At 45.4% G+C, this 72,089-nt stretch overlaps 1 long non-coding RNA gene across 1 annotated transcript; it reads right to left on the reverse strand.

Moving 5' to 3' along the window:
* Positions 1 to 14,514: 14,514 nt before the first annotated feature.
* LOC147116683 (uncharacterized) lies at positions 14,515 to 37,012 on the reverse strand. The gene is made up of 2 exons (XR_015078858.1): positions 36,909 to 37,012; positions 14,515 to 15,493 (listed from the first exon to the last, which is right to left on the reverse strand). It is a non-coding gene; the product is annotated as an uncharacterized LOC147116683 (long non-coding RNA).
* Positions 37,013 to 72,089: the final 35,077 nt, after the last annotated feature.

Raw genomic sequence — 72,089 nt, forward strand, 5'->3', positions numbered from 1 at the left:
AAAGGTTGAACATGAGCAAGAAGTCCAAAGGCTGCAGGAAATTCTTGATGAGCTCAAGGCCAAGACAGACTCATCGGTAGAAGTTCCATCCATAGATGAGAATTTAGCGGTGAAAGACTTGGCAGGACATGAAAGACAAGATGTCCAAGAACTCATAAAAATATTGGAGGAAACCCAAGACAAATTTGAGGCGGCAATGACCGAGGTTCAACGACTTGAAGAGCAGAGTCAACTGGGAATCCTTTCAGTGGAAGGGAAGGAAACTGTAAGAAACACAGAGACTGTAAGAATGGGCTCTGAACATGAGCTTGGGAGCATCAAGGCGCAACTTCTTCGAGCGCTTGAAACCAAAGTACAAGAGGAAAGGAAGGTGAAAGCATTGGAGGGAAAGGTGGATGAAATGGTGAAGACTCTGATCCACAGAGTCCCCGCGGAAGAGTTAACGGTCAGCCAACTCCTTCACATGCTGAGAGACAAGACTCCACAATGGGAACACGAGCTTCAATCTGCAAAGGGAAGGAATTCGGAGCTCCCAAAAGTTACAGAAATAACTGAGGTGGCAACACAGATTTTGTGTTACAGTTTACTCTATGAAGAGTTCGTTGAATCACGTCAATGTGAACAGAAGAATGTTGAAACAGCTGCTTCAGTAGAAGGATTAAATAGCCTGATACCGCAATCCCCAGTGGAAGGGAAGGTATTGAACTCACAAATGAGGTCAGTAGTGAAGGAATGGCAGACAACCCAGGAAGAGCGGGATGAATATGAATGCATGAAGAAGTCTTTTCAAGAAAGATGTCTAGGGAAGGAACCACCGTCAGCTAACGTCCAGACGGGTGAGGAGGAAGAAGAAGGCTCTCTCGCTGGCCTAACTCAGGATGAACCTGAATATTACCATGACCTGTTGAGTGACACTGAATATTACGAGGATGTGGTCTGCCCAGCTTGTGATGAAAACTCCCAAAGTGCTGAAATCCGGAGGAAGCACTTAAGGTCTAAGGAACATAGAGAGTTGGTGGCGCTACAGCTGGCAGCCGAGAAAGGAGCTCCGAGAGTTTCAAAAAGGCAGAAAAGAAAAAGAAGAAGCAGAAGATAATAACTGTCTAAAATATTAGCACTTCTACCATCTCAGGCGGAACACTACGAAAGGAGCTAAATTAGTTGAAAAACTGGAAAATGTCAAGACAGCCAGTTGGTTGTAAAAGTCCGCACTGCTGGTTCAACAGGACGAAAGTTCAAGCTGCTACGTCAAGAAAAAGGCTATGGAGGAGTCACGCTAGCCAGGTGAACCGGCTACCCCAAAGAAATGTTGTTCGGAACGAGTCAAGATCAGAGACTGAATCTATGAACTGTTTCCGCAGAGACGGAACCTGTGAACTGTTTCCACCGAGATTATATTTGTAAATTGTTTTATATGACATTGACTCCACCGAGATTATAGCTGTAATTTGTTTTATAGGAATGTTTAACGGGGACTCTGTAAGTAATAAGCTAAAAAGGGAGGATTGTAGTGTATGTACCCGTCTACCTTTAAGGGAACTATTGAATGTAACCGTTCACCTTTAAGGGAACTACTTTAGGTGTGGCACTATTTGTTTGGCTCCTGTACACTGTAATACCGATAGTGACCACACCAGTATATAAGTGTTGTAGCAGGATTTCTGGGGCAGATTCGCCCTGACCTCTGAATAGTAAAGACCTGTTTGTTTGTACTTCAAAAGTCTGTGTATTTATTTACTGCACAACCCACAGACTTTACAATACTCTTGGACACTCATATCTGTGTCCCGTCCTATCCCCATCAGCCATCTTGGATTGGTGCTGTGTTTTGGCTTTTTGGCTCTTGGTGGAATAAACCTTCAAAATCTCATTAGCTAAATTCTATGGGGAGGACATTGGAGGGTGACGTCTCCTTAAAAATGATTGAATGGTGCTTATTGTTCTGTAATTCAAAAGTTGAAAACTAAAAAGTCCAACACGCCTTAAAGAAAATGAATGAAAAAGCAGTCCATGAGTTAATAAAGTTTAGCAAGGACTAATTGCTGAGCAGAAAGCCTCCACAAGAATCACAACTGTCTTGTTAAAATGTTATTTTGGCTGAATTGTTCTGTTCTGACCTAGATCTTCTAAACAGATAAAATTTGGATCTGTCAAGGCCACGAATTCTGTATTGATTTGTTATCGACACTACTAAGTTGTTTTGCCTGGCGCTACAGCAGATGCACATTCCACACTGGGACACTGTCCTCTGCCCTGCTGTAAAAGCACTTTCTTTCACCTAACCATTGGCCTGCATTGATAGCAATCATGGACAGATTCATGAAAAACAAGAAGAAACCTGCTCCCTCCCTTCCAGTATTTCTAAGCCTCGCCTAGCCTAGCTGTTATTCAAAGAAACTTTTGCGGGATTGGCAGTTAGGTCCTTTGGGGAGTTAAAAGAGAACATTTGTGTAAAAACAAAGCAGCATTAGGTACGGACCTTAGTGAAGCCTATATGATACAGCTGTAGGCAGCACCATCACACAACTTGTGTGTGTTATGTTCACATATAGATTGGTTTTCCTTCTAGCCTTTCATATTTCTGAGCTAATATATCATTCAGTCTTACGGATTGTTTCATTAATTTCTGTTCAAATTCAGCATAATTTGTCACTAAATCTTATTCATGCAATGTAAAATCTGGTACATGTCACACAAAAACAGGTTGAATTTATATAGCGCCTTTAACATGGAAGAACATCCCAATGTGCTCCATAGAGGCGTAATCAAAATAAATGGGGGGCGAGCCAAAAATGGGAGATATTCGAAGGTGTAAAGTGGGTTTAGCAGGAGCTTAAATTAATAGATGGAAGTGGAAAGGCAGAGAGGTTTAGGAAGAGAATTTCATAGCGTGGAGTCTAGATGACTAAAGGCACGTCTGTCAGTGGTAGAGCAAAGAGAGGAAGAGTTCTGGAGGTCGGGGGGTGCGGCAGTTGTTGGCTGGAGGAAATTACAGAGAGAGGGTGGGGCAAGGCCTTGAAGAGATTTAAACATGAGGATGGGAATTTTACATTGGAGGTGTTAGAAGACCAGGAGCCAATGTAGATCAGCAAGGACAGGAGTGATGGGTGAGAAGGACATGGTATGGGATGGGATATATGTAGCAGAGTTTTGGATGCGTTGAAGTTTACAGAGCATGGAGGATAGGAAGCTAGCTGGGAGAGCATTAGAATCATCTCATCTGGAGGTGACAAAGGCATGGTTGCGAGTTTCATCAGCAGATGGACAAAGGCAGGGGTGGAGGTGGACAATGCTACAGAGGCGGAAGTAGCCAGTATTTATAACGAATAGGACACTGAGGTTGCAAACAGTCAGGTTCAACCTGAGACAGTGGCTGGGGAAGGGGATGGTATCAGTGCTACGGGTACGGAGTTTGTGGCGGGGAGCAAAGATGATGGCTTCAGTCTGCCCAAAGTTTAACCAGGGAAAATTACGGCTCATTCAAGATTGGACAAACAGTCTGACCACGCAGAGTCAGTGGAGGTGTTGAGAGTTGTGGTGAAGAGGTACAGCTAGGTGTCATCAGGATATGTGTGGAGGCTGACCTCATGTTTTTGAGTGATGTTGCCAAGGGGCAGCATATAGATGAGGAAAAGGAAGGGGACCAAGGATAGATCCCCAGAGGACTCCAGAAGTAACGATGTATTGTTCCTGTATTTTATGGTCACTATTTTGGTAAACCCTACAACTATGTTACACAAGCTTCAATAAGGAGTGTGCCTAAACCATCTTTGTTGTTACATAAATTTGTTCTTTTAATTCTCCACAAGGCTAAAACAATGAATCCTTCTTCAATCAGCAGGACAAGACTTTAAAATACTGGAAGAAATTAGTAAGTTTTAATAGAGGCTTTACCAAAATAACAACCACAAAGTATGGAAGCAATTCATACATAGGAAGAGTACCAATGTATAAATTACATCTTTATATTTAGACAAAATAAACAAGTGTATGAAGGTGCAGCTTTTTCTGATGCCTCAGGCATGCTGTGAACTTCTGATGTCCAGAAGCAGGAAAGTGCTCTGAAAGGCAAATATCATTTCACAGCTTATCTGGCACATTTACATTCAGTGTAAATGTATTCTACCCATTATCAGACTTAGCTGGAAATGCCAACTCAAAGATGACCAAAGGCATTGCAGGATCTGCTAAAATAAAACTACTTGTCCTAACCCACTGGAAATACTTAGAAAATTATAAGTAAAAGGATAGTTTTTAAGATCTTTAAAGGTACAAATGGTGACTTTTGATGGTAAAGTTCAAATGTGAACTTCGCTATTAATATTTTTCCTTAGTGTTTCTCCAGCTGCTCACTGAGTACACCTCAAGGAGATTTTGGCCAAGTTTGATTTTTGAAATGAACCATCCAGTCTGATTGAAAGCATATGATTTGCATTGAGAGAGTTGGTCGGTGAATCTGATTGTTTTAAATAATCCGTAGGGGTCCTAATGCTGTTTTCTTTGTCAGCTTAGTGTTCTTAATTGATTTTTGTTTTAGATATCAGGGGGAAAGGTGCATCCAGGTTTCACACTCACATTATTCTAACCAGCACTCTCCCTAAAAAAAAATGCAGAATTTTGAGACGCTTGTGACTTGCATTCTTTTCAGAATTCCTTGAACAGTGAAGTGTGCTGGGGCTGAAACCTGGCAATAGTCAGGACACGCATGAAACCCTGCAAAGGCACTGATTGCTCTAGCCTGTAGGAACGTCTGCTGCTGATTAATGTTTTGAAGTTTTGAAAGTGCAGCGGATGCTGAACCTCTTTATTAGGCCTGATTTGTCATTGTGGCCATTGGCTGGAGTCTGACCATCCTTACATGGTCATTGCCTCCATAAGCATGAAGCCATCTGCAACCGTGACCCACAAAGCACTAATGGGACTCGTGCTGTCAGTCAGCGGTTCACGCCTCATTGCCGCAGGTGATTTCAGGTAGCCAGCCACCTCCCCTCTCCACCACCACCATTGTGAAGCCAGTCGGAGGACAATAGCAGCATGACAACAAAAATTGTCACTCAAAGCCTTTGGAGATCATTGGACACAAAAGGTATTTGGTCGTTAAGAAGGTATTGATCTTTGAATAAATATGCTTGGGTAGTATTGTGTCAATTTGGTACTGAATACCTGTTTGTCCTGTGCAAAATTCAGCAGTTTTTCAGCTTAAAATGTAGCTAAATAGAAGAAGGTCCCTTTGTGATCTCAGTTACGCCCAACTAATTCTTGATGTGTTTAACATTTTTATAAAATCAAGTCTATTAACCTCACTTACCTTCTAAATTCCTTTTACATTTGTTTGTATAGTTGAATATGGGGTATAAATAAATTATTTGGAACACGTTCTATAGTCATCTGTTAAAGTACAAATTTATCTGATAGAAATTGGATTTTCCCAGTGGTAACAAAGTAAATTCCTTCAATAGCTTAGAATGTCTGGTTGGAAATGAACCTTACTAAATGAGGTATTTATGTATTACCCTTGCTTTAGATGTGTCTCGTATCTAGTCTGATGGAGAGCGTTTAAACATTATCTCAAAAATTGCTTACTTGCATACTTGGGAGGGATATTGCTCCAGCTTATTTCATTCTTCAGTTGCGTCTATCTAGTTTCTTCACAGAACATAAATAGAGACATGTTTATCCATGGGATAGAAAAAAACACCATACAAATAATTCAGTCTGAAAATCTACGAGCGACATAGTTGGGAGCTGAAGGTAGGTTAAACAGATCACAGGGTAGTTGCTGTACGTCAAACAGAAGAACATGTGGTATTCTATTTATGCCACAGAAATGTGGGCAAATACCACCAATTCATTTGAAAGAAGAACTTGGCCATGCACTTTGACAGAGTTGGAACAATATCTGACAGGGCCCAGTCAGAGATTTGCTGCTGTTGAGGAACATTGTTGCGCTCCAAGGCACCTTGCATGCCTTTATATTTTGATGGATTTTTATTCTATAATTCACAGTCATTTAATGAAAAATGACTTTTCTGATGTGTGAAGCTGCGTTACTCCAGATATTGCTGCTAAAGTCCTCTGATTGTACACATTAATAGGAGATGAACAGGAAGCTAGAAGTGGCAGCATGTGAAGATTGTTTGTACAGGTTGATGTATATAAAACCAGAATTATGTCCAAACATACGGACAATGGCAGACAGGAAAAGACCTACTGGTCTCTCCAGGCTGTCCCACAGAATGACAATGCCTTGCGCACCACAATATATACACTCCCAACCAACGTTCCCGTTAAGCTGCGTGGCCGCACAGCCGAACAGCGGTCTGGAGGACCTGCGCAGGCCACTGACTGGCTTTTAAATGGAAAAACCACACAGGCATGGAAATTATGAATGGGCCACACAGCCTGTTAAAGGAGCCGCACCCCCCCAAAAAATGAGAGGGAGCATTGCTCCTAACCCCGCCCAAAAGTCATTAAGCACAATTATCTTTTTCAAGCCAATTGTGGGGTCAGACTTGAACACTGCTCCCATATCTTGGAGGCTCTTTTAGCACCTCTCTTGCATTCCAGGACAGGTCACGAGAAAAGTTTGTCATGTAATAGGCAATCCTCCTCTAGCTTGCAGCCAATCAGTCTGTCACAATGGAGGTAAAATTCAACTTTGGCGAGGGGCATAAAATGAGCGGTAGCCCCGCCCAATTTTACATTCCATTGACTTCACTGCTAAGGACTCCTGCCTTTTTCTATTTGATCAATACTGGTTCCCACATCAGAAGCTGATCAGTTCTGCTAAGATTATTGCTTCTCTGAGCTTTCCTGTCTTCTATCCCCTCAGCTTTAAATACATCACCCAACACGCTCTGCCTCTTCCAGTGTGTCAGCCAATGTCTCAGTTGGTAGCACACGCGCCTCTGAGTCAGGAGGTTGTGGGTTCTAAGTCCCACTCCAGAGACTTGAGCACAAAAATATTGCATTGGCTGCTAAGCGCTTGGGGATGTCCGGTGGTCGTGAAAGTCACTTTATAAATGCAAGTATTTCTTTCTTTCGATCTTCACCATGAAATCAAGACGCTTTGACTCATCTGCTACTCTAAATTATTCTTTTCCAGGATCTCACATTCTTTATCTCCTTCAGTTTGTGCTTCCTCCTACAACCTGTACATTTTAGCAGCACCAAGGGCTACTATTTCCCTTTGTTTAAAACACCCCCAAAATTTTTCAAACACTAACAAAATCGCAGGAATATGTGGTATTCAAAAGTGCACTTCCAGAAATCACAATTTCATTGGTGCCAATGGGGAAAAATAAATCAACTAATCACAATGTAATAATTATCCTTTATCACCTCTTATGCAGCTAAATAGCCACTTTACTACAATAAAGGCCAACGCTCACTAGTTCAGCTGTGGAGCGTGCAAGTTATTGGTGAAATGGCTGAAGGAAAATTGAGAAAAACCTTTGTTTAAGAGCCAGGAGGAGCTGCATTTCCAGGCATGCGTCCACTGTCTTATAAAAGGAGTCAAACAGGTAGGTTCACGAGCCCCTATTGCAACTTTTCACAAACTCACTCATTGCATAAACAACAACAACTTGGATTTATACAGCGCCTTTAACATAGTAAAACGTCCCAAGGCGCTTCACAGGATTGTTATCAAACAAGGTTTGACACCGAGCCGCATAAGGAGATTTTAGGGCAGGTTTACTGGATGTTACAAAACATGAACAGCACATACACGACTGTAAGGCCAGATAAAGACGTTGTGGGATTTTCCTCAACATTGCTCAAGTTCAAAGATTTACAAAGCAATCTGCCCCCAACAGGATTGTGATTTGGGAAATGCTACTTTTTGTGGCCGGCGTACATGCGGAACCTGATGTTGTGTTTTCGGATGATGTCGCTGAGAGGCAGCATGTAAATGAGAAATAGGAGAGGGCCAAGGATAGACCCTTGGGGGACTCCAGATGTAACTGTGTGGGAGTGTGAAGAGAAGCCATTACTGGTGAGTCTCTGGCTACGACTGGTGACAAGGATGCAACCAGGCGAGGGCAGTCTCACCTAGCTGGACGACAGAAGAGAGGCACTGGAGGAAAATGGTGAGGTCAACCATGTCAAAGGCTGCAGACAGGTCGAGAAGGACAAGGAGGGATAGTTTACCATTACGGTCACATAGTATAAAGTGTTTCATTTTAGCTTTAATAGTGATGTTCACAAAAAGGCTTGAAATATGAATGCTTATCTTTCGCTAATATATTCAAACTACATTGCTAAGGGTGTGTGTAAAAAGAAAGAAAGACTTGCATTTATATAGCACCTTACACGACCACCAGACATCTCAACAACAACAACAACTTGTATTTATATAGCGCCTTTAACATAGTAAGACGTCCCAAGGCGCTGACAAGGAGTATTTTAAGACAAAAAATTTGACACCGATCCTCATAAGGATAAATTAGGGCAGGTGACCAAATGCTTGGTCAAAGAGATAGGTTTTAAGGAGCGTCTTAAAGGAGGGAAGAGAGGTAGCGAGGCAGAGAGGTTTAGGCAGGGAATTACAGAGCTTAGGGTCTAGACAACAGAAGGCACGGCCACCAATGGTTGAGCGGTTATAATCAGGGATCCTCAAGAGGGCAAAATTAGAGGAGCGCAGATATCTCGGGGGGTTGTGGGGCTGAAGGCGATTACAGAGATAGAGAGGGGCGACACCAAGGAGGGATTTGAAAACAAGGATGAGAATTTTGAAATCAAGGTATTGCTTAACCGGGAGCCAATGTAGGTCAGCGAGCACAGGGGTGATGGGTGAACGGGACTTGGTGCAAGTTAGGACACAAGCAGCTGAGCTTTGGATGACCTCAAGTTTACGTAAGGTGGAATGTGGGAGGCCAGCCAGGAGTGCGTTGGAATAGTCAGTCTAGAGGTAACAAAGGCATGCATGAGGGTTTGGATGGGTGATGTTACGGAGGTGGAAATAGGCAGTCTTTGTTATGCTGTGGATATCTGGTCGGAAGCTCATTTCAGGGTCAAATATGACCCCAAGGTTGCGAACAGTGTGGTTCAGCCTCAGACAGATGTTAGGGAGAGGGATGGAGTCAGTGGCTAGGGAACGGAGTTTGTGGCGGGGACCGAAAACAATGGCTTCGGTTTTCCCAATATTTAATTGGAGAAAATTTTTGCTCATCCAGAACTGTATGTCAGACAAGCAGTCTGACCATTTAGACATTGTGGAGGGGTCGAAAGAAGAGGTAGTGAGGTAGAGCTGGGTGTCGTCAGCGTACATGTGGAAACTGACGCTGTGTTTTCGGATGATGTCGCCAAAGGGCAACATGTAGATGAGAAATAGGAGGGGGCCAAGGATAGATCCTTGGGGGACACCAGAGGTAACAATGCGGGAGCGGGAAGAGAAACCATTGCAGGTAATTCTCTGGTTATGATTACATAGACAAGAATGGAACCAGGCGAGTGCAGTCCCACACAGCTGGACGACGGTGGAGAGGCGTTGGAGAAGGATGGAGTGGTCAACCGTGTCAAAGGCTGCAGACAAGTCAAGAAGGACGAGGAGGGATAGTTTACCTTTGTCACAGTCACAAAGGATGTCTCAAAGCACTTTACAGCCAATGAAGTACTATTTGAAGTGGAGTCACTGTTGTAATCTGGAAAATGCAGCAGCCAAATTGCGCACAGCAAGGTCCCACAAACAGCAATGCGATAATGACCAGATAATCTGTTTTTGTTATGTTGGTTGAGGGATAAATCTTCTGCTCTTCTTCGAAATAGTGCCATGGGATCTTTTACGTCCACCTGAGAGAGTAGATGGGGCCTCGGTTTAACGTCTCATCCAAAAGACAGCACCTCCAACAGTGCAGCACTCCCTCAGCACTGCACTGGAGTGTCAGCCTAGCTTTATGTGCTCAAGTCCCTGGAGTGGGACTGTGAACCCACAGCCTTCTGACTCAGAGGCGAGAGTGCTGCCCACTGAGCCACAGCTGACAGTGCATCTTCGCAGTCACTCTGAAGATAGATGTGAGAAGTCACACAACACCAGGTTATAGTCCAACAGCTTTATTTGAAATCACAAGCTTTCGGAGCGCTGCTCCTTCACCTGACGAAGGAGCAGCGCTCCGAAAGCTTGTGATTTCAAATAAAGCTGTTGGACTATAACCTGGTGTTGTGTGACTTCTCACATCTGTCCACCCCAGTCCAACACCGGCATCTCCACATCACTCTGAAGATAAAAGGACACTTTGACCTCAGGATTGGATTCCCAGCATATTCTGAAGGCGATTGCTGTGAGACCCCCTGGAGGAGGTAGTTTCAAACCATATGTGGAGGGGCAGGGGTTTCAAACCCACTTCCTACCAGGCGGAAACCGGGCAGGGTACAGTCAAAATGCCCTGTGTGACTTACCTCCTCCGATCCTGTTGCCTTCTCACGGGGCCCAATATTAACCTGGTCTTTTTAGCAGGCAAGCAGGACACCTGCTAGAAGGCAACAGGTCCCTGCTTTAAACATGACTCAGAGATAGTTAAAATGACCCATAGTTAGGACCCTACCCCTTGCCCCCTGGATTTTATTCAAATAATTCCGTCTGATTATCCTTTTGTTCTGGTGATCCATAGCAATTCCCAGTTCAGGGTTACTTACCCCTTATTGTCACAGACCTCTACCCAAACTGACTTAACCCTGAACTTATAACATTGCAGCTGCGCGCAAAATATTTGTAGGCAAAAAAAAATATGTGCCTGTTTATATTGCGAAAACAGCTAGAGCAGAGAGTGCTCGATGCAGAACTGAATGCAAGTGCCACTGAAAAACACAACCCAATTGGTTGTGAGCGGTGATTTAATAACGTGTCGCCATGCTCGTTCCGTGCCATGAGACTTCCTCTGCAATTGTATCCTGGCTGCAATCTGTGTCTTTTACCCAGTGAAAGCAGGCCGAAAATGCTGGATTTCAGCAATGTGCTCACCCTCATTGCAGTTAAACACTTTGGTTCATGTTGTTGCTGAGCCAATGGGTGCCTGTGAATGAGCGGATTGTGCAAGTGTTAATAGTTTTGGCCAAATTAACTACCATATCACTCAGCATTAGTTTTGCAAGCACTGATAAAGCCAAACTATGAGTACAGGGAGTACATTTTAATCATCTTGGGTTTCCTCTGACAGAATGAAAAGCGAACCTTGGTCTAACATGGGCCTCACTTTCGATTAAAGGTTACTAATCCCCCATTTATTTCTTTGGTCTTAAGCAAACCATTAACATTTTGTGACAGAGGTGTTATTAAATGCTGTCAGCTTTGATGTTCAAGCTGCCTTTCATATTGTAAATTACCATCTTGAATTTGAGTAATGTCAAGCCAGGTAAAGTTGTGTCTCTTTTTCTTGGAACGATGATATAGTTGAAATAAAACATGTTGGCCTGGATTTCTGAGTGCCGCCTCAAGAGGTGTCACTTCTGCCTGCTGTCCTGACCCCACTGTGACCTCGACCCTGTAAGGGGTTTTCTCTTGCTAGGTCTCTCTCTCTGGTGAGACCTCTCTCTCTTTTGCACAGTAATTTACTGAGTGGTTCGACCCACTCACCCCTTAGGTTCTGTACACTGGACTTTGAGGCAGGAACTACAATGCAGAGAATACTCAGTAGACCAAGTTTAATGAAACGAAGTGAAATTTTATTGCATAAAGGAAAAATTGAATGTAAGCCAAAATAAGGTACATGTGAGGGAAAAACAAATCATAATACAGTACTAACCAATATATCCACAGGCATATTATACTTTACAAGGTTCACCATGAAATAGGGAAACACACGGAACATTGAGGGACAACAACTCATTGTTAATTATCCCCTAAAATGCCCATCCTCTAAACCTAGCTAGATTAGATTATGAGGGGCCAGAAACATGCTCACCAGTCCCAGTTAGAAAATAGAGGTTTTGAAGTCTGCGTTTTGGTCCTCTCAGGCGTCCTGTCTCCACGTGGTCAGCGGAACGCAGCGGGCTGCGACCCACTCTTTTCTCCCTCGAGGTGATGGACACGGACAGGCTGGATGTTAGCAGGCCTGGATGTCGGCGTGGAGAGAGACCAACTGTTTGACCATTTTCATATAGGTTTCCTCTTGGAGGGTCGCCATCTTTTCGTCTCGTCAAATGGCCCGGGGTTTGTCGATGATCTCCCGATAGCTACCCCGGGTCTGGGCGCTGACTCGATCTTCCCTCTCGAACCTCTCTCTCCAACTTCGAACTCGATCCTCGATCGTCTGAACCCGATCCTCTCCTTGATCGTCTCAGCTCGAACCTCTGAACTTGAACCTCCAACTCGATCGTCTTCCGATTCTCTGCACCTGAACTTCTCTACCCCTGATAGCTACCCCGGGTCTTCAATTATACTTCTCATCGAGGCCCTTATCTCCCGCCACATCAAGGTTAGTCTTTGTTTAAACTTTGGCGGGCTTGTATCACAGAGGGGTAGTCATTGTGTTTAAAGTACTTTCGGGATGGCCGGTAACACAGAAACCCCACAGTGCAGATAGAGGCCATCTCGGCCCATCGAGCCTGCACCAACACATATCCCACCCTATCCCCGCAACCCCACGCATCTAATCCCCCTAACACCAAGGGCCAATCCATCACAGCCAATCAACCTAACCCGCACATCTTTGGACTTGTGGGAGGAAACCGGAGCACCCGGAGGAAACCCACGCAAACACGGGGAGAATGTGCATCTCTGGTCTGGAATGACCTTGTATTGTCTTTAATGGGTCTTGATGCTCCCCTTTGAACTTGAGGCTGTTTCCCTTTGTCTGGGTAAACATTTTGATGGCCTTTATCTACAGGCTGATCTGATTGGATCTGCAGCCAATCCATATATATGGGGTTCTGTCTGGTTTCGCATCCTCCGGAATTGCATTCCAGAACTTACTGTGGGCTGAATCCACAAAAGCTGTCTGTGGACTGCAGGAACCATTTAAAAATGTCCCAAAAAGCTGGTCACGGGGTCTGGCAGCCATTTTGTGTGCCCCTTTTTCTGGGCTTCTTTTAAAACAGTCTTTAAAATTAAGGCCTTTTCTGCCAATAGACCTTTATAGGACAATGTTCAATTTTGCGAATCCTACAACCCATTCTCCTGGGTCGGGGTCATTATGTATGCAGGCCGGGCACTTTCCCACCAAGACAGAGCCTGCTGCTCCCAGCCCAAGAAGATGCAGCACCAAACGAGACGGGGACAACCGTAAAGGGGGCAGAAGCTCCCCGAAGATGGCAGAAACTTTTGCACTTTATGCATAGATTCTAGACGTTGACATTTCTACGAATCAGGTAGCCATGTTGAAAATAGTGCCGATTGAATATTATTTATCTTAAATACTAAATAATTACTAACAACTTTGCTCATTTAATTGATGATACTTATATTATTCTGCATGCAAGATATTTTGACAATATACTGGTCTATTGGCACTTCACAAAATTCTCAATATAATTCAAGGAGAGATAAAATGTGGCTCGTGCCTTAACAGGGTTTGCGCGGCCAATTGTTCCATTGCGTACCTTAGCATTCTGCTGGTGGGAAGTTAGGGCGGGCAAAAGAAGTCATTGTGCTTGGACGGTGAACGCAATAGCCACCGATAGCACAATTCCACTTCTAATTCCAACCACTTGAAATATGGGCCCAGAAATTCGGGTTGGAGGCTTCCCGCGGGTGAAAGCCCCCGACCTGCACTTACCTAGCACGCCGGCCATTGTGCTGTGGGCCCGCGTGGGATTTCGATCCTGGGCCTGCTCCAACTGCCGGCGCGCAGTGCTTGCATATGCCAGGGGCGCAGTTAGTTCGAAGCATCCCCTGGGATCATGTGGGCCATGGAGAGCCACTCGTAACAGGGAATCTCTAATCATAGATTTGACAGGAAGACCTGTCAAATCCATGAATTAGAGATCAGCCCCAAAACATAACTAAAACCTCAAAAAAAAATTTAAAAATCACATTTTTAAAATAACTATAAAGTACATAAAATAACTATTTTAAACAATAATTTAAATTTTTGAAAAAATTAATTACAGTTTCTAACGTGGCTAAAAATAAGCTTACCTTTCTTTAAAGTACTGTATTTAAAAATAATAAACCTGTGGGAAAAATGTTTTAATTTTACTTAATTCACCACTTACCTTGTTAAAAGCAAGCCTTGCGACTGCTTTTTATAAACGTAGCTACTGGAGACATACCCTCCCGGAGAAACCTGCAAAAAAAACGAAGTTCCAGGTGTACGCGCTGCCTCTCCGGTGCACGTGTTCAACCTGTGAACCCCTTCCTTTAAGGGAACGGAAGTTCCGGTTTTCCACGCATGCGCAGTATATGCACAAAACCGACACTTTCGTTGGGCCTACGCGTGAGTACCCAGCGCGTACTCACCCATGGGGACCCGAATTTCTGCAGTAGCTCTAACTGTAGCCAGTCAAAACAGAGGGTCAGGAAATGTGTAAGAATTAAATCAAATCTAAAGTGGTCTGAAATGTTCTTTCATTAGGATGCATTTGAAGAAATCAGTCCTTCGGTACAATTGAAATGAAGATGTAGCTGTTCATTTTTCTCAAAGCAGTGGTTGTGTGCAAAGGAACAATTTAGTTGTAAAAAGGACAATTTCACTAAATGGTTCCTCTCACGCAGCTAGTGCATATTGGAAAATCCTGCATACAAGGCCCAATAACTGGCATAGAGTCTCACAAAACTTTAAGACCATGACTTTTCTTCCCTCATTCCAGTGGCCGCTATTCAGGCAGAGCACACCTGAAATGAGCCCCACCTGACCTGACCTGCCGGTTGCTATGGGTTTGGGTCCTTTAAACTGGCCAGAAGTACCCAAAGTGCAGGCCCCATCCTTTGACAAGGCCTTGCAGCTGGACACAGAGACTGAAATATAGCTCTTCCTGCAGACCCGAGAGGTCTGTAGCCGAAGTAATGGTCATTGGCTGCGATGCTTTCTGACTTCTGTCCGAAAACAACAGCCGGTTGGCCTTCATCCCTGAAAATGGTGCCAGGTACCCAGTATGAAAAAAGGTCATTTTTGGCTCCAACTTCTTCCTGCCTCTCTCTTCTCAGACCCTCTGATCTGAGCAGGACTTTGTGCAAGGCCTGAGGCCTATTTTATCTGGGTGCCGCTCCAACTGGGCACCTGTTTGGCACTGAGTCGCAAAAATGAGGCGGCGGACCTCTTTAGGTCCAAGGTTCAAGCGCTTTGGCTCCTCCCCTCCCAGGAAACCACAGAATTCCCAGGGCACTGCACGGTTAGCATCATGCATCTCCATCCGTTTTCCTTAGCTACGCGCCAAGGAGCTGACTGTTCCCCAGGCGCACGGGAAAGGAAAGTATTTCTCCATAAGTTCGCTGCCATTTCCAGTTTCAATATTGGGTGTTAGTGACTAAAAATAATTTTTTTGTCCATTTTCATGTCGGTCTTGGCAATGCAACTATTTTCCATGGTGGCTGGTAGCCAGGCATCAGTTCAATTCCCTAAAGAAAAAGAAAGAAAGACTTGCATTTATTTATATGGCGCCTTTCACAATCACCAGATGTCCCAAAGCGCTTCACAGCCAATGAAGCACTTTTGAAGTGTCGTCACTGTTGTAATGTAGGAAACGCGGCAGCCAATCTGCGCACAGCAAGCTCCCACAAACAGCAATGTGATAATGACCAGATAATCTGTTGTAGTGATGTTGATTGAGGGATGAATATTGGCCAGGACACCGGGGATAACTCCCCTGCTCTTCAAAATAGTGCCATGGGATCTTTTACATCCACCTGAAAGAGCTGACGGGGCCTCGGTTTAAAGGCTCATCCGAAAGACGGCACCTCCGACAGTGCAGCACTCCCTCAGCACTGCACTGGGAGTGTCAGCCTAGATTTTTGTGCTCAACTTGAACCCACAGCCTTCTGACTCAGAGACGAGGGTGCTACCCACTGAGCCACAGCTGACGGATCTAGAATCCCTGGGATTTTGTGACATGTAGTCATCATATTCCCTCATTCCCTGGCAGTCTACTGGTGGGGATACATCCAATTCCCTGGTGGTCATATGATGGCTGAACATCTGACTGTTAAAGAGCTGGCCATTAGATTCCTTGGTACTCTAATGATAAGCAGGCATCCATTTCCCTGGCAGTCCACAAGGAGTGCTAACTATTACAGCACTGGTGTTTATTTGTGTTTGCAATTAAATGTGAACGGACAAACTTTAGAACCAGAATTGGAATTGGCTATTCTGAATGCTCATCCAATTGATTCAATGATATATATGATATAATAATGACACAAATGTCACATCATAGTAACCTCTACCTAATTAAAATGTAATATTTATGTCATGTACATTTTTGATATAACAATGTGACATTAAATTACAACATAACAGGACAATGAAACTGATAGCCCTCCAGTTTCTCGTGTTGTTATTGGGTATGTGACTGATTTATGGTCATGAAACACTCAGGATACAAAAAAATAATTAAAAGCAGGTCCTGAATCCTGTGCACACATTAATCATGCGAAAGCTTTTATTTATTATTTTCTTCTGTATTTCCGCTTTAAAAATGCATTGTACAGCACAGCAACAATAAATGTCAGAGGTGCTGAGTGTGCCTGGCAAAAAACAGCTCCTACTCATGCTGATTAAACACCTCTGCCTGTAGCCTGAGCATTTATTCAGCATTAGTAGAAGTTGTTTATTATCCTGTATACTCAGGGCCTCTGATATGTAGCACATAATAAAAATACCAACGCTAAATTGAAAAACGCCAGTTGCTGGAGTGTTCTGGTTGTGTAGCAGCTCGCTTATGTCAAATCTCTAGGCAGACGTGTGAAGAATTTCATTAGATCTCCTCCAGTCCGATAAGTAGGGAGCCCCCTTGACTGGACATCGAACACCAGGGGAAGAAAGGACTGACACCAGCTGTCACTCTATGAAAAGTGCTCCTCCTGTTGGCCAAAGACGGAATCAAAGACATAGAGGCACCTGCCTGAATGTTGCAGCTGAGGGCTGTACCAAAGACTTTTGGGTTTGACACTTTATTTCTATATAAGTGAAAGGATGCTTTTGTTCCCCACAGATGATAGCCAAAAATGAAAACTATTAAAAGTTTGACACGTGGGGTCGAAAATGTTTGTTATATATCTCGGAAGTCCTTAACCCTTAGAAAGTGAGTCGGGAGACAGTTCACTTTTTGAGCTCTATCCAGGGTGTAATTCTAAACTATTGTAAATGAACTCCACACAAGGCTCTTTTCAATAAGTCTGCACTCTATCCATCCAGCCTGTAAATTAATTAAGTACTGCAGCTGAAAAACATAAGCTGAATGTGCCAAAATAATTTGTTTAATTTTTTCCTTTTCTGGGAATAGGTGGGGGTGAAGGAATGGTTGTTAACCAATATGGCTGTCTATTTTATGATATGCCTTGTTTTTTTTAATAACATAGTATTCACGGTATCTTAAACACGCTGACGGTCACATACAAAAGGGAGCATTGTATTTGTAATTTTTTAATTATAGTTTTTACAAGTTGAATAATTGCACAGTATAGTATATTAAGCTCTTTTTAAGTGTACCAGTGTCAAGCTCCTTTAACTAAACATGTGTCGTGGTGTTAAGCTCCATCAAGTGGGTTGTGTATAAATAGAAGCAAAACCTGTAGAACATTTTAGGTTCTGCAGATAGTGTTGCTGAAGGATAAGCAGAGTGATGTTCCATTTAACTCAGATAACGAGAACATTATTTAATTACACTTCCCTTGTCTATACCCAGAGTGAACAAATCACTGGTTTTGAAAAGTTTTTCCCAGTACACATTTGTTTTTTCTGCTTTCTTAGAGGAAGAGCATCTTTGTGCCTTGCTACTTATTTCTAAAGCTAACCTTTAGCACAATGGTTTTGTTCATATATATATAATGGCCCTGAATGTCCGATCGAAGGCTTCCTACAGGCGGATGCTTCCGATCTGAATAAATCTACGCACTTACCTGCTGGCTCCGTAGGTCCCGAGACTTCCGATCCTGGGCCTTTGATCTAGGAAATGCACAGAGGCCCAGGTATCCCAGGGGCGCAGGCAGTTCGCAAGCGTCCCTGGGATCACGTGGGCCATGGGGAAACCAATCAAAGAAGGGAATCCTCCCCTTTACACTTTTGACGGGTCTCTCCGCATAGATCTGTCAAAAATATGAATGGGGATCACTTAAAAAACAGTTAAACATTAATAAATTTAACAAAAAACATCAGGTATTTAAAATTAATTAAAATTACATTAAATTAAATATTTTAAACAAAAATTAAATTTTTTGAAAAAGTAATCAAAGTTTTTTACAGGGCTAAAAATAAACTTACCTTTGCTAAAAGTATTTTAAAATTATAAATGAGTGAAAAAATTTGTTTTTTAACTTTTTTAAACTCTTGTGTTGGTAAAAGCAGGCCTTATGCCTGCTTTTACCAGGCATAAGATATTTTTAAAGGTATTCAGCGGGCAGAAGTTGTGCAGAATGCACAACTCTCTGCCCGCAGAGGCCCTTCTCCTGGGCACTTGCGAACCCCCTATTGGTGCGTACACACCTCATACGCACCCGTAGGGGTCGGAAAATCCAGCCCAATACATTAAAAATATTGCATATAGTTTGCACTTCCTATAAGTGACACATATACTTCTTGTAATACATTTGCCATCACACTTTGTTGATTGGCTCAAAGCAAAATAATGGCAACCAAATAAGTAGGAAATATGTGAATCAAACGCAAAGAATGTATATGAAAACTGAGAAGAAACTGCTAAGGACTATGAAAACAGCCATTCCTGAATAATCAATTAGGAGAAACTATCAATAAAAGAAAGAAGATGAACCAATTAAATCACTCAAAATGCTTTTTGATAAACAATTCACCTGCCATTTTTTTCTTAGTACCTGTAACTGAAATTTCTAATGCCCAAAATAAGGGTTGTAACTTACATATTTCACATAATTAAACATAACTAGATATTAATTGACCTCTACTTTAACTCCAGGTGGAATCCCCGCTCAGGCCTGAGTTAAAATTACAGTCGGGTCTCAATGATGTCATCAGGTGCAACATGCACATGTAAAGAAGGACCCTATTGGCTCTGGGCGTGTATCCTTGCTGCCTGCTCAGGAGAGCAGGTTAAAATTGCAGATGTTGCGATCATGGTGGCTTTCGGACAGGTAAGAGCCAGGGTGGTATAAGCTGCCCCTCTGTCGGGTTTCTGCTGAGCAAGTAGCGTTAAAATTGCCTTGGGTGCCTTTAAATACTTTTATTAAGATATTTACTTGAAGGTCTCAACCTCTACCAAAAATATGGACTTGGGTTTGGCATTTTTGCTCAGAGCTGAGCTGTTAGTTGAAGGCAGAATCCACAGTCTGAGCATGTGCATTGTGCACAATTTCTCAGGATGCAGTTGTAACATTTTGTAAGTATAACTGGAAAACTGTTTCTCATCAGCCTCTAAAGGTCTCTGCTTGGTTGTTTTTCAAAGTTAATTGAAGAAAAGCCAGAGGAATACATTTAAAAGCATTATTCAGGTAAATGTTTAATAAAAACAGAAAAGCTGTGTGTTTGTGTGTGTGAAATAGAGAGAGAAAAACAAGCTGACATCGGTGGCGGGTCCCGGCCTCGCTGCTGGCTCCAGCCCACTGTCCAAAATGATTTTCCCCTGATTGGGCTTGTTTAGCCCGCCCTGTGCGTTTGACGGCCAATTGAAGGAAGCGGGTCTGATTTGATGACGCATCATCAGCTGGTTTCCTGAAAGGGACCATGCGCAAATTTACTTTGACATTTGTGCTGTCAGGGTTCTATGGGGAAAGAATAGCTCTGGCCACTACATGTAGTGACATCGTTAATGCATTGCTCTTTGAAATGGCCTCCTTCTACGCTGTAATATTCTATGATTCTAGTATTGATGGCAAATGTATATAAGTGTACATTATGAAAACATTTACGGTTTTACTCGAAATACTTCGTAACCCACTTGCATAAAATTAGTCACAACAGCAATTGTTCTCCGGTATTTGTGGGGTTTTGTTTGCTATATTTTGTAACAGATTCATATTGAAGAGAAATTTAGGCCGCGATTTCGCCGGCCGGGGTCGGTGTCGCGGTCCCAGCCCGCTGCCTACTGCAGCCCGCACTCTGCAAGTGATTTTCCGTTAATAGGGCTTGTTAAGCCCCGCCCGCGAGGTTACTGGCAAATTAAAAGGAAGCGGGTCTGATGATGTCATTTGATGATGCGTCATCAGCTGGTTTCCTTAAAGGGGCCATGTCCAAATTGATTTTGACAGTTCTGTTGTCAGTGTTCTATAGCATTGAGGTGCTGCAAACACTGGCAAGCACTGCACAAAGGTGCATGGCTGCATCAAGGCTCTGTTATGACTTCCTCCATATGCTTATGGAGGGAGATACAGCACACAGAGAGGTTCTCTTCCCTTCCCATGGGCAGAAGAGACCTCCCCAGGACAACAACGCAGCCTGGTTGCACATTGCACAGGAGGGCACAAGCAGGGATGTCATCAGGAGGACCAGGCTGCAGTGGCGCAAACCTTTCAATGATCTCATAGATCATGAAACATTAGTACAAAGCCACACTCAACCTCATCCTGTTGTGCCTTGCATCACATCCCCAGAATTCTGCCTTCCCTACCCTACTCCTGCACATCCTTACTCACACCACCTTACCTTGCACCTCCACCCAACCCTCTCTGTTGTGTATGTACCTTTAAGAGAATAACTGGTCTCAGACTGCAGTACCGGCAGTGACCACCCCTGTATAAAAGGCGCTAGTGAGCCTCTGTGTTTTCAGTTTTCCCTATTGACTCCAATCAGTAAAGACTTGTTTTGTTCAACTCCTGCTGTCCGTGTCTCAATCATTCACGGATATAATACTGGCGACGAGCAGATACGAACTTACCTACAGTCTGCCCCACCTCCTGGGATCCATTCCTGCAGCGAAGTGAGCAGAGGTCGAGGCCAGAAGGAAGAAAGAAGCAGTAGAAACGGGCGTCGACCATGGGCATCCGCCCCTGTGTTAGCGGAGTTGAAGATTGCTGGAGAAGCTGTCGAAAGCGGGGCCTGATTCCTGTCAACGGTGCTTCAGCTAATCGGGCTGGTGGCAGGTAGTACACTGATCCTTCCTGGGCTGCGGCGTTCACGAACTCGAGCGGGTGGCTTGCAACGGGGCCGAGCAGCGTTGTCGGGAAGAGGAGAGAGAGAGGGTGGAGCACACAGGGCGTGGCCGGTGCTACGAAGCCGGGCTGCGTATAGACCCGAGAAGAGGGAGGCAAGAGTCCCACAGGGTTGTTCCACGACGGGAAAATAATTAAAAAAAGAAATATTAAATGCGCAAGAAACCGCGAGGAGCTGCAGGTTGCAATGGGAACCGCGGAAAGCAGCGCTAGCAACAGCGGGGAAGAAGGCAAAACACGGGAGGTGCCATCTTAATCAGCGGGGAAGGAAGCAAAGCGCGGGAGGCGCCATTTAGTTAAATCGGGGAAGAAGGCAAAGCGCGGGAGGCGCCATTTTAGATTTTCAAGATGCCGAAGACTGGCTGTATCACTGCCTTTGATAATACAATAGAGGACTGGAACACGTATGTGGAAAGAGTCGAGGTATATTGCGAGGAAAACGAAATAGCCGATGAGAAAAAGGCATCGGTATTGCTAAACTTAATGGGCGCTAGAACGTACGGCTTATTACGGGACCTGATTACTCCAGCCAAACAGAAGGCGAAGAGTTTTAACGAAATTGTTGCTGTCCTACAGGAACACCTAAACCCTGCACCGCTGTTGATAGCAGAAAGATTTAAATTCCACAGGAGAACTCAGCATAAAGATGAGAGCAATGCTGAGTACCTTACGGAACTACGCAAGCTATCAAAGCACTGCCAGTTCGGAGCAGGACTGGCAGATACCCTACGGGACAAATTTGTCCGTGGACTCCTGAGTGAAGGAACACAGAAGAAGTTACTCTCAGAGAAAGAGCTGACGCTAGATAAGGCTTTCAGCGTGGCAGTATCGTACGAAGCAGCAGCCAGGGGAGCTGCGGAAATTCAACAAAAGCCACAGGAATACGGCACCCACGAAATGACATGGGGATTTGCAAAATGTTATCGCTGCGGCAGAACTAACCATGACCAGAAGGACTGCTGGTCCAAAGACAAAATATGCAGGCAATGCAGAAAGATGGGACACATTGCACGAGTTTGCAGGTCTGGGAAGAAGACCAGTGACAACAAAAAGGCTACTAAGGAACCGTACAAGAAAGTACAAAAGATGACGGACAGTAGTTCCAAAGACCAGATGAGCGATAGTGAATCCGGGAACAGGAGACTAAGCTGTCTCAAACTTCACAATGTAATCGCTAAAGAGGATCACCGAACCATTTGGGTCACCCTCATGATAGCAGGGTCCCAAGTTAAAATGGAATTGGATACAGGATCAGCGCTAACCGTCATGAATCGACGAGACTACGAGCGGCTATTCTCACACATACCCTTGAGAGAGACATCCATCGTCTTGACGACGTATACGGGGCAAAAAGTATACCCCAGAGGAAAAATAAGGGTGCCTGTCGAATACAACGGCAAGAAAATACGGAAATTGTATCTCTACATACTGCAAAATGGTGGACCACCGTTATTGGGACGTGAATGGATCAGGAAGATAAGCTTAGATTGGCACTCCATTCATGCAATGACGGTGGACGGTAAAAAAGATGACGACGTCACTCCTGGACGATTGTCAACAATCTTAGCTAACGCCAAAGAGGTATTTCAACAAGAACTGGGCACTCTTAAAGGCGTAACCGCCTCGATAAAAATAGTAGAGAATGCAATTCCCAAGTTTTTCAAAGCAAGACCGGTACCATATGCAATTCGCCCAGCCGCCGAGGCAGAGCTGGAGAATCTGGAGAAGGCAGGCGTGTTGTCTAAGGTCGACTGGAGCGAGTGGGCGACACCCATCGTTCCTGTCATGAAGAAAACGTTAAGCAATAAGTCTGAGGAGCCAAGGAAGGTTCACATCTGTGGGGATTTCAAGGTGACGGTGAACCCAGTCCTTCACACAGTACAATATCCTCTTCCAAGGATAGAAGACATCTTCGCCTCGCTGTCTGGAGGGAAGCGTTTTACAAAAATTGACCTAGCACAAGCATATTTGCAGATGGAGGTTGAAGAATCCTCTAGGAAGTATCTCACGATAAACACTCACAAAGGTCTTTACCAGTATCATTGATTGGTAGTCAGAGTAGCATCGGCTCCGGCGATATGGCAAAGAGCGATGGAACAAGTCCTGCAAGGGATTCCGGGGACTCAGTGTTACTTGGACGACATCCTTGTGACAGGTGAAGGTGACAGTGAACACCTTAACAACCTAGAACAGGTGCTCACTAGACTACGGGAACATGGGCTACGAGCCAACTGCCCCAGGTGCGAGTTTTTTAAGAAACAGATATCGTATTGTGGCCACGTGATTGATGAAGAGGGGTTACACAAGTCCCCTGACAAAATTGAAGCGGTTGTTAAGGCCCCAGCGCCTGAAAATGTGTTGCAACTGAAGTCATTCCTCGGATTGGTGAATTACTACCATAAGTTTTTGCCAAATTTGTCGACAATTCTGCACCCACTGAATGCCCTGCTACGAACGGGAGTAGCATGGAAATGGAGCAATGATTGTAAGTGGGCCTTTCAGAAGAGTAAGGACTTAATCACTTCAAGAGAAGTATTGGCTCACTACAACCCAGCACTGCCGATCAGACTGGCATGTGATGTGTCTCCCTACGGCATTGGGGCGGTACTGTCACATAAATTCCTTGATGGTTTAGAGAGGCCGATAGCTTTTGCGTCACGCTCGTTAACTTCTGCCGAGCGTAACTACGCCCAGATTGACAGAGAGGCCCTCAGCCTAGTGTGGGGGGTGAAGAAGTTCAATCACTACCTGCACAGTCAAAAATTTACTCTACTAACCGATCATCAACCTCTTGTCTCCATTTTCAACCCTCAGAAGGGCGTACCGATAATGACAGCACAACGGCTGCAGAGGTGGTCGCTTTTCCTAGGGGCACACCAATATGACATCGAGTACAAAGGAACTAAACAGCATGGGAATGCTGATGGATTGTCACGCCTACCGTTGCCGACGGTGGAAGAAGAAGACCTTGCAGTGGATCCAATGGAGTTATTCCACTCGACCATAGTCGAATGTCTCCCTGTGACGAATGCAAACATAGAAAAGGAAACACGGAATCACCCGACGCTATCACGGGTCTATGATTTAACGGTGAAGGGATGGCCAGCACATGGCGAACCACTGCTGCCAGCATTCTCGCCGAGAAGAGAACAGCTGTCAGTGTGCAGAGGAACCTTGATGTGTGGATCCAGAGTAGTAATTCCACCTAAGTTGACGGATAGAGTGCTCAATGAGCTTCATGAGGGTCATCTGGGCGGGGTAAAAATGAAGAACTTAGCCAGAGCGTTTGTGTGGTGGCCGGGAATCGATAGAGAAATCGAAGAGATGACCAAGAGCTGTGCAGGATGCCAGAAGGTCCAAAACGCCCCACCACAAACTCCTCTGCATCCATGGGAGTGGCCCTCATCTCCATGGCAAAGGGTGCACATTGATTTTGCTGGTCCCTTCATGGACTCGATGTTTTTAATTGCGGTGGATGCACATTCAAAGTGGCCAGAGGTAATAAAAATGTCCTCAACCACCACGGAAAAAACTATCACACTTTTACGAACCATATTCGCCAGGAATGGGCTGCCTGAACAGATTTGCTCTGACAATGGACCACAGTTTGTGTCTGAAGAGTTCCGGAGGTTCTTAAAGAACAATGGTGTTAAGCATTACACATCCGCCCCATATCATCCAGCCACTAATGGATTGGCCGAGAGGTTTGTCCAAACATTCAAGAAGGCTATCAAGGCAATGTGTAATGAAGATATACCCCGACAACACAAGGTGGACAACTTCTTGTTTGCCTACCGGAATGCGACACATGTGGTTACCAACCAAACTCCAGCCATGATGTTCTTCAATGGAAGACTACGATGCTGCTTGGATTTGGTTAAGCCAAACGTCCGAAGAGATGTGGAGAACAGGCAGTTTCAGAATATGAATGAAAGGCCGACCAGGAGTTTTAAGATAGGTCAACCAGTTTTGGCCCGGGACTACCGCACTGAGAAATGGCAGCCAGGAACGATTTGTACACGGCAAGGACCTCTCATGTATACCGTGGACGTTGGAGAGAGCATTGTAAGACGCCATGCTGACCAGATTCTAGAGTCACTGGAAAACGTCAACTCCACACCACGATCTGATACACCTGGCAATGAAATCGACGTACCAATTGCAGCTACCGCAGAATCGGTGATATTGGAAGCAGATGAACCAAACAACGACATTGATCCCAACTCAACCTTGCCAGAAGAACCTGATACCCCAAAGAGGCGTTATCCAGACAGAATCAGGAAGCCTCCTCAAAGACTGAACTTATAATTGCTTAAACTTAACCAATGTATCTAGCAACCGTAATTGTGATTGTAATTAGTTATCATTTAGTTGTTAAATGAATGTTATGTACTGTTTATCTAAAAGGGGAGGAATTGTTGTGTATGTACCTTTAAGAGAATAACTGGTCTCAGACTGCAGTACTGGCAGTGACCACCCCTGTATAAAAGGCGCTAGTGAGCCTCTGTGTTTTCAGTTTTCCCTATTGACTTCAATCAGTAAAGACTTGTTTTGTTCAACTCCTGCTGTCCGTGTCTCAACCATTCACGGACATAATACTCGCTATCTTCATTATCACTTCCCCATCTCACTAGCCACCCCTCACACTCACCTTCATCCTACTGCAAGCATACCAAGTAACAACACACAAGGGTAGGCACTTGGATGGTTTAGCCAATGTTCATGTGAAGGTTCTGTTAATGTGGTGTCAAACATTGAAATCTATATCTTCAACACTTTATGTTCTTGGACAGATGTGTGTGCACCTTTGGAAGTGGCTTAGTGAGTTGCAGTGAATGGTGAGACATAACGGTACCCCCCGCAATGGTGATGAGTATGAAAGGAATGGCTTGGGCATTGTAGGGATGCTTTATGGTGCTGATGTGGGGTGGTGCCAACCTGGCACATCATGTGGCAGCCAAGGTGTACAGCGTCAAGTGAAATAAATCTGGCCATGGTGAGGCCATCCCTGGCCTCCCAGGCAGCAATGTTGTCGGGTGCTGATGCCCTGTGTCCTGTGCAGCATCAGGTCATTGTGGAGAAGGTTGGTGGTGTTGTTGTTGGTGCTGCTGGTATGCCTGCTGCTGTTGTTGCTGCTGCTGGTGCGCCTGGTGCTGCTGGTGTTAGGGCTGATCCTGGTGAGATTCTGAGGACCAAGGTGAGAATGTTTCATGGGCACCGATGCTGATGGAATAGATGGCAGGTGATGTAGAGATGACAGAAGCGATCTGTCAATGGTGGGAGAGGTAATGAGGTCAGATTGGATGGAGACTTGTGTAAAGAGTTGCAGCATTCTGAATCTGTTGTGGAAATGCAGTTTAGAGAAGCTAGTGGCTAAGGGGAGATATCTGATTCAGCTGGGAGCTTTGACTTAACATTTGAAGCTGTCAACTCATCAGCTGAAAGAATGACAAATCAGCTCCTGCCTCAGCTTCACTGACGAGGTCTAGGTGTTGTGTATGTACCTTTAAGAGAGAACTGACTTTATACTGTAGTACCGGCAGTGACCACACCTGTATATAAAGCCATAGCAGGCTTCTGTACTTTCAGTTTTAAGCTTACCCTCTGTTCAGTAAATACCTGTTATTATTGTTCTCCTGCAGTCCGTGTATTATTGATACGCGGACACTACACTAGGTACAATGGGAAACCGGTGGGCGACCTGTCAAAATAAAGAAGCTGGGAAAAAAGCATCGTTAAGTGGCTGTAAACAAGCCACTAATGATTTCAATTACCTCCCCCGCCACTGTGTGTCGGATCTGCTCAGCGCTGGCAGACCTGATATTTGAGAAAGGTGCGTGGTGGCGGGTTGACAGTTGGATCCTGGCCCGCTGTAAAAAAAAAACATTTTCCCACCCGACCCGCTACCGAACACGCCAACTGAACCCCCCTGCAAAATTCCCCCCTGTGGTTCCCAACCCTTCAGGATTTTTTTTTTCTGGAGTCTTCAGGTATTAAAGATTAATCCTTAGACATTGTTGCAAACAACCTAGGAAAAAAAATCATAGGGGCATTAAAAAATTATGGCCTGGAATTTATGTACCGTAAGCGCCCCGCAAGTTCCGGGTTTCCGCGTGCGCTACGCATGTGCGAAAACCCAGAACTTGCGATCATCTGCATGTACAGGAAATGAACATTTGTTGGCAGAGAGTTGGGCTATTTGCCCAACTACTGCCCAGCGAATGCCCACAAAACTCCTACGCCTGGTAAAAGCAGGGCCTTCTTTTACCAGTGTAAGGGTATAAATAAATATTAAAATAAATTTAAAAAATCATTTAAGCATTGATAAAGCTTTAAAATTAGTTTAGGTTATTTTTGACCCCCATAAATGTTTACATTTATTTTCCAAAAAATTAAATTTTTGTTTTAAATGTTTAATTAAATTGTATTTTTATTAATTTTAAACATGTGGTGGTTTCTTTTTATTTAGGTTGTGTGAAAGTGTGTTTTTTAGGGGATTCCTATTCATGCTTATGGAGATTCCGTCCATAAATGGAATCCCCATAATCATAATGGGAATCCCCCTTTTTGATTGGTTGGGTCGGCCCACGTGACCCCAGGGACACTTGTGAACTGCGTGTGCCCCTGGGATAGATGGGTCTGTACGCAGGCCTACGCCTGCAGGCTCAGGACCGCATGAGTCTGAAGGTACGGAGGCACCAGGTAGGTGCATACTTTTCTGGCGGATCGGAGGCATTTGCCCGCGGGAAGCCTCTGACCGCAATTTCAAGTTCTATATGTTTTTTTCATTATCGCTGAAGACCTTTGTTTGTTAGTTATTGATGTAAGTAAACTACTAGGCACTTGGTCTGAGTATTAAACAAGGCTTTAATCAACTGTTTTTCAACATGGAGATCGAGTTGTGTCCTTCACTAGTTCCTGTTAAAGAATGTCCTGCACAAGCTGGGCCTGTTGTGTATGTACCTTTAAGAGAGAACTGTTTTACAGCTCCTGTATACTGTAGTACCGGCAGTGGCCACACCTGTATATAAAGCCGGAGCAGGCTTCTGTACTTCAGTCTTGAGACTACTCTGCTCCAGTAAATACCTGTTGATTGTTAAGTTACAGCCTCCGTGTAGTTCTTGGGGAAACATCCCATTTAAAGAATCACGGATCTAACAGTGGCGACGAGTGTCGATTCGAATCTACCTGCAACTCTGCATTTCCCTTTGAGGGTTCGCTCCGGGAGGGCGGTGGAAGAAAGTCGAGGCCAGAAACACGGGCATCGACCACGAGCAACCGCCCAGTCGTCCGGCAGAGAGTGAACATCGCAGGGGAGGCTGTGGAGAGCCGGGCTTGGTTCCCCAGCCACGACGATCAGCAACAGACTGTCGACAGGTACAGCGCAGACCCTTCCTGGACAGCGACGGCTGGAGCCGACCGACAGCAGAGAAAAAGCCAAGCAGCGTCGACGGGGTAAGATAGAGGGTGAAGGGCACAGGGCACAGCCGGGGGTTGAAAACCGAGCGGCGTCGAGGAAAAACAAAACGGAGAGAGAGAGGGTAAAGCAGCAGTCGGGTTCAGGACCGAGCGGCGGAAACGGGAAAGGCGCACAGAAAAAAAAAAAATGCGCAGCCAGGGCTCAAGGGCTGAACAGTGTCCGCGGGGAGAAGAAGGAATAGCGTGGGAGATGCCATTTTTAGAAGCCGCAGCGGAGAAGAAGGGCGAGCGCGGGAAGAAAGGAAAGCGCAGGAGACACCATTTTGTGCCAGCGGAGAAGAAGGGAAAGCGCGGGAGACGCCATTTTTGACAGTTAAATCACACCCAGGGATGCCGAAGAGTGGCAGTATCTCTACGTTCGACAATGAAGTCGAAGATTGGGCGACATATGTGGAACGTATTGAGGTGTACTGCAGGGCGAATGAAGTGCCAGATGCTAGGAAAGCACTGGTTTTGTTAAATTCCATGGGTGCAAAAACTTATGGGTTACTGCGAAACCTAATAACCTAAGAGAAGCCTGTGAATAAGAATTTCGAAAGCATAGTAGAAATCCTATAGGACCACTTAAACCCCACACCACTGCTGATAGCAGAACGATTTAAGTTCCATAAAAGGAACCAACACAAAGACGAAAGCAATGCTGAGTACTTAACGGAACTGCGCAAGCTATCGAAACACTGCCAGCTTGGAGTGGGACTAGCAGATACGTTAAGGGACAAGTTTGCGTGTGGGCTTCAAAGTGAAGGAACCCAGAAACGGCTTCTATCAGAAAAGAATCTTACGCTGGACAAGGCTTTCAGTATGGCAGTATCACATGAAGCAGCCGCAAGGGGCGCTGCAGAGATACAACGGAGACCGCAAGAATATGGCACCAATGAAATGTCCTATGGAACAGGGAAGTGTTATCGCTGCGGCAGAACAACACACGATCAGAAGGATTGTTGGTTCAAGGACCAAGTGTGCAGACAGTGTGGAAAAGCAGGACACATAGCAAGAGTCTGCAGGTCTGGGAAGAAAACCAACAGCAAGAAATCTCCACAGGAGGAGTACAAAAAGGTACACAAGGTGATGGACAGTAGTTCAGACGAACAGAAAAGTGACACAGACTCCGGAAGCAAGGAGCTGGGTTGTCTGAAACTACATAAGGTAACCAAAATGGAGGATCACCAGACTATCTGGGTTACACCAAATTTGTCCACAGTATTACACCCACTGAACACCCTACTGCAAACAGGGGTACCATGGAAGTGGAATGACGAACGTAGACGAGCTTTCCAGAAGTGTAAAGAATTGATCACATCAAAAGAGGTGTTGGCCCATTTCAACCCAGCACTACCAATTCGTTTGGCATGTGATGCATCACCCTATGGCATTGGAGCGGTGCTGTCGCACAAATTCCCAGACAGGTTGGAGAGGCCAGTAGCCTTTGCGTCTCGGTCACTAACCTCAGCTGAGCGCAACTACGCCCAGATTGACAGGGAGGCCCTCAGCCTAGTATGGGGGGTAAAAAAATTCAACCACTATCTGCATGGACAGAAGTTCACCTTGCTGACTGACCACCAACCACTTGTCTCCATCTTTAATCCTAAGAAGGGCGTTCCAGTGATGACTGCACAATGGTTACAAAGATGGTCCCTGTTTCTAGGGGCGAATCAATATGAAATAGAATATAAAGGCACGAAACAGCATGGAAACGCTGATGGGCTATCGCGCCTGCCACTGCCTACTGTGGAGGAAGCACCAGCAATGGACCCTATCGAGATATTTTATTCGTCAATAATTGAACGATTGCCAGTAACGAACGCGGATATAGAGAAGGAGACCCGCAATGATCCGACACTGTCTCGGGTATATGATTTGACGGTGAGGGGGTGGCCAACACATGGCGACTCACTGTTGCCAGCATTCTCATCCAGAAGAGAACAGCTGTCAGTATGCCAGGGGACAGTGATGTGTGGATCCCGAGTAGTGATTCCACCCAAGTTAAGGGAGAGGGTGCTAAATGAGCTTCATGAAGGTCATCTGGGAGGGGTGAAAATGAAAAGCCTTGCTAGGGCTTATGTGTGGTGGCCGGGGATCGATCAACAAATCGAGAACCTAACCAAGAGCTGCTCAGGATGCCAGAAGGTCCAAAATGCACCACCACATGCCCCTCTACACCCATGGGAGTGGCCCTCCTCTCCATGGCAACGGGTGCATATTGATTTTGCTGGTCCATTCATGGACTCAATGTTCTTAATAGCAGTGGATGCTCACTCGAAATGGACTGAGGTGATAAAAATGTCCTCAACCACTACAGAGAAAACGATTGCAGTCCTACGGACCATATTTGCCAGGAACGGCTTGCCAGAGCAGATTTGCTCTGATAATGGACCACAGTTTGTGTCCGAAGCGTTTCGAAAATTTATGAGAAGGAATGGGGTAAGGCATTACACATCCGCCCCGTATCATCCAGCCACAAATGGATTGGCTGAAAGGTTCGTAGAAACCTTTAAAAAGGCGATAAAGGCCATGTGCGCCGATGAAATTCCACTACAGCATAAGGTGGACAATTTCCTATTAGCCTACAGAAATGCAACACATGCAGTTACCAACCAGACCCCGGCCATGATGTTCTTTAACCGAAGGTTGAGATCTCGTCTGGATTTGCTCAGACCAAATGTGCGAAGAAATGTTGAGGATAAACAATTCCAGCACATCAATGAGAAGCCGACAAGGAGCTTCAATGTAGGACAACCAGTCTTGGCCCATGACTACCGAACAGAGAAATGGCAACCCGGAACGATATGCACAAGGCAGGGGCCATTAATGTACACAGTGGATGTCGGGGAGAACATTGTGAGACGCCACGTCAATCAGATCTTAGCGTCACAGGAACGAGTCAACCCCATGTCTCGAGTACCTGGGGATGAACCTGACATACCGGTAGCATCCACCTCCGAACCAGTAGCAGTGGAAACCAATGAACTAACCGACGAAAAGGGGCCAGAATGGCCTCCGCACCAAGAACAAGAACCTCAGGAAAGGCGCTATTCCGAAAGGATCAGGAAGCCGCCCCAAAGACTGAATCTATAAATGGACTATTTTCAGGTAATGTTGCATGTTAAAAATGTGAATTGTTAAATGAATGTTATGGTACTGTTAATCTAAAAGGGGAGGAATTGTTGTGTATGTACCTTTAAGAGAGAACTGTTTTACAGCTCCTGTATACTGTAGTACCGGCAGTGACCAGACCTGTATATAAAGCCGGAGCAGGCTTCTTTACTTCAGTCTTGAGACTACTCTACTCTAGTAAATACCTGTTGATTGTTAAGTTACAGCATCCGTGTAGTTCTTGGGGAAACATCCTATTTAAAGAATCACGGATCTAACAGGGCCCATGCCCGAGTATTTATACTCTCGCTGGACAGCGCCACCAGCAGGCCGGCCAGTATTATTACATGTCATTTTCACATGAATGACAAGATTCATGTCAGTTATAAAAATATTGGAGAAGTGAACAAAAGCTGTTGACTGGGCGAAGGCGGTTGGTGGGAGGAGGTCATGTGATGAAACCTCCAGGGATACGTCCAATCAGAGTTGGCGACCTGAGCAGTGACACACTTCAACCATGACAGACCGGGCGAATTATACACCTATGGCAGCTCATCTTCGTGCTAAACGCGCAAACAATCTTTAATTTTGCTCAGGAGGGAAAAAAAGAAACTGGCCTTTGTGCATATCAGTATTTCAGCTTGTGTCCCCAAAATTATTTGAATACAAACTGGATAATGAAATTAAGCAGGTTTTCAATTAAACTTGTAAATAAAAACTGTTAATTTCAATTTTACTTCAGAAAGCATGTCAAGCTGGGACAGAGAGACCGAGAAAGAGGCAGACAGAGGGACAGACAATGACACTATCCTTTTTACATCTACAATTTGAAAACAAATCATTGTTTCAAGATGCTAGTGTGTGAGTGAAACACGAATTACTTGCTATTGAGTGGAAAATTCCAGAAGTTGTGTGAAGTAATTTTTTTGTATAATAACATGTAACATTTGGGGCTGAATTGTATTCATAGATTTGACAGGTCTTCCTGTCAAATCTATGAATACAGATTCCCTGCTACCATTGGCTCTCCATGGCCCACGTGATCCCAGGGGATGCTTCGAACTAACTGCGCCCCTGGGATACGCAAGCACTGCGCGCCGGCAGTTGGAGCAGGCCCAGGATCGGAATCCCACGCGGGCCCACAGCACAACGGCCGGCGCGCAAGGTAAGTGCAGGTCGGAGGCTTGCACCCGCGGGAAGCCTCCGACCCGAATTTCTGGGCCAATATGTACCATTACAGTAAGATGAGCAAAACCCAGACAACACTGGTTCCAAGCCCTGCGCCTCCCACCTACTTTCCAATAAATGCATAAATTATTGACTGAACTTTGGTGTTTGCAATAAAAATAAATTTAATTAAAACAGCCACATGTTTCATGTATGAGATAGGCAGTGATGGAAGCTCCGATTTTAACTCAGGGCAGGAAGCAGGCGGGCGTGGGACTGAGGCGGGATGCAAACTGTTCTGATCTCAGAAGCGTGAGACCCGGGCGATTGTCTGTCGCCTCCTTATACTGTTCACCGTTTCTCCCTCAGGTTCACGATTTCAGTTATAACTACAGTGCTAATTGAGTCATGCCTGAAAAATATTGTACGTTTAATCTGGTGCAGAAATGGATTTATGAGAGACTGAATGTATTTCTGGAGGGAAGGAAAGGGTTGAGATATATGGTGAGAAAGGTATGGTTTATTTATGAAAAAGGGACAGGTTTGTTTAGGCCTTTTCCTGTTGCTCAAAATTTTTGCATTCTAAATGGTATGGAAGTCTATAAAGAATGAATTCAATCACCTCAGACAAATGCACCATGAATCCAAACTCACAGACATTTACTTTACCCTGCAGTCCATTTAACTGACCAGTTCCCTGACTCCAGAGTTCAAAGAGCTATGCATACTTGTCTGACATATTCAGACATTAATAAGACTCTTGAACATTTGCTAATACTTTTCTCTACATATTTAGGCTAGACAGTCTTGGGTATTGACCAAAATTCCTCAATTTGACAGAAAAAGTCTATTCCAATGAGTTTTGCCAGAGAAATGGGCATTTTTGTGTGAGATTTATTTCGATTAACACATATTAAATGATTGTACGTGTTAATTTTTGCAGCGGAGTGCAGAAACCAAAATATTAACTTTCTCTTACATGAGGTTGCTACAATCCATTTAAATTATTTGTACATTAAATTTAGCAGAACTGATTTGCGGGCCAGGCCAGCCAGCTAAATCGAGCAATTTCTGGTGGTAGAGCTTCCCATTTGGGCATGGGCACCTTGACAAGGAGAATGACAACAGTCTGAGCCACCCCAGAAACCACTGCCACCCTTGGCTGACATAACCGGGGCTGACAGCTGTGGTGAAATCCAACTGCGGAACAGCCTACCTTTCTCGCTGAAGGACGACGGGAAATAAAAGCAGAAATCAAACTGTACCAATAAGAATGAAACAGTTTTGAAACTTTCCAGCCCGATTTGCAAAAGCCATTTAATTCGGGAGAACATGAACATTCACGTAACAACAAATAAAACCCGAACAATACAGCACTGTGAAAGAGTATTTTGCACATATCATTTTGCATCCCTACATGAGATTCCCACTCCATATTTTTCCTTTCCCAGGGTTTCAGGAAAACTATTATTTTTCTTAGATTTAATTGGTTTCCTGTATGCAATTATTGCATATAAAGAAACATTATTCAGGGGGTTTCAAATTTTTCTTTCATTATTATGTGAATTTCTTAACGTCTTTTTGGCGGAAAATATTTTAAGAGGTTTCCCAGTGTTGCACGTCGGGTCCATAATTTAATTGAATTCTTCAAAATGTAGCCTGACATATTTATGTATCGCTGCCGAAAATTCTTGCACTCTTCATAAAATTCTCATTTGGCAGAAAAATTATGAGCCAAGACAGATTTGGATTTTCACAGATTTTTTAGCAATCTGCTGTAATGAAAGTGGAAAAAGTGTTGGGCATAATTGTGCCACTTGATGTCCTAATTTATCTAAGGAATCCTATAAGCAGTTGAACTCTGAACGTGATACATCCTGTGCCCTTAAAGGACCAGACACAGGCCTAATTAACCTGTCACTGAGCAGAGCATCCAAAGGAAACTGCCTCATACTAACAAGGTTTACTGTGTAGCTGAGATACTGTGGTTAATCCGAGGTTAGGAAACATGCACTCCATCTGAATAATAAAGAGACCAAATCAGAAAGCTGAGCAAGCTTCCTCTGCTGTGCATTGTTCTGCAATCAAAGTTAAGTTGGTTGGCGTTTTGGATGGTGTCTGGATTTATACTGTGGAAGTAGAGAAGGGCCCTTGTGAAGAATTTATGTTGTTATACCATGAAGAATTTTCAAGCTGCACTGAAGATATCTGTGGCAGTTAATAAATATTGAACCATGCTTTGTTAATCAATGAGCATGTAAGAGAGTTGGTGCAAAGCATGAACAAGCATTTCTGGTTCACCTTATTAAAAGATTGAAAACTTAGCTTGGAGCCACAGCTATTCACAAAGTGATCTAACATTCCATGCACTATGGGTTGCCTGTGCTGAGGGAAGGATAACTTGTCCAGAAAAAGTAGGTTTTAATTTGCCACAAAAAAATATTAAAGATTGACCAGCTTCTGCTCATGATGTAACTGGGTTAATCTTATGAGTTCTAGGTTTTAATTGGCTAATTAGAATGGAGGTAGTTTTCATTCTATTAGAAATCAGCTTTTTCAATGTCCCCCCACTCCCTAAACAACATGGAAAGTGGGACTTGGGAGACTGAGGAATGTCCTTTAGGGAAGGAAATCTACCGCCCTTACCCGGTCTGGCCCATGTGTGACTCCAGATCCACAGCAATGTGATTGACTCTTAGCTGCCCTCTGAAATGGCCTAGCAAGCCACTCAGTTGTTTCAAGAAGGCAGCTCACCACCACCTTCTCGAGGGCAATTAGGGATGGGCAATAAATGCCGGCGATGCCCACTTCTCATGAACAAATTTTTAAAAAAGAAAAAAGGTAAGTTTAAAAAGCATTTTGAAGTATTTTTTAAAAAGAAATGCCTTAGGTAGATAGCGTATATAGATAAATTAAAGGAAAATAAAAATTGAAAATGGGGAAGTAAATCATTTTTATTTAAAGATGTTTTCTAAGTGTTTTCATTGTATAGGGTTATTATTACAGTACCAAAGCTATACCTAACATTTGAGCATCTTTATTACTGTAATACTAATGTTTGCTTCAGCCTCAGTGTGTAAGCTGAACATATGGCCGACCCAAGCATATTAAAATTTCTTTGCACCTACTGGTGGTCTAAGGGTTACTTATGTAGTAGTCTGGGCAGGAAGGCAGGGTATTTGATCTTGAGCAATGTGTGAAGTGAAATATTTATATCAAACTTTCAGTTACCATTGAGCCGTAAATGCTGAACATTCCAGTCTATTGCTTGTTAATCACGGCTGGCAGTACATTGATCCAGCCAATGCAAGGTTGGTTGAAATTATCCCAGTTTACGATTTTAATAAGGAGATCTAAGGCAGTTGGCCTACATAAGTGAACACATCTTACAACACTCTGACACGAGAGGCTGCACAATGATGGTGGCTGGCAGTCATTACTGTGTCAAGTGAAACATGCCAAATATCCACCACGACTTGCCTTGGCTTCACCAGCATTGGACCAGAGTGCTGCCAATCAAACACAGACCGATTCAATCAGTCACATGCTTACCAGGAGCCAATGGCATTGCTGGAAAGTGACACAGCAAAATGATCATGTAATTACAATTAGCCGGTGAGATTGCTTAAAGCCATGTAACCTTTGAAAGCTCATATAAGTACCATCAGTTGGTGCGATGCTCAAAATGGATACACAACAATTTTTTTAATTGCTCGTCGATCTCTCATGGTATTGCACACGGGGAATCAAGACTAAGTATAGTCTTCAGGTGGCGTAGAATTAGAGGGCATGGCATTATTGAACCATGGCATACAGATATAATTCAGTCCCCATTTTAATGTGGTACATTCTGTCCATTTTTTAACATAATACTTTGATTTTATATTGGCCCGTCATTTCCGATAGGAGGCTTCCTGCATGCGGGCGCCTCCTATCGGGAAAAAATCTACGCCCTTACCTGAGGGCTCCCGAGGTCTGGACTCTTCCGCTCCTGGGCCTCTCCTGGTGCGCGCGCACAGAGGCCCAGTTACCCCAGGGCCGCAGGCGGTTCGCAAGTGTCCCTGGGATCACGTGGGCCAGGTGAGCCAATGGGAGAAGGGAATTCCCCTTCATACTTTTGACAGATAGACCTGTCAAAAGTATGAATGGGGATCACTGAAAAAAGACATCAAAACATTAAATACATTTTTTTTTTAAATCACGTTTTTAAAATGAGTTAAAATTACATTAAATTAAGTATTTTAAACAAAAATTAAATTTTTCAAAAGATAATTAAAGTTTTTTACGGGGCTCAAAATAAACTTAGCTTTATTAAAAGTATTAAAAAATTATAAATGAGTGAAAAACATTTTTTTTTACTTTTTAAAATTCTTATGCTGATAAAAGCAGACCTTATGCCTGCTTTTACCAGGCGTAAGATTTTTAAGGGTTTACAGCGGGCGGAGGTTCTGCAGAAAGCGGAACTCTCCAGGGCAGGCGTTCAATCGGGCAAGAGGATTCTTGACAGATCGGAAATACCAGTTTTCAGCGTATGTGCTTCGCATGCTTGAAACCGGCATTTCCGATGTCCCTATGGGTGTGTACACAGCGTATACACACCTGTAGGCATCGGAAATACGGGCCATTATTATTTATAGTTATATAGCAAAACACATGGCAGTTTGGATTGCGGAGAAGCAGAGTTTGTCAGAAATTACAAGTGTCTCCGCAGTACAGGCTGAGGAGCGAGGAGAGGTAAAACTGAGGTACTGTCGTGCCACCATTGGTGGAATGGGTGGAATTACAACATGGCAAGTTTAAAAAGACAGTTTCTATTATAAATGTGAATAATGGGAAAAGTTGTCGCAAAAGTGTGGCAAAACAAACAACAGAAAATGCATGTAGCCATAAGACTTTTAACGAATTTTGGAGATATGACGATGGTAAACTTGTGGTAGTTGAAATTCTGTCAATACACTGGCTGCAGGACTTTGAAGTGATGAATTCAGAACATAATACAAGTAGTATAGGCCACAACAACTTATTTTGGCTCAGATGTGGTTTCTCCAGTAAGCTCTTGGTACAAAAATGCTAAATAACCCTAATACAACACTAATAAACAGCAGTACCACAACATGGGGTATGGTAGCACAGTAGTTATGTTACTGGACAAGTAATCCAAAGACATCAATTCATAATCCCACTAAGGCAGTTGGGGAATTTAAATTCAGTTAATTAAATTAATCTGGAATTTAAAAAAAAAGCTAGTTTAGTGACTATGAAACCTATCTGGTTCACTTACCTGGTCTGGCCTATATGTGACTCCAGACCTTGTTGACTCTTAACTAGCACCAAACTGTACAAAGAGATACTTACACCACTGTGGGAGTACCTTCACTACATGGACTGCAGCGGTTCAAGAAGGTGGCTTACCACCAATGGCAATTAGGGAGGGGTGATAAATGCTGGCCTTGCCAGTGACACCCACACCCCATGTACGAAAAAAGAAAATCTCAACAGGACATACCTAGAAACATCAGTGCTTGATATAGTCCCAACAGGGGAAGTAACCACTTTGAAGAATCAATGGAGATAAGCAATGTTCCCTGTAATTTCTTTTGCAGCCCCTTCATAATACATGTCCGGTTTTTCCTATTTATAAGCCAGTGTTCTCTTTAAGCAGCGCGGGAGCTGCAGAGAGCTGCATGGCTGCGCTGCTTAAAGTGAACATTGAATAAGTAGAAGTAAAAATACAGGGGGCAGGAGAGCCACAGGCCGTGAAATTCGGTCCATTTGCGCTGGCTGTTAAGGCCGGTTTGGATGAAGAAATGGCGGCCGCCTCGCTTCTGCCCAATGCAGCGACCACCATTTTGGGTAGTGCTGCCGTTGACTGCACTCGCTCCAGATATGAAAATGAGTCAGATTGTGGCGTCAATCAGTGTGCAACATTGAATCGACGCAGGATCTGCTATTTTGGACGTCGCCGCTCCTTTTAAAGCCCTCTCCAAAGCTCTCCCTCTTCTTGGTCAACCATTGGGTGGGTGGGCTTCATTTCTTGGGTGTGTGAAATGAGGAAGGCACAAGGGTAGGGTTGTGGTGAGGGGAGGGGGCTAAAGCAAGAGGTGCATGCTTACACCATGTGCAGCTTGTAAATCACAAGAGATTGTGGGTTGTGGGGGAAGTGGGATATGAGAAGAAGGATAACATATGAGGATAACGGCAACTTGTATTCTTTCAGCCCCTCACTGGCCATGGTCTCTGCCACGCCCCTGCCAAGAATGGCCAGCACCATTTCCTCTAAGGGGTTGAGGTAAAGCTAGGAATGTGAGGTGTGCCTCGTGTTTGGTAGAGATTGTTGGTAGGTGATTGATGGGGGAGGGGGGTCGTGCATTGAGCAGTGTGTGAGGCTAGTGGTGCAGTTGGTAGGAGATGATTTTTGACAATGCATTCACTGACCTTGACCACTCGTCTGAGGTCATGAAACTTCTTAGGGCATTGAAACCAAGTCTTTCGGGCAACACTACTGACAGTGGCCACCTCGGTGATCTGGAGGGCCTCCTGGCCCCACTGTGGGTAGAGGACCACTCTTCCAATGTTCACCCCCTGCACAAAGCTCGAGTGCAGCGTCCCAGACCATGGGTGTCCTTTCCCTGGCCTGTTGAGCCATTTGGGTTAGTGTTGAAGCACATTTACCATTTTTGATCTACAGAAGGCAGCTCACCTTTAAGAGATGCAGACTGCCTTTAAGAGGCAGAGGCTAGGTTTAAGTAAAGCTTGCATCATATGAACAGTGATAACTTTGGCCCCCTGCTGAGCACACAGCCTGTCAGCAGCACGTTCAGCACTGGGCTGTGTGCTGCAATCATTATAATTAGCAGGCAGCACGAAGTTGATGTGCTGCCTGCGCTCCTTGAACAGACATGGGCATATCGTGCAACCGCGCCCGTTTTTCAGTGCTATCAATTTTCACCCCCAATGTGTTTTTGCAACAACCCAAGAGTGCACTTTAAAATTTGGAGAAGTAGTTCGAAGATTTTAGGTAGGGATCCCACTGGTAAGCATAGAGGCGAATGATTCTATTTCAAGGGAGGGCCGTCCTTTGAATGAAGGGAGATTCGCTGTAGCATGGCATACAATGGAATGGACAGGGCCGGAGGAATGAAAGGCACTAGAGTTAATAAAGAGGAAGCTTCCCCTGTTGAGATTCAAATCGGAAGGCTGTTGAGGTCTAATGAGATGAGTCCATTCAGCCCATCAATCGCACTGCTTTCACAGACAATATGCCTTATTTTGGGCTCAACCCAACCTATTCCATCTCCTGAGGGAGAGTAACTAGCTACTGGCAAGACATCCAAGATAAAAAATAGATGAAATTCCTCCCTGAGGAAAGCTTGCGGAACACCAGGATATCAATCTAACATTACAACCTAGATTATTTAACTGTGACCAGTTGCAGTCCATGCTCCCGGTAACATAGGAGCCATTGTGCACCATCATGTGTTTGATCATCTGTACATTAGAAACTTTAATCCCATTGTAGCCATGGTCAAAGGCTCTTCTGTGTGATATGTGTGGCTTTCTTTATAAACCAGTTTACAATTTTGTTACATATGCGCAACATTAAACTCTAGGCTATAATCTTTTAACTAGAGGTTAAATCAATACCAGATTCAATGCAGATGGTGTATAAATTGGGATAGAGACAGATAATGCGTTCTTCCATGAGTTTGAAAACTAACCAGGGTTCAAGCAACAGGGGGTGGACATGCTACAGGTCATGAGAGACAAGTGGATTTTGTTTTTCCCTGGAGTCGATAGCCCCTCCTGTGTAAGGAGTCACACCCAGTGAGAAGCAACAAAACAGATCATCACACACGTCGCTGCCAAGTTTGACTTCTATGTCACCCATCACTGGAACTCAAATCAACAGCAGCAGATAACGAGCACCAGAACAGCTACACTCCCAGCAGCTTGCTATCACTTCAAACATAGCCAGCACGGACCTTAAAATATGTTCAAATTATTAACAAAATCAATAACCTAAAGAATACATGCATCAGCAAAACCTTCCATACAGCAACCGCAGGTTCTCCAAGTTCTATATAGCTGCATTTGAGCAAGGTTTTTTTCCTGACAATTTGACGCCTGTAAGCTTACAAAAAAAAAGTTAACAAAATTATGAAGTGTTACAGAGAGAGAGATAAATAAAGAAGGATTATGAATAGCACCCTTTAAGCTAACTGAAAAATATATATATGTTTGAAATGCCATGGGATGTCGTGTAGTCAGAGGCTCAAAGCACAATGCTTACTTTGCCACTTATTGTATTTTGCCTCAATAAATATTTGACATCCCTATTGCTTGGTTTTGTTAAATTATTTGCCGTGTCTTATCTTTTAAATTACTTCAAATCTGTACCGTTAATTGATTTGCACCACAATATGCAGCCCTTCCCTGAGAGCTGATTTCACTGTTTGCAAAAACAAAAGAGACAAGTTTGCTTTAAAAAAAAATCTTTCCTGAATAGAAAACAGCAACGACTCAGTATTTTCATTTCCCCACGGACAACATTTTGGAGCATACTACGCCTATATGGAAAGTTCCCGTTTCCTCAAAAACAGAAAGCTTGTCTCGTCTGTTCCACCACGGCAAGTCTCTGCCTGTTCATCGGCTGCTGCTGTTGTGTCCTCTTGGCCCGGCTCCCATTTTCATGTTTCCAGACAGGAAATATGAATCAAAATAACATGACAGAAAAACATTAATTAGCTTTTGTGTGGGACTTCGAGTCTTAATGAGGAACAGGATTGAAATAAACCTTTAATCCTCGACAAATGTTCCACTTTGTAAAACCTTGAAGCCACTATCAGTTCTTTCTGATCATCGAAGGCTTTTAAAAATCATTGGGTTTCCTGTAAAGAAAACCCCATAAATAGTGGTTACGGCCTTAAAAGAATTCTGTTATCAACATGTTAACATCAATTTTACGTGATAACAAACTTGTAGTAAATATTATGTGGTTTCAGTAAAGAAAACTTATTTAAAATATCTTTCTATTGCTTCAAGTATTAATTCCTCAGTAAATATTTAAAATACTTTATGTATACTTTTGTCCACTAATTCTTCATTAAGTCCTTTCAGATACTAGATTTTAAGCAAAACAAAAAAGACCATTCAGCCCATGATATCTGTTCCTTCCACAGTTCATGCACAGCAACCTCAATCACAAGTTCCCCATCCCACCCAAGATTTCTTTACTTTTTGATGTACGCCTTGTGAATCAACTTGATCTAGCTTCTCTATAACCTTCCATCCATTAATCCAAGTAAAATTCAGTAAAGTCACTTGAACTACATTGGCCCGTAATTTCCAATGCCAGCGGGTGTGTATGCGCTGTGTACACACCCGTAGGGACATCGGAAATGCCGGTTTCAGGCATGCGTAGCGCATGCGCTGAAAACCGGCATTTCCGATCTGTCAAGAATTCTCTTGACAGATCGGACGCCTGCCCTGGAGAAGGTCCACTGCAGGGGGAGAGTTCCGCTTTCTGCAGAACCTCCGCCCACTGTAAACCCTTAAAAATCTTACGCCCGATAAAAGCTTTTACCAGCATAAGAGTTTAAAAAAGTAAAATAAAAATTTTTTTTCACTCATTTATCATTTTAAAATACTTTTTAAAAAGATAAGTTTATTTTTAGCCCTGTAAAAAACTTTAATTATTTTTTTCAAAAAATTGCATTTTTGTTTGAAATATTTAATTTAATGTAATTTTAACTCATTTTAAAAACGTGATGGTTTTAAAAAAATTTATTTAATATTTTAGTGTCTTTTTGGAGTGATCTCCATTCATATTTTTGACAGGTCTATCTGTCAAAAGTACAAAGGGAGATTCCCTTCTTTCATTGGCTCGCCTGGCCCATGTGATCCCAGGGACGCTTGTGAACCGCATGCACCCCTGGAATACCTGGGCCTCTGCGCATTTCGACTGTGGGGAGGCCCAGGATCGGAAATGGCTGGACCTCGGGAGCCCTCAGGTAAGAGCGTAGATTTTTTTCCAATCGGAGGCCTCCGCACGCAGGAAGCCTCCTAGCGGAAATTACAGGCCATTATATATCTTCAGTCGAAACATTTCTTGGGAAAGCTCACCAAGCTGGTCTGACTAAGAATCATCTCCAGTGTAAATTCCAGTTAAAATTTTGAAGCAAATTCTAAACTGTATTGGAAATTTAGATGATTTGGTTGTATTTCATAGAATCATAGAATGATACAACACAGAAAGAGGCCGTTCGGCCCAGCATCTTTGAACTATCCAAATAATCCCACTCTCCTGCTCTTTTCCCATAGCCCTGGAAATTCTTCCCCTTCAAGTATTTATCTAATTCCCTTTTGAAAGTTGCCATTGAATCTGCTTCGTCTACTTTCAGACAGTGCATTCCAGATCACAACAACTTGCTGTGTAAAAAAACACATTCTCCTCCTCTTGCCTCTGTAGAAGCATAAGAGTAGCTCTTAAACTCCTAATATCCCTACCACTAATCTCAGTGCAGTACATTCAAGTATCCCAGATTACAATGAAGCTACTGGCAAGCTTCACCCCAGCTTAATCCATAGCCACATTAAATATATTTATTTATAACTAATACCTCCTCTGAAGACGGCCTGCTCGAGTATATTCCTTTGTTACTTTCTGTGCTGTGAGCCTGTGAAATAAACTAGCAGTTAATCTACAGGAAACCCAACGTTTCTAAGTCATGCATAAATGCTACTAAAACCAATAATAAAAGCAGTCCCATGATTAACATTCTTTCCTCAACCCATACCATCAAAAACCAGTTGTCACTGTTTGTGGGATCTTGCAGTGTGCAAGAATACACAAATCTTTGAAGGTGGCAGGACAAGTTGATAAGGCTGTTAAAAAAGCATAAGAGGATAAAAGCATAAATAAGGCTTTATAAATAGAGGCATGGAGTACAAAAGCAAGGAAGTTATGCTAAACCCTTATAAATCACTGGTTAGGCCTCAGCTGGAGTATTGTGTCCAATTCTGGGCACCGCACTTTAGGAAGGATGTGAAGGCCTTGGAGAGGGTGCAGAGGAGATTTACTAGAATGGTACCGGGCTGAGGGACTTCAGTTATGTGGAGAGACTAGAGAAGCTGGGGTTGCTCTCCTTAGAGCACAGAAGCTGCTCTCCTTAGAGCACAGAAGAGGAGATTTAATAGAGGCGTTCAAAGTTATGAGGGGTTTTGATAGAGTAGATAGGAAGAAACTGGTAGGTAGATTTGTAACCAGAGTTCACAGATTTAAGATAAGCTCCCAAAAGAACTAGGGGGAGATGAGGAGAATTTTTTTTTTACGCAGCCAGTTGTTGTGATCTGGACTGCACTGCGTGAAAGGGTGGTGGGAGTAGGTGCAAAAATGACACGGTTCCAAGTGTTTCATTCAATGCAGGTTCATATTTCAGTTCTGTGTTAAATATCCTACATTGAGGGAAGGTAACCACTGTTAGGCTGCAAGTGTAAGGTATTTTGTTACAGTGCAAGCTATATTTTATGCCACTAATACCCAATTCACATACATAAAATAACAATAGGGCTAATTTCCGCCTTCACTGTATAGGCGATAAACTGGTAGAGTGGAGTGACCGCCCGATGTAGAACCCGCCTGATTTTTACTTCCACCCAAGTGGTGAAGGGAAAATGACTCCTAATTATTCTTGAATCTGCTTTACAGAGGTATAATTGAAAGAAAGAAAGACTTGTATTTATATAGTGCCTTTCATGACCACCAGATGTCCCAAAGCGCTTTACAGCCAATGAAGTACTTTTGAATTGTAGTCACTGTTGTAATGTAGGAAATGCGACAACCAATCTGCTCACAGCAAGCTCCTACAAATAGCAATGTGATAATGACCAGATAATCTGTTTTGTTATGTTGATTGAGAGATAGATATTGGTCAGGACACCGGGGCTAACTCCCCTGCAAAAGAACCAGTGGGAAGATGAGATTTTTTATGCAGTGAGTTGTTATGATCTGGAATTCACTGCCTAAAAGGGCGGTGGAAGCAGTTTCAATAGTAACTTTCAAAAGGGAATTGAATATATACTTAAAAGAAAAAAAATCAGGGCTGTAGGGAAAGAGCATGGGAGTGAAAAAGAAAGACATGCATTTCTATAGTGGCTTTCACGATCTCAGGACGTCCCAAAGCACTTTACAGCCAATGAAGTATATTTTGAAGTGTAGTCACTGTTGTAATGTAGGAAACTCGGCAGTCAATTTGCTCATAGCAAGCTCCCACAAACAGCAATGTGATAATGACCAGATAATCTGTTTTTTAATGATGTTGGTTGAGGGATAAGTATTGGCCAGGACACCAGGGATAACTCCCCTGCTCTTCTTCAAAATAGTACCATGGGATCTTTTACGTCCACCTGAGAGGGAAGATGGGGCCTCGGTTTGACGTCTCAGCTGAAAGACGGCACCTCTAGCAGTGCTGCACTCCCTCAGTGGGACTAATTAGATAATTCTTTCAAATATCCTGCGCAGACATGGTGGGCCAAATGGTCTCCTTCTGCCCTCTATGATTCTATGGGGGAGAAATTCAGTATTGCCCTGTTTGGGGCGCAATTATCGGCCAGGCACAAAGTTTAGCGCCTGGCCCTAATTATCGCCTCCGACTGCAAACTTGGCTTCTATCGCCCCTGGAGGTGATTGGAGCGCTAAATCAGGCGCTACGACCTCTCTTAAGGTGCTAACGCCGAGGAGCGAGGCGCTACCTCGGAGTACTGGCGAAGCTCATTTGATGTCAGTCAGCAATGGAACACAGACACACTGGCGCCAGCCAGTTCTTAAAAGGGAGGGTCGATCTTGCTCTCCATCCACACCCTGCTCATTGCAGCCTTGAATCTCAGCCTGGAGAGACCTGTACATCAATTCTGCTGGAAAGAACAATGGAGAGACCCAGGGAAAGAGCTCAGAGTGCAGCCCCCACAGTCTCTTCTAAATCGATGCAAGGAAGGACAAATCAAAATGAACCCACAAAGTGCAGCTCAGTACCCAAAACTCCTTCACACAGCGTTGAATCTCTCCAGAAGTCTCTCTCTCTCTCCCTCTCAGAATGCGTGGTGCAAAAATGTCACTGACAAAAAAAGTCAGGAAGCGGTCGCCTTTAAATAGTGCTCCCCCAGTCCCTCACCGACTGGAAAATGTTTCAGTCTCCCTGTCATTGCTTGCGGCAGACGGAAAGGAAGGAGCGCCACACAATATCCGGTCCGGGGCACTACCGGGGTGTTGCACGCTTGACTGATGTCACAATCTGTGGGCGCAGGAGATTATGGCGGTAGTATTTAGCGCCGCCGCAAAATGTCTGGTCATTTTCGCGAGCGGTGCAAACATCGCCGCGCCCGGGCACTAGTTGCTTTGTGCCTCATTAGCGCCCTAGGGCGCTAACGGGAAGCGCAAAGCAACTGAATTTTTCCCCCATTGATTCAAAAGAGCTGCTGCATTTGCATGCATAAAAAGTGAAGTGCTGAGAGATGTGCTATGTAAATGCAAATCTTTCTGTAACTGGATAGCTTCAGTGCATTTTACTTAACAAGAGAAAGATAATTGCTTGGCTTAGTTGCTAACCATTATTTAGATTCTGACAAGCTGAGTGATGGAGACTCTTAAGTGCTGCTTTAAATACATATAACCACCCTGCTGGGAAGCAATTTTCATCCCCTTGTAAAATGCTACAGTGAGTGCAAGCCTTAGGAAATATAAAGCTCTTTAAAACGCAGTGCACATATTCTACAAAACAGCAGATTCCTGCAGGATGAGGCCAGGCTATAAACAATTTGTTCCACTGGTGCAAATAATGTTTTCACTGCTGTTTGGTATTTGCCACACATAGTCAAAAGAACACTTCTGATTCATTTTAAATATTGAAGAATGTGATAGCGAGGAAGGATTACAAGGCAGCAACCCAGTAAACCAGTCCACGTGACATAAGTGGGGCAGGTTTTCACTGGAAAAGAGAAGGTTCAGAGGTGAAATGTTGGCTTTTTTTAGGACTAGATAACATAGACCATAATGAGCTATTTCACCTGGTCCAGAATAGGTGAACCAGAGGGCACAGCCTGCCCTTGAAGAGGGATAAATTCGAAACTAATCTGTGGAAACAGTGGGAGTAATTTTAATGCCCAAAAATGGGTGGGTTTCGGTTGGGTGGCAGGTTAAAAATCTGAAAAGTTAACCCGACCTGCCTCGAACCCGCCCACTTCCAGTTTTAACGGAGGCGGGACGAGGGGCGGGCGACCAATCTGCTCTCAGGTTGCAGGTCGGTGGTTGAAATCTTTTAAGGAGGCTGTGTGCTTCTATTTTTACAGTGATTCTATTTTAAACCCAAAATAACAACAGAAAATGCTGGAAAAACTCAGCAGGCCAGGCAACATCTGTGGAGAGAGAAATAGAGTCAACGTTTCAGGTCGAAACCCTTCTACAGAACTGAGAGAAAAGGCAGGAAATGAAACAAAAGGCAGTTTGGGAGCTGGAAAATGGGAGAGGGGATGAAAGAAGAGACATTGAGAGATATGCAAGGTGAGACTGTGGCGGAGCCACTAAAGGACTCAGATCGTTTGTATATAATTCCCTTTAACAACATGTTAGCTACAGCCTGAGTCTCTATCTTTATTTATACTGTTTACTTGTACAGAGCGTGATTACTTTAACAGCGCGGGTAAACGCGATGACGTCACGCCGTACATCACGTGATCCCCCACTGGCGGGAAGAACGTGATGATGTCATGACGTCAACCACGGGACCAGCCAGCAGTCCTCGTGGAGCCTCCGAACTGAACAGACCTACACTCGATGTTCTCCTGCAGTTACTTGTTTAAACCTGTTAGTTTCCATTAAACTTCGTTTTGTTTGAGTGCCTGAGTGGACCTCAGTCTTTGGATAGGAACTAGACATTCCTACATTGGTGACCCCGACTTTTGCGAACGGTTTTCGCAGAAGATAATCAACATGGAAACGAACGCCGTTACCTTGAAGCTACCGCAGTTCTGGGAGCAACAACCAGCCGCGTGGTTCATCCAGGCTGAAGCCCAGTTCGCCATCAAGGGCATCATTGCGGATCAGACCCGTTATTATTACGTGGTCTCCGCCCTCGACAGCGCCACAGCCTCGCGGATCGTCAGCCTACTCGGTAGTCCGCCTACTGATCGCAAGTATGACACGTTAAAGGCACGGTTGCTGCAGGTCTTCGGGCTCACGAAGTCGGAGCGCGCCCGCCGGCTGCTTGCTATGCCCGACCTCGGGGACTCCAAGCTGTCCGAGCTCATGAGCCAGATGCTCACCCTCCTCGGTTCCGAGCCGGAATGCTTCCTCTTCAGGGAGCTATTCCTCAACCTACTCCCGGAGCAAGTTCAGGCTGCCCTAGCCAGGTCCGAAGTCACAGATTACGCGGAGCTTGCTGCCGAAGCGGACAAGATTTTCACGGTAACACAGCAGTACTGCGCGGCCACGAGGCGCCCATCCCCCACAGACGCCACTCCAGCTCCTCAATCAGTGGGGTTGTGCTTCTACCACGCCCATTTTGGCGCGAAAGCAAGATGCTGCCGCCCTCCCTGCAGTTTTTCGCACAAAAAAATAAAACATCTACAGCCACCCTGGCGAAAGAGGACCGGGTCTAACGAGCGCCCCACGGCTGTGATGGCCATCGGAGATTCAGGGAAGCTTCTCTTCATCACCGACTCCCTATCTGGTCGACGTTTCCTTTGCGACACCGGGACGCAGTGTAGCATCTTACCTGCGTCAAATCTCGATATACTAGCTGGGGGCCACGGCCCCGCCCTCGCGGCGGTTAATGGCGCGGCCGTTCGGACCTTCGGAAGGCGGCGGGTCCAGGTGTGTTTCGGCGGCCAGCACTTCCACTGGGAATTCATCACGGCCAAAGTCACGCATGCCATCCTTGGGGCGGGTTTTTTGTGTGCCAACGGCCTCCTGGTCGATGTCAGGCACCACCGGTTGATCAATGCAGCCACGTTCCACTCCATCCCGTGCCACCGTGGTAACGCCGTGCCGCGCACTGTCTTCTGTGCGTTCCCACCTCCAGACGACTTCACTCGGCTCCTCGGAGAGTTCCTAGATCTGACCAGGCCCACTTTCTCCTCCTCGGCCACTAAACATGGTATAGAACATCACATCACCACCACCGGCCCCCCCGGTTTACGCACGGGCCCGACGACTTGAACCTGGCAAGCTCGCAGCTGCGAAAGCGGAGTTCGACATGATGGAGCGGCTGGGGATTATTCGCCGGTCGAATAGTCCCTGGTCTTCCCCTCTCCACATTGTTCCGAAACCCGGCGGCGGATGGCGGCCATGCGGCGACTACCGATGCCTGAATGACGCCACTACTCCTGATCGGTATCCGATCCCGCATATCCAAGATTTCTCAGCCCATTTGGTGGGAAATACTTTTTTTTCAAAAGTCGACCTCGTCCGTGGTTACTACCAGGTCCCCGTGCACCCGCAAGATGTCCCGAAAACCGCAGTCATCACCCCATTCGGCCTGTTTGAATTTCTGCGGATGCCGTTTGACTTGAAGAACGCTGCACAGGCTTTCCAGCGCTTGATGGACTCTGTGCTTCGGGACCTAAAATTCCTCTTCGTCTACCTCGACGACATCCTCATCGCCAGTCCTAGCAAAGAGGAGCACTTCTGCCATTTGCGCACCCTCTTCACACGCCTCAGTCAACACGGTTTGATTATCAACCCGGCCAAGTGCCAGTTCGGCCTGCAGCGGATTGATTTCTTGGGCCACCGCATCACATCAGATGGCGCAATTCCCTTACAGACGAAGGTCGAGACGGTTACATCTTTCCCACGCCCGCAGACCATCAAGGCCCTACAAGAGTTCCTCGGGATGGTCAATTTTTATCACCGGTTCTTCCCTAAGGCGGCTCTGCTTATGCAGCCCTTGTACGAGGCCCTCAAGGCCAAGTCCGGTAAGGATCAGATCAGCTGGATGGCCGAGATGGACCGGGCGTTCGTCGACGCCAAAGGCGCCTTGGCCAATGCAACCATGCTGGCGCACCCGCTTCCAGGTGCCACCATTGCCCTTACCACTGACGCATCGGGCTACGCAATCGGCGCAGTGCAGGAACAGTGGGTGAATGGGACGTGGCAACTGCTGGCGTTTTTCAGCCGTCAACTACGGTGAAAGAAAGTACAGCACTTTCGACCGGGAGATGCTGGCCCTTTTTCTAGCTATCCGCCATTTCCGGTTATTACTAGAGGGACGTCCGTTCATGGCTTATGTGGACCACAAGCCACTAACATACACTATGGCCAAGACCGCCGAATCGTGGTCAGCTCGGCAACAACATCACCTGACATTCATTTCAGAATTCACCACGGACATTCAGCATTTGTCCGGCAAGGACAACCTGGTGGCGGATTGCCTCTCCCGCGCGACTGTGTACGCAGTCCAGCTCGGCATCGACTATGCCCTCATGGCTGCGGATCAAGCCTCGGACCCAGAGGTCCAAGCATACAGGACCAGCCCCTCTAGCTTCCAAGCGGCCGACGTCAAATTCCATGCCGCAGGCACCACGCTACTTTGCGACATCTCCATGGGAGTTCCCCGCCCTATCGTTCCAGTTGCCTGGCGCCGAAAAGTGTTCGACGCCATACACGGGTTGTCACACCCTGGCATGAAGGCCTCGCAAAGACTGATGTCGTCAAAATTCGTCTGGAGGGATATGCACATGGATGTCCGCGACTGGGCCAACACCTGCGTGGTCTGCCAAAAGGCCAAGGTACAGCGTCATGTAAAGGCTCCATTGGCCACTTTCGCTGTTCCGGAGCATCGATTCGACCACGTGAATGTGGACCTTGTGGGGCCGCTTCCACCTTCTCAAGGTTTTACACACATCCTCACAATGGTAGACCGCACCACTAGATGGCCAGAGGCAGTTCCTTTGGTTTCCACCACTTCGGCAGACGTGGCCAGAGTTTTCATCTCCTCTTGGGTTGCTCGTTTCGGGGTACCGGCGGACATCTCTTCTGATCGTGGACCGCAGTTTTCCTCTGCGCTCTGGAACGCTGTGGCTCAGGGGCTCGGCACCAAACTACATCGCACCGCCGCCTATCATCCACAGGCGAACGGCCTGTGCGAGCGATTCCATAGGTCGCTCAAAGCCGCTCTGCGGGCCAGTCTTCAAGGCACGGGATGGGTGGACCGACTTCCCTGGGTCCTTTTGGGTCTTCGTACGGCGCCCAAAGAAGATTTGCAATCGTCCTTGGCGGAACTCGTATATGGCCAGCCACTACGAGTACCAGGGGATTTCCTCCCATCTCCAACAGAACTATGGTCCGCATCACAGCAACTCGTCAGCCACCAGGAAGTGGCCAGATGTTTCGCTCTAGTGCCTACGTCGCATCACGGCTTACAAAGCTCCCACGTCCCAACTGAGCTGAAAAGCGCCGAGTACGTGTTTATCCGCCACGACGCTCACCGGGATCTGCTCAAGCCTTCTTACACTGGTCCCTTCCGCGTCATAGAGCCGGGAGACAAAACCTTTTCGGCCGATATCGGAGGTAAAACGGACCACATATCGGTTGACCGGCTGAAGCCGGCACACTTAGATCTGGACCGCCCAGTCGAAATCGATCAACCGCCAAAACGGGGCCGACCGCCCAGTCGCCATGCCAGATCCACCACAACCGCCCGCCAGCTCGACCACTGTCCATCAGCTTCCACTTCAGGGTTACAGAAGTCGCTCGGACAGGCTTGTCGGGCCTCCTTGCCGTCTCACTTTTGCTGTTAAAGAGAATTCTGGGGGGGCGCATGTGGCGGAGCCACTAAAGGACTCGGATCATTTGTATATAATTCCCTTTAACATGTTAGCTACAGCCTGAGTCTGTATCTTTATTTATACTGTTTACTTGTACAGAGCGTGATTACTTTAACAGCGCGGGTAAACGCGATGACGTCACGCCGTACATCACGTGATCCTCCACTGGCAGGAAGAACGTCATGACGTCAACCATGGGACCAGCCAGCAGTCCTTGTGGAGCCTCCGAACTGAACAGACCTACACTCGATGTTCTCCTGCAGTTACTTGTTTAAACCTGTTAGTTTCCATTAAACTTCGTTTTGTTTGAGTGCCTGAGTGGACCTCAGTCTTTGGATAGGAACTAGACATTCCTACAAGACGAGATAGTAATAGGACAGGTAAAGAAACAGACAATGGCTCTAGATGAAGTGTGAAATGCGCTGGCAGAGTGAGAGACAGCTGCCATGTGGGAGAGAGAGGAAAAAAGGGAAAAGTCACAAACCAAAAGTGTGGATAAAAAATATATAAATTTTAAACCCATGCTGGCCGGGCCTCGGGAAACCCAACAGGTAAAAGGAGACGAGAAGGGTTGAATCCATGAGATAAGTGTCTTTACAGCACTGCTTGTGAGCCAGGAGAAGCAGGAGTGTTTCCTCCCAGCCCACCAAGCTAACCCTGTAAACCTGCAACCCCCACCTCCTCGATCTCACCCCGACACCGACCCATCACTGACACCCGCCCCCCCTGTGATCACCGACCCCATCCATGCTCACCAAAACCCCATCACTGACCCCCGATCTCCCGTGCGATCTCCAACTCTCACCCCAACCCCCCATCTCGCCCCGATCTCTGACCCCCTTCCAATCTCTCCCTGACCCCCCATGATCTTCCCCGACGCCCCCCCACAATCACTCCTGACCCCTCCCCCAACCACGGATTACCCAACGCCACCACCGCTCCCCCCTCTCCACCCTCCACATAATCTCCACCCCTAACAGCCACAGAAATTACCTGCTCCTGGGCTGTGGCATTTTCTGGCATGTTCCCCGGCCGACAGGCAGCCGAGCCTGTCAATCAGGCTGGCTCCCGGGTGGGGAATCTATTTAAAAAACACGCACAGCATGGAGTTAAAACTCCACGGCGTTCGGGCATATCCACCCTTCCAGTTTTCCCGACCATAACTCCTCCTCCCCACTCCTAAAGCCCGCTCTAGTGAATATTCCAGTAAGCAAGTGGTCAATCTATGGAACAGACATTCTAGGGAGATGGAGGGAGCAGTATTGATTAGTATTGATTCATTCAAATGCAAATTAGATAGATTTCTTTCAGGAAATAACATTTCATGATATAGTTGATGAAAGAAAGAACTTGCTTTCATACAGCACCTTTCATGATCTCAGCACATCCCAAAGTTAAGCACTTTGGGGGAAAAATTGGGTTGCTTTGCGCCTCCAGTTAGTGCCCCTGGGGAGGCGCTAATGGGGCGCAAAGCCCTAGCGCCTGGGTGCGGCACCGCTAACACCCCCCGAGAAATTCAGCAGGAGGTTAGTGGCGGTGGTAGCCGATAGCACCCCGCGGTGCTGCGCCTCTGCCAATGACGTCATCGCCGTGCGCAGCGCCCCGCTCGCACCCAAGCCGCAAACTTCGGTCGCGCCCCCTGACCTACCGCCGGACAATATGCCCGACAGTGTCAGGGTGGCGCTTTTGTGGCCGCGGTGCCACAAATTAAAGGGCAGGTGCCGGGTGGCCATTTTTTTTTGGCCGCCTGCCAGCACCTGCCTCCTTCCGCTTTTTTATGCGGGGTGCCGGCCACGATTGGTCAGCCCGGCACTCCTCTTGAGTGCTGGGCTGTTTTCCCGGCACCCCGCTCCCCGGTGGTGCGGCAGGGTTACCAGTGCGCGCAGCGCTAGGCTCCTCCCCTTTAATCAGGGGAGGGAGGCTGTAATACCGCGGCGTTACGTGCCGACGCGCGATGTTCAATGGTAGCGCCCCAGGAAGGAGGGGTAGCACTTCCAGTAGTGCCCCGCCTCCTGCTTAGGGTGCTACAGCTGAATTTATGGCGCAGGGGCGCTAACTGTTCGCACCCCGGCGAAGCTAGCACCCCAAAGGGGGCACCACCGAATTTTCCCCCTTTGAAGCAAAATACTATGGAAGCTGGAAATCTGAAATAAAATCAGAAAATGCTGGAAATACTCAACGGGTCAGGCAGCATCTATGGAGAGAGAAACAGAGTTAACGTTTCAGGTCGATGACCTTTCGTCAGAACTGGAAAAAGTTAGAGATGTAACAGACTTTAAGCAAGTGCAGGGGCAGGGAAAGGGGGGAGAGGAGGAAAGAACAAAAGGAAAAGTCTGTGATTGGGTGGAAGGCAGGAGTAGATAAATGACAAAAGGTATGATTGTACAAGGCAAAAGGAGATGGTAATGGGACAAGTTAAGAAACAAAAGATGAGTCTAGATGAAGTGTAAATGGGAATGGCAGAATCATCAACAGCTGCCATGTGGAAAAAATAGGGGCAGAGGTTATGGTCTGAAACATAGAAATATAGAAACATAGAAAAATAGGAGCAGGAGTAGGCCATTCAGCCCTTCAAGCCTGCTCCGCCATTCAATATGATTATAGCTGATCCTCTACCTCAATACCATATTCCTGCTCTCTCCCCATTCCCCTTGACGCCTTTTGCATCTAGAAATCTATCTATCTCCTTCTTAAATTTTTAAACTCGATGTTGAGTCCAGAAGGTTGTAAAGTACCTAATCGAAAGATGAGGTGCTGTTCCTCGAGCTTGCATTGAGCTTCTTTGGAACAGAGTAAGAGGCCGAGGACAGGGAGGTCAGAGAGGGAGTGGAGCGGAGAATTAAAGTGACAGGCGACCAGTAGCTTGGGGTCACACTTACGGACTGAACGGAGGTGTTCCGCAAAGCGATCTCCCAATCTGCATTTGGTCTCCCCAGTGTAGAGGAAACCGCATTGTGAGCAGTGAATATAGTATACTGAATTTCAAGAAGTACAAGTAAATCGCTGTTTCAGCTGGAAGGAGTGTTTGGGGCCCTGGACAGTGGGAAGGTGTAGTGTATGTATCTTTAAGGGGAGAACTACTTTTTACAGCTCCTGTATACTGTAGTACCGGCAGTGACCACACCTGTATATAAACCCTGAGTAGGGATCTGTACACTTAGTTTTAGAGTAACCCTCATCCAGTAAACACCTGTTGATTGTTCCCTGCAGTCTCTTGTCTAGTTATTGAAGGACACACAACATCAAGATACACGGATCTAACATTGGCAACGAGAAGATTCAAACCTACCTGCAACTCTGCATCACCTCCCAGGGATTCGCTCCTGGAGAAAAGTGAAAGAAGAAGGCCGAGTCTAGAAGCACGGGCGTCGACCATCCAGCAGAGACTTGAGCATCGCAGGGGAGGCTGTTGAGAGCTGGGCTTGGTTCTCCAGTCACGGTGGTCTAGCGAAACGGGCTGGCAACAGGTACGGCGCAGACCCTTCCCGGACAGCGGTGACTAGAGCTGACCGACGGCACAGAAAAAGGCCGAGCAGCGTCGACGGGAGAAGAGAGAGGGTAGAGCACACAGGGCGCAGCCGGTGTTCAGGACCGAGCGGCGTCGACGGGAGAAGAGAGGGGGTAGAGCGCACAGGGCGCAGCCGGTGTTCAGGACCGAGCGGCGTCAACGAGAGAGAGCAGAGCTTAGCCGGTGTTCAAGGGCTGAGCAGCATCAACGAGAGAGAGAGGCGCGCAGGAAAACACGCAGAGCGCAGCCGGTGTTCAAGTGCCGAGCAGCGTCAGCGGGGAAGAAAGGAAAACACGCAGAGCGCAACCGGTGTTCAAGGGCCAAGCAGCGTCCGCGGGGAAGAAAGGAAAGCGCGGGAGACGCCATTTTGAGCAGCAGTGGAGAAGAAGGGAGAGCGCGGGAAAACGCCATTTTGAGCCACAGCGGAGAAGAAGGGAGAGCGTGGGAAAACACCATTTTGAGCCAGTCTAACTACACCCAGGGATGCCGAAGAGTGGCAGTGTCACAGCGTTCGACAATGAATTCGAAGATTGGATGACATATGTCGAACGCATAGAAGTGTACTGCAAGGCGAATGAAGTGCCAGGTGAGAGGAAAGCGCTGGTATTGTTGAATTCAATGGGTGCAAAAACATATGGCTTACTGCGAAACCTAGTAACCCCAGAGAAGCCAGTAGAAAAGGATTTTGAAAACATAGTGCCAATCCTACAGGACCACTTAAACCCCACACCGCTGCTGATAGCAGAAAGATTTAAGTTTCACAAAAGGAACCAGCATAAAGATGAAAGTAATGCTGAGTATTTAACGGAACTGCGCAAGCTATCGAAACACTGCCAGTTTGGAACGGGACTAGCAGATACTTTAAGGGACAAGTTTGTGTGTGGGCTTCAAAGTGAAGGAACCCAGAAACGGCTTCTAGCAGAAAAGGATCTTAAGCTGGACAAGGCTTTCAGCATGGCAGTATCACACGAAGCAGCCGCACGGGGCGCTGCAGAGATACAACGGAGACCGCATGAATATGGCACAAATGAAATGTCATACGGAACAGTGAAGTGCTATCGCTGCGGCAGAACAACACACGACCATAATGATTGCTGGTTCAAGGACAAAGTGTGCAGACAGTGTGGAAAAGTAGGACACATAGCAAGAGTCTGCAGGTCGGGAAAGAAAACCAGCAGCAAGAAATCTCCACAGGAGAAGTACAAGAAGGTACATAAGGTGACGGAGAGTAGTTCAGACGAACAGAAAAGTGATACAGACTCCGGAAGCAAGGAGCTGGGTTGTCTGAAACTACATAAGGTGATCAAAATGGAGGATCACCAAACTATCTGGGTCACGCTCAAGATAGCCGGAGTCCAAGTGAAAATGGAATTGGACACAGGATCAGCCCTAACAGTCATAAACTGAAGGGACTACAAGCGGCTATTCTCACATATACCCTTGAGAGATACAGAGATTGTCTTGAAGATGTACACGGGGCAAAAAGTCTACCCCAAAGGAAAAATAAGGGTGAACGTTATATATAACGGCAAGGAAACACCAAAAATGGACCTATATGTATTGCCAGATGGAGGACCACCACTACTAGGACATGAATGGATCTGGATGATACAGTTAGATTGGCATTCCATACAGGCACTGACGGTAGAGGCCAAAAAGGATGACAAAGTCACACCTGGACGACTGTCAAAAATGCTAACTGACGCACAAGAAGTGTTCCAGGAGGGACTCGGAACACTAAAAGGCATAACAGCGACGATCAAAATAGAGGAAAATGGAAGCCCAAAGTTTTTTAAGGCCAGACCGGTGCCTTATGCGATCCGCCCAGCCGTCGAAGCAGAGCTGGAATGTTTGGAACGTTCAGGAGTACTGTCCAAAGTGGACTGCAGCGAGTGGGCTACACCCATCGTTCCTGTAATGAAGAGGTCGTTGAGTAATACGCCTGGGGAACCAAAGAAGGTTCGCATCTCTGGGGACTTTAAGGTGACTGTGAACCCAGTCCTTCACACGGTAGAATATCCACTTCCGCGGATTGAAGATATTTTCGCCTCGCTATCTGGAGGGAAACGCTTCACTAAGATTGATCTGGCCCAGGCGTACCTGCAAATGGAGGTAGAAGAAGCCTCGAAACAGTACCTCACGATCAACACTCATAAAGGTCTCTACCAATACAACCGGCTGGTGTTCGGGGTAGCATCAGCTCCGGCTATTTGGCAAATGGCAATAGATCAAGCCCTGCAAGGGATTCCGGGTACCCAGTGTTATTTGGACAACATCCTGGTCACGGGCGAACATGACAGTGATCACCTCGCCAACCTGGAGCAGGTGCTCACTAGATTGAAGGAATATGGGCTCCGAGCTAATCGCCACAAATGCGAGATTTTCCAGAAGCAGATCTCGTATTGTGGCCACATTGTTGATGAAGAGGGGTTACATAAGTCCCCTGAAAAGATTGAGGCAGTAGTCAAGGCTCCAGCACCGGAAAATGTGTCACAACTGAGGTCGTTCCTCGGGCTGGTGAACTACTACCATAAGTTCTTGCTGAATTTGTCTACAGTACTACACCCACTGAACACCCTACTGCAAACGGGGGTACCATGGAAGTGGAATGACGAACGTAAATGAGCTTTCCAGAAGTGCAAAGAATTTATCACATCAAAAGAGGTGTTGGCTCATTTCAACCCAGCACTACCAATTCGGTTGGCATGTGATGCATCACCCTATGGCATTGGAGCGGTGCTGTCGCACAAATTCCCAGACGGGTTGGAGAGGCCAGTAGCCTTTGCGTCTCGGTCACTAACCTCAGCCGAGCGTAACTACGCCCAGATTGACAGGGAGGCCCTCAGCCTAGTGTGGGGAGTGAAAAAGTTCAACCACTATCTGCACGGGCAGAAGTTCACCTTGCTGACTGACCACCAACCACTTGTCTCCATCTTTAATCCAAAGAAGGGCGTTCTGGTGATGACTGCGCAACGGCTACAAAGATGGTCCCTTTTTCTAGGGGCGAACCAATATGAAATAGAGTATAAGGGCACGAAACAGCATGGAAACGCTGATGGGCTATCACGCCTGCCACTGCCTACTGCGGAGGAAGCACCAGCAGTGGACCCTGTCAAAATATTTTATTCGACTATAATTGAACGCTTGCCAGTAACTAACGCTGATATAGAGAAGGAGACCCAGAATGACCCGACACTGTCTCGGGTATATGACTTGATGGTGAAGGGATGGCCAACACATGGCGACTCACTGTTGCCAGCATTCTCATCCAGAAGAGAACAGCTGTCAGTATGCTAGGGTACCTTGATGTGTGGATCCCGAGTGGTAATTCCACCCAAGTTAAGGGAGAGAGTGCTCAATGAGCTTCACGAAGGCCATCTGGGAGGGGTGAAAATGAAAAGCCTTGCTAGGGCTTATGTGTGGTGGCCGGGGATCGATCAGCAAATCGAGGACCTGACAAAGGGCTGCTCAGGATGCCAGAAGGTCCAAAATGCACCACCACATGCCCCTTTACACCCATGGGAGTGGCCCTCATCTCCATGGCAACGGGTGCATATTGATTTTGCTGGTCCATTCATGGACTCAATGTTTTTAATAGCCGTGGATGCGCACTCGAAATGGCCTGAGGTGATCAAAATGTCCTCCACCACCACGGAGAAAACTATTGTAGTCCTACGGACCATATTTGCCAGGAACGGCTTGCCAGAGCAGATTTGCTCTGATAACGGACCACAGTTTGTGTCCGAAGAGTTTCGAAGATTCATGAAAAGGAATGGGGTAAGGCATTACACATCCACCCCGTATCATCCAGCCACAAATGGGTTGGCTGAGAGGTTCGTACAAACCTTTAAAAAAGCAGTAAGGGCCATGTGCGATGACGACAATCCACTGCAGCATAAGGTGGACAATTTCCTGTTAGGCTACAGAAATGCGACACATGCAGTCACCAACCAGACCCCGGCCATGATGTTCTTTAACCGAAGGTTGAGATCTCGTCTGGATTTGCTCAGACCAAATATACGAAGAGATGTTGAGAATAAGCAATTCCAGCACATCAATGAGAAGCCGACAAGGAGCTTCAATGTAGGGCAACCAGTCTTGGCCTGCGACTGCCGAACAGAGAAATGGCAACCAGGAACGATATGCACACGGCAGGGGCCACTAATGTACAAAGTGGATGTTGGGGAGAACATTGTGAGACGCCATGTCGACCAGATCCTAGAGTCACAGGAACGAGTCAACCCCATGTCTCGCGTACCTAGTGATGAACCCGACATACAGGTTGCACCTACCCCAGAAACAGTAGCATCGGAAGCTGATGAACCAACCGACGACAGGGGGCCAGAATCGCCTCCGCACCAAGAGCAAGACACTCAGGAAAGGCGCTATCCAGAAAGGATCAGGAAGCCGCCCCAAAGACTGAATTTATAAATGGACTATTTTCAGTTGATGTTGCATGTTAAAAGTGTTAATTGTAATTAGTTGATATTTAATTGTTAAATGAATGTTATGGTACTGTTAATCTAAAAGGGGAGGAATTGTAGTGTATGTACCTTTAAGGGGAGAACTACTTTTTACAGCTCCTGTATACTGTAGTACCGGCAGTGACCACACCTGTATATAAACCCTGAGTAGGGATCTGTACAGTTAGTTTTAGAGTAACCCTCATCCAGTAAACACCTGTTGATTGTTCCCTGCAGTCTCGTGTCTAGTTATTGAAGGACACACAACATCAAGATACACGGATCTAACAGAAGGGAGGAGGTAAAAGGGCAGGTGTTGCATCTCCTACGCTTGCACTTGCCATGGGAAGGGAAGGGGTTGTTCGGGGTGATTGACGAGTGGACCAGGGTGTCGCGGAGGGAGCGGTCTCTTTGGAATGCTATGTCCGTTCCATTTCCTGCACTTCTGCTCTCACCCCTTCCCCTCCCTCCCAGAACCACAATAAGGTTCCTCTTGTCCTCACCTTTCTCCCCACCAGCCTCCCCACTCAACGGATCATCCTCCACCATTTCTGCCACCTCCAGTGTGATCCCACCACCAAACACATCTTCCCCTCCCCTCCCCTTTCAGCATTTGATGTCGAGATCAGCTACTCCCACCTCTCCTCTGGTATTTAGCTCTTGCGTCCATGTCTGGACCAAGGCTGTGATGAGTTCTAGAGCCGAGTGGTTCTGAACCGAGCTAAGCCATGAGCAGCTATTGAGAGTGACCCAAGGCATAACAAAGATAGGAGGATGCAGCCTAATGGGAGGGATGAGTGTTCACAATGGAGCCCACTCCTCAGGAAAATGTCCTTGGCCCAATCATCTTCAGCTGCTTCACTAATGACTTCCACTCCATTATAAGGTCAGGACTGGGGCTGCTCGCTAATGCTTCCACAGGTTTGCTAATACATCCTCACTATTCAGCTCTATTCACAACTCCCCTGAAAATGAAGCAACCCGTGTCAAACTGCAACTGAACCTGGATAACATTCAGGCTTGGGTAGGTAACATACATGGTACATAAGTACCATGGAGTGACCATCTTGATCAAGAGCAAGCCCAGCCCACCTCCTTTGACTTTCACCTGCACCATCAATATCCTGGGGGTCACCATTGACCAGAAGCTGAACTGGATCAGTCATATCAACGCCATGGCTACTAAAGCAGGACACAGGATGGGTACACTTTGATGAGTGGCTCCCCGCTGACCAGTCAAAGCCTTTACACCATCTACAAGGTGCAAGTCAGGAACGTGATGGAATACTCATCACTCGGCTGGATGGCTGCAGCTGTAAAAGCACTCGCGAAGCTCGACACCATCCAGGGCAGAGCAGTTTGATTGATTGGTGACCCAGTCAGTAGACTGAATGTCCACCCTCTCCACCACCAGTGCAATGTGGCTGCAGTATGTACAATCTACAGGATGCACTGCAGCAACTCAGCAAGGTCACTTCGTCTCCGCCTCTCTCCCCATCAATCTCTACCACCAAGAAGAACAAGAGCAACAATGTCACGGGAACACCATCACTTTACCCCTTCTAACTATCCTGTATTCACTGAGCCCAGAGGATCCAGTGCTCCCAGGCACAGGACCGGGAACATCCAACCCTGAAAGCTCAAATGCAGGGATGTTCAAATTGGCCTCAAGTTCAGTTTTAGCTGGGTTTAACCTGAACATCAACAGGAGCTGATCTCAGTCCATCAATGTGACAGTCAAACCCAAATCATTGAGCCAGTCTCAGGGCAGCAGGTGCAAAAATGACTCGGCTCCAAGTGTTTTACTCGATCCAGGTTCAGATTTCTGTTCTGTGACAAATATCCTACATTGTGGGAAGGTAACCACTGTTAGGTGGCAAGTGTAAGATAATTTGTCACAATACAAGCAATATTTTACCCCACTAATACCCAATCCACATATATAAAATAACATTCTGACGAAGAGTCACAGACTTGAAACGTTAACTCTGTTTCTCTCTCCACGGATGCTGCCTGGCCCGCTGAGTGTTGTCAGCATTTTCTGTTGTTATTTCAGATTTCCAGCATCCACAGTATTTTGCTATTGTATATTTTATATAAAATAACAACCTAGTTTCCACCTTTGCTGCACAGGCGATAAACTGGTAGAGTGGAGTGCCCACCCATTACAGAATCCCCCTGATTTTCACTTCCACCCAAGTGGTGAAGGGAAAATGTCCCCTAATTATTTTTAAATCTGCATTGCAGAGGTATAATTGACCAAAGAATCAGAGGGAAGATATTTATTTTCACAGCGAGTTTGAATAGTGGAATCTGGAATGCGCTGCCTGAAAGGATGGTGGGAGCAGATTCAATAATAACTTTCAAAAAGGGAATTGGATAAACACTTCCAAAGGAAAGATTTGCAGGGCTATGGGGAAAGGGCAGAGGGGAGTGGGATTAATTAGATCGCTCTTTCAAAGAGCCGGCACAGGCATGATGGGCTGAATTTCTGTGCTGTATGATTTTAAAAATTCTTTTAAAATCCACTAGTGCTACATCCTCATTTTTAAAATATAGATTTTAAAACATTTTAAAACCTATATTAATTCCTCACCTCACATGAATAAAATCAAATCACTTCACATATCCACATGAACTTGTAGAATAACTGTATTAGCGACCTGCAGAAAAAATTGCAGGCAAAAATAATCAGTTTGAATTGAATTTGTGGATAGCTTCAAACCAGAAAGGATAAGAATAGAACATCTAAAAATGTTATTGGAGGAATAAAGGGTTAACCAGTTGTTTGAGACCAAGTAATAATGCTTATAAAAGGATTTCTCTTCCTGCATAATGGAACCATTTTGGGATTTGAGTTGATTTGATTTGATTTGATTTGATGTGGGTTTTATAACAGTTAATGCTATCTCCATTAGTTTTTTACACCAGTGACTAAAATCTGTTAGATGTTGGTTTTTTGACAGAAGATTTCCTGATAGCAATTTCATTTTCAGCATCATTACTGATGCCCGCCCACCAGCATTGGATTCCCTCCGATTCACAGCGCAAGAGAGAAGGGAAACTATCAATTTAATAGTTGACTTAAAGGCTTTGAATGCCTTAACGCAAAACAGGATGAACTTTAGGCATTCCGACATTGTATGTAAAAGTGTTTCCAAACCCATAATCATATCTCAAATGTCTTCTGTTACTTTTCACTTCCATACATGTCGACCGAATAGAGATTCTAAACTTTGTCTAAACGAATGTGTCTAGCTGATCTTTTAACCCCTTTATGGCTTTTCAGATCTTGCCTTGTGGATATTTTTAACATATTATACACGTCGTTTTTCCTCTCTAAAACTAATAGTTATAGTTTACTTTCAACGGTCCAATAATGAGTGAAATATTTTTTGTTTAAATTGAAAAAAATAAATAATCCAATCTTTCCGCTGTTCAGAAGCTTCAACCTTCTGCTGCCACTCATCCATGAAATTGATTCATTTTAACATGTACTTCTATAAATACCGCATGTGATTCCCATGACTGATGCTGGGAATATATTGCGAGCTCACATTTCACCCTGACGCTTGTTGTTTAGTCTTTTCTTCTGTCAAGTCAAAGGAGATAATCCTGAAGAAAGATTGCACATGTTGTAGGCTGTGTTAACTGGGAAGACAGAATGACTTTGCCACTTTTAACCCGTCTGAGGAGTAGAAAATAGGCAATAAATCTTAACGTAAAACACTGTTTATTATATTCTTTTAAAAACATCAGTGTCTAGAGGGGAAAAAAATGCTGTGGCGATAAGATTGAATCCATAAGGTTTCTATACGTCTTTTATAACCTCAAGTTACGGTCTTTTCTCTAATCTTTTGTTCTTTATGAAGGTAATTATGCAAGATTGAAAAACATGTTGGTTTGCAGTGCATTGCAAAACTGGTTAAATACGTTTGACCTTTCGCGTATCAAATATTCTGCCCTCTTTTCAAAATGGAAATACTTTCTACCTTGTAATACATCTATCTGCACAAATGATTTCATGCAAAATTGCAACACATAATGTTATATAATACCAGTGCCATACCAAAAGTAATAGGACATTTTAATTGCCAATGGCAAAATAAACTGAAAAACTCTCATCATTTTTATTTGGAGCAAGCTGTTTTACCGAAGCCCTCAGATGGCTCAATTTAAACTTTCTATGTGATTACTTTGTTACTGTCTGATACCTGTGGTTCTGGGTTGTGGGAGAAAGTCTTGAGAGGACATGCCTAATAGATAAATGCACGGTTATAAAATGATGTAAGAAAATGAGAACACAGTACGCAGTGTTCCGACACGCGGGGGAAGGTTCTGCTGTTCAGTCCATTTAAACTGATGTTTTATCACATTGGATTTGACCTGCCTGTCACCACCTTGGCTGGTATCACTCACACTGCTTACATCGGTGGCAAGGACCTATGTCTAGTCGTCTTTGTCTGGAGCATGGTATTGTGCAAAGCAAAGAAATTATTGACAACTTGGATATTTAAATAACCGCTACAAAACCTCAATCCAAAACGGAGATAGACAAGGCAAATATCCAAACATTTTTTCAATGTGTTGCTCCAGAGGGAGTTAAAGAACTGTCAAGAAATCAAGGATGCTGTGACCCTTAATCTTCCAGTGTGAAGCAATGGAAAACCAGTTTTCCATTTTGTCCCATCTGAAAGGTTAGGGTCACTATCTTTTTCATCAGACCCTGTGAGGATTGCAGTAGCATCTTTGCACCACTTCCAAAAAAAATAAAGGATTGCAATTTTTCTATAACTTTAAACCCTAACAAGCATAGGCATGCTCTATTTGTCCTCTGCTTTCTTTTCTATCTGTTCTTTCATTATATTATGTTCTGCAGAATTTCACTACTGATAAACGTGTGGTGGAAGCAAAGACTTATCTGACAATTCTGTCTCTTGCTGCCTGTGATTTCTATTTATGCTCTGTTTCTGGGAATTCTTTGGCAGCACCATATTAATAAATGAATCATTACAATGTCATTCCTGACCAGCCAGGAGCTGCTATTCCTTAATTCAGAAAACACTCTTAACATGTAGAGAGATGCCTCGGAATGCACATTGTTCAAGCAGAGAGAGTTATGTTTCCGTGGCAACCCTCACTCAAGGGTGTTTACTAAAGTCTGTGTGGGCTGTTGTCATTTTTCTCTTGGTAAATCGTTCTTTTGTTTAAATGGAAAATGGTTACGTGTATGTGGTAAACTCCAGATGGCACAATACACAATGGCCGTGAAATTCCTGGGCTCCAGTGTAGCGTATGTACTTTGCAGAAGGAACTATATTCTGCAGCCCCTGTATACTGCAGTACCAGTAGTGACCACCCCTGTTCATAAGCCTGTGTAGTAACATTTGCATAGTAGTTCCAGGTTGCCTCCATTCAGTAAAGACCTGTTATAACCAACTCCTGCAGTCCGTGTCTCAATTATACACGGACATAATATCCAGGAGGGCGAAAAAGAACATTTTAGCCCAAGATTCTGGGCACCAGGAATTTGGGGTGGAATCTCTGTTGCTGGGTTGGCTGAAGGTTGGGGTTTGGGGATCTCTGGACCGGGAAATTGGAGCCAGGCCAGGCAGTAGGGAAGTCAGGGATCTCGGGGCCGGCGGTGGGGTGGCAGGGGGTGGGTGTGTGCGGGGGCGGATGTGGTGGTGATCGAGAGCTTCCTTTACTGTGGAGTCGGGAGGAGCACGCCTGCTCCTCTCAGCTCCACATTCAGAGGTAAGTAACTTACCTTTTCTCTGCAGGCGCTCCATAGGGTTGGTTTTCAAGTGCAGCCTGCGATGGCGCTGGCTGCCTCAGGGCACACCAAACTAGCAGTGGGGTCCTCAAGCAGGCGTTATGCCCCTGATTTGCACATGCAAAGGGCCTAACGCCTGCCCTGGGCGTGGGTAAAGGACGCCCCTTACCCAATATGGCAGGCGGCGTACTTACGGTCTGAAATGTGCACGCATTTCCTGCTTGGCATTTTGTGGGCTTAGGAGGCTGCGTAGCACCTGAAAAATGGGAGATACGCGGCCCAATTTCTAGGCCAAAGTGTTTAGGTAAACACAACCCCTACTCCCAGTTGGCTGTACACATGTGATATCAGGTTTGTTTTTTACTTGGGCAAGTCCTTATCAGAATCCTGGGGATAGCTCCCTGCCCTGATGTAGCACAAGGGCAGAGTGGAGGTATGAGTCAAAAAGAGTGGCTGATAGTTAGGATTGTTCAAAGGACTTGCATGTAAGCAAACTTTCATGTAAGAGTATAAAATGTTGTTGGTCGTAAGTGAGACAAGAATTGAGGAAAAGATGTGAAGAACTGGAATTTTTATACATAGAGTCACAAAGTCATAACGGCACAGAAGGAGGCCATTCGGCCCACCGACTCTGTGCTGGCAACCTCTAAGTAGCATACTTTGCTGTATTTATCTGTGTACTAATGTTTAAGATTTTCAGATCATGTGACTGAGTCAGCAATCTGTAAATTCATGTGGTAGAATGAATATCCCAAAACTTTAAAAAGTACTTAATTCCTCAAAGGATGCAAAAGAGACATATTTGAAACTTTATAAATGTTTTCTAGGCAATTCCCTGTTTTCATTGTATCAATTTACAAAGGGAATATAATTAAATTGCATTGGTGAAACTTAAATATCCTTGCCTTTTAACCTATTTAATCATATGTAAAAACATGGGCTTCCTAACAAATAATACAGCATAATTAAAAATTCTACCTTAACAGATTTCAAATAAGTTGAAGAGCGTCGGGGAAAATCGAATGTAGATAATGAAATGTGAACAGAGAATTGGCTGTAATCGACTCCAGTGTACAGTTTTATTTGTTCTGGCACAAAGCCTTTATATTTCAATGAACTTGTAAGTGTTTTCTCTTTATATAGTGACCTCTAGAGAGCATATTTCAGGAAGAATCTGGCATCAGTTCTATGAATGTTGTCACTTTTCCGTTTTTTTCTAATTTGCCGGGGTAAAGGCAGTGAGAAATATATGTCCTACCACCCATGAATGCCTACAAGGCTGGAACTTAATCTTTAAAAGACATTCAAGAAGCTATTTAACATAAGATGTTTGGTGAAGGACCTCAGCATGATAGACGTGAGGATATTTACTTTATGTTAGTCACCTAGGACATTGAAGTGTCTGTCAAAGAGTCGAGGGAGCTTTCCTGAGAACAATGCTGGACTTTCATCCTCTTGAGGTCGTTTATTGACTAAGGCTTGAAATGAGGGAGTTTACCTCCTATGTAATCCACAAGGCATGTGCTGACTGCTGCAGCCAAGCCGTAAGACATATCCCCTCTGTCCAAGGAATAAAAGCTGCCTCATTGAGCCAAAACTCTGAAGGTGGTCTCTGAAAATGACCTGTCACAATCTACAATTGGCATTGTCCACTGTTACATAAAAATTGAATAAATGGTACAGAACCCTCCCACAGCTGTTTCATATGTGAAAGGCTTTTGATGGTTCACTGATGTCCACTATCTTGTAGGTCAGGGCTTTTTTAGTTTCAGATTGGAGGTCCCTGCATTTCAACAATAAAAGTGTTTGTTGCTATCTCTCTGACTGGGAAAGACTGAGACTACGGAACCAACTCAGCAGAAAGCAATGCAGTAGTCAAAGATAACAACAACAGCAATATGAATGCATTAAAAATATTGGCACAATGGGTGTTTGCACGATGAGATCCTCTCCTTTAATACAGATAATGTTAAAACATGATAAAATATTGAACTAATTAATACTATTTGCTCATAGCACTGTTGATATTATAATTCTTGTCAATGAAAATATTTAAATTCGTGATTCAGAAACTAGTTTTCAATTTACTGAAACTAACATTGACTACACAGAAATCCTGACCTATTGATCCACTGTGCAGATTAAACTTATTCACACAGTGATACGGTGTAAAGTGTAACTTAGAAGTAAATATGCTTGAACAGGTGAGGTAGACAAATAGCAAGCAGAATTTAAGCCAAATGTCCCCTTCTAGCAGTACTCTGCATCTTGCCTCCATTGTAAAAAGGCTGATAAACAAATGTTTGTTAAGGACTAGTTAAAGACCAATCATATTAAAACCATGTAGCCTCGAGCAAGGGGAATAAAAGTGAAATTGCTGGATTTTCCTCCACTGTACCGCTCAATATTGGGTGGAGCAGGGAAAACAGGGTGGGGATCCTACTAACTGATCCCTGCTCCTTAAAGAAGTCACTTCGAACTGTTCCTCTCTCCCAGCAGGGATCTCGAACAGCTGCCACCTTGACTGCTCCACTGCATTTAAATCACAGCGGGGAATGTATTGATTTCTTTGTGAGTTCAATGACGAGACATTTATGAAAGAGAATGTCTTTTAATCTAAAGTCTGTTCAACTCTTTTTAACAGCAATACAGGAGACACCATGCTAGTGATCCATCTAAAAGCGAAACTAAAACTAAACTGCTTGTCTCTGTCACATGCCCTCTGCTGGTCAGGCATAAGTAATCAATCAGGCAACTATGCTGGTAAGGCATCATAATCAAACAGGCAAATACCATCACTATTTGCTGATATCATTACATCTCCCTTTCTTAAAACAAAAGTATTTTACTTTTAACTAACAACATGTTTTCTTTGTATTAATCTGCATTTTAACTGTAACACTTAATGAACTTACATTATCATTATCATGATCAAGGTTTTTTAACCTTGCTTTGTGTGTTCACATGAAATATGTAAATACACTAGAACTTGAAGAAAGAATAAGATAACATTACTTCCTTCTATAACAATAGTCCTTAAATTTGCTCAATGAGTCTCTCAGGAGGCTTCACGCGTCTTGAGCATTTTCTGATTGATTGTCCTTGAATCTGAGTTGTTGCCTCAGATGATGTGTTCTCAGCTGTGTGATCAGGTTGTTCAACAGTATCAGTCTTTTGACCTGCTGTGTGATCAGGTTGTTCAACAGTATCAGTCTTTTGACTTGCTGTGGCTGGTCCCATGAGAAGATCTCGACGATTTCTTCGCATAACAGCACCCTCATCTGTCTGAATGGTGTATGATCTTGGTTGAACTTCACTCAGGACAGTTCCCTTCTGAGTCCATATGTTTGTTTTGTCTTTGAACCTTACTTGGTCACCAGTGTGGAGTTCAGGTAGGTTTTGTGTTCCTCTGTCATAGTAGTACTTTTGCTTTTCTTTCTGTTGTTCTTTGAACTTCCTCACTTTCTCCCCCTCTTTCGTTTTCAAGAGGTTCTCCGGGATGGGTAGGTTTGACCTTAGCCGATGTCCCATAAGGAGTTGGGCTGGTGACATACCACACTCGAGCGGCGTTGTGCGGTATACAAGCATGCTCTGGTAGAAGTCAGTTCCACTGTCTTTTGCCTTGTACATCAGTCTTTTCACTGTCTGGACCGATTTTTCCACTAGTCCATTGGACTGTGGAAAGTGAGGACTTGACGTTCTGTGGACAAAGTCCCACTCTTTGGCAAAGTGTCGGAAACTTACATTGTAAAACTGGGGTCTGTTGTCTGTGAAGACCTCGCTTGCCACGCCATGTCTGGAGAATATGGCTTTCATACATCTTATCACAGCATCTGCAGTGGTGGTGTACAGTCTACAAACCTCTGGATACAGGGAGTAATAGCCTGTGACTACAAGATAGTCCTTCCCTTGACATACGAATAGGTCAGCGCCTACCTTCCGGTAAGGTCTGTCTGGCGCTGGGTGTGGCTTTAGTGGTTCTACCGGATTGCTTGCTCGATATTTCAGGCATATTGTGCAGTTTGACACATCATTTGTCACATCTTGGTTGATTCGTGGCCAGTACATCACCTCTCGTGCTCTTTTCTTACACTTTTCGATTCCCAGATGTCCTCCATGGATCCTTTTTAGCATCTCTCTTCTCAGACTCTTTGGGATAACTATTTTACTTCCTTTGTAGATGATGTCTTCGACCACTGATAGTTCCGCCCTGCAGTTCCAGTACTCTGCTATGTCAGGTGAGCAGTCTTGCTTCATGTTGGGCCATCCATCCAAGATGCTTTTCCTCAGTCGTCTCATTGTTTCATCTTTGTTTGTCTCAGTCTTTATGAGCTCCATTTTTGCATCTGCTATGGGCAGTGCACTTGTGATCATGTCCACGTAGGCATTCACTTTTTCATCCATTTTGGTGTTTGCGGGCTCACTTGGGTCAACAGCTCTGGACAACGTGTCTGCTGTATACATAAGCTTACCCGGTGTGTACGCAACATTCAGTGTATAGCGTTGCAGCCTGATCATCATTCTTTGTATTCTAAGCGGACAGCTATTTAGTGGCTTTTGGAACAATGCAATCAAGGGCTTATGGTCAGTCTCTACACTGATTGCTTGTCCTGCCACAAACTGGTGAAATCTTTCACAGGCGTATGTGATGCTGAGCAGCTCCTTTTCTATTTGAGCATATCGCGTCTCCGCGTCTGTCATTGAACGCGATGCATATGCAATAGGTTGCCAGTAGTCATATTTTTGCAGAAGAACAGCACCGAGCCCACTCTGTGATGCATCTGATGATATCTTGATGGGTCTCGCTGGGTCATAAAATCTCAGAACTGGTTCCTCTGTGAGCAGTTTCTTTAGATCGCTCCATGACTTCTCATGCTCATGATTCCATCCCCATTCTATGTTCTTTTCAGTTAGTCTTCTCAGTGGCGCCATCTTTTCTGAGAGGTTGGATATGAATTTACCCATGTAGTTGATCATTCCATTAAACCTCTGCACGTCCTTTTTGCATTGTGGCTTTGTGGTAAACCACTGTTATACCTGTCTGTATGTGTATGTGTATTCCACTAGGTACAGGTCTGGACATGCCTCGGCTGACTCCTCCCACTATTCCAGGTATATAAGTGACTACCTCCCAGTCCCTTAGTATTCTGGACGGGTCGACCACTCGAGACTAGACCTTCATTCTTTAGTTAATAAAAGCCTGGTTGTTACTCGCTTAACCTCAGTCTTTTGAGTAATTGATGGCGCATCAATTTTATTAACTAAATTTTTTATAATGGAGAAGATCCTCACACCAGCATGCCTGGACCTGGACAGTCGGGAAGCGGACACTTCCACCAAGTTTGCTCACTGGCTCATGTGCTTCGAGGCATTCCTGACTGCCTCCACTGCGGTCGTAACGGATGCGAACAAACTGTCTGTCCTGATCTCCAAGGTGAACCACCGAGTGTACTCAGTCATCCGGGACGCGACCTCGTACACAGCCGCCCTCCAGCTCAAGACCCAGTACACGCGCCCTGTGAACGAAGTTTACGCCAGACACCTCCTGGGGAGTCGCAAGCAACAACCTGGGGAATCGACTGAGGAATACCTCCAAGCACTGTCCGTGCTTGGCCGGGCCTGTGGGTGTAAGGCGGTAACGCCCACTAAGTACACGGAGGAACTGATCCGGGATGCCTTCGTAGCGGGCCACAGGTCCAACTACACCCGACAGCGACTGCTGGAGCAGAGTGACCTCACCCTCGACAAAGCCTCCGAAATCGCACTAACGCTGGACGCAGCCTACCGGGGAATGGATGCCTACTACTCTGCACCGTGGACGCCGCGGGGAACGACAACCTGGGACACGGTAGGACAGCCCCATAGCACCGTGCCACCCCAGCCACAGCCCAACAACGGCCCAACCACCGCAGCAGTGTCCCAAAGCCAGACAGCGGTATCCCAAGGCCAGAAATGCTACTTCTGTGGCCAGGCCAAACACCCCAGAGCGCGCTGCCCGGCGAGGAATGTGACCTGCTCGGGCTGCGGGAAAAAGGGACACTACGCTAGCGTCTGCAAGGCCAAAGCCACCCCGAACGCCAGCAGCGCCGCGTGTGGGCCGGGCGAGCCGCCATCTTGGGCCCCCAACAGCGCCGCGTGTGGGCCGTGCGGGCCGCCATCTTGGGCCTCCCCAGCCATGTGCGAACCACCGCAGCAGCAGCCATCTTGGACGACCCCAGCCACATGGGAATCATGGACGCCGCCATCTTGGACACCAGCCGGGACGCAGCAGGCTGCCAACCCCCCCCCATCTGATACCCGCAGCGACACACCGACCCCTACGCTGGCCTCTGTTACGCTGGACCAAACGAGACCGCACCAACTAGCTCGGTCCAAAATGGATGTTAAGGTAAACAGCCATGCAATAAACTGCCTTTTTGACTCCGGGAGCACAGAGAGCTTCATCCACCCCGACACGGTGCAGCGTTGCTCTCTCCCAGTCCTGCCTGCGCACCAGCGGATTTCTATGGCCGCCGAGTCCCAGTCAGCGGACATTGGCGGCTACTGCGTGGTGACACTAGTAGTAGACGGGACTGT

This window comes from Somniosus microcephalus, chromosome 6 (assembly GCF_052327205.1).
Source record: "Somniosus microcephalus isolate GS21.2 chromosome 6, FLI_Smic_1.0, whole genome shotgun sequence".
NCBI lineage: Eukaryota > Metazoa > Chordata > Chondrichthyes > Squaliformes > Somniosidae > Somniosus > Somniosus microcephalus.